The following is a 70,953-nucleotide window of genomic DNA, read 5'->3' on the forward strand; positions in this document are numbered from 1 at the left end:
TCACAAAAACTCCTGAGTGTGGCCGGAGGCCTTTCCCATGCATGCCCTGGCCCAGGCATCCGGGGCCCCCACCGACAGTGGCGCTGTGTCCTGTGGGTCTCTGAGCATTCTGTACCTTCCCCGCCTGCCATCGAGGGCAGGTGGATGTGACTCAGGCTCCCGGGCTCCTGTCCCCTCCAGGAGGGGCCTGAGGTGACATCTGCCAGAGGGTGTGCAGGAGTCAGGCCCCTTGGAGTTTAGCCCTGGGGCAGGTGTAGGGGTGGGGTGCCTTTCAGGGGTCTGGGAAGGACTGTTTGTGGGGCTGTCCCATGGTCATCTTGTGTTCTGGGGGCCATCCCTATCCAGGTGTGGGTTCCTGTTGTGACCCTACCGAGGAGGGTCCTGGAAGAGGGTGCCCACTGGGAAGCGACACAGGGCTTTCTGGAAGGTTCTTTGCCTCTGACTGTGGGAGGTGAGTCCTGTGTTGGCTCCCCAGTGAGGTCTGGGAACCAAGAGGACTCAGGATGGCCGGGCAAGGTGATGGATACCCAGCTCTGGCTGCCCCCGGGAATGTTGTCTGTCTTGAATATGACCCAGGAGAGGTTGAGGCGTCAGGGCCAGGCAGGCCAGGACCACAGGGGCAGGGACAGTGCACAGTGCCGGCGCCGCCCTCCTGCTGCCCCTGCGCAGACCTGGGGCTCACAGAGTCTGCACATGGTTTCCAGCCTTGAGAATGGAGCTTCCGGGACTGCTGGTCGGATGGCAACAGATGGTGTGGTGGGCGCCCTCGCCCCCGTCTGGGCAGGTGCTGGGAGGGCGGCAGCAGTGCAGACCTCTTGGAGCCAGGTCTGGCTGACCTGAGGGTGACTTTGGCCAACATGGGTCTCTGGGCCTGGTGGGCAGGAGCCCCCTGTGGTCACTCGTGGGCCTCTCTGTCGGGCCTGCTGTGCTGTGGGCTTATGTCACGGGCTGTGCTGCTGTGGTAGCCACCATGGTGCTGTGATCACGATCAAAATCTTAACATGGCACGTGCTGGTCCCCGGGGGGTGCTGTGGCGGGAGGCTCCCAGAGATGGGTTTTTGATGGACTGTGCGATGCTGTGGGTGTAAGTATACAACTCATCCTCGTCAGTATAGTAGTACCACAGTGTCACAGACCTCACTCCAATCCTATTGCCAGGCCTGGGGAATCCCGGATGTCCGGGGCTGGCCTGAGAGGCAGCAGAGCCCCGAGGGGAGGTTGTGGGCCCAGCGCTTTCAGGACTTCTGGGGGGACACTCACGTCTGCCCCTGGGTTAGGTGGACAGTGTCTGTGCCCACCTGTGTCTGAGGCTTCACCTCAGGCTAGCATCTGTCCCTGCTGTCCCTACCCACCCCATGGCCCTGTCCTTTTGGGTTCATACATGGCCCCCAAACCACGCAGGCATCATCTGGGGCTTTGTGTGTTCCCAGGGAATACGGCGCCTCACCCAGAAAGGTCAGATGAGGTACAAGAGTCATCCCCAGAGTCGTCCCCAACGCTGGATGAGCCCCTGCAGCCTCAGTGCTACTCAGGATCCAGCAAGACCTGGAGCAGGTGCAGGTGAGGCCCAGGTCAGGTGAAGTCCAGGTCAGGTAAAGCCCAGGTCAGGTGAAGTCCAGGTCAGGCGAAGTTCAGGCCAGTAGAGGCCCAAGCCAGGTGAGGTGCAGTGCAGGTAAGGCACACGTCTGGTGATGTCCAGGTCAGGTGAGGCCCAGGTCCGGTGAGGTCCAGGCCAGGTGAGGGCCAGGTCAGGTGAGGCCATGTTGGCTGATGTCCAGGGCACGTGAAGTCCAAGCCAGGTGAGGCCCAAGCCAGGTGAGTTGCAGTCCAGGTAAGGCACAGGTCCGGTGATGTCCAGGTCAGGTGAGGCCCAGGTCCGGTGAGGTCCAGGCCATGTGAGGTCCAGGCCAGGTGATGCCATGTTGGGTGATGTCCAGGGCAGGTGAGGCCCAGATCAGGTGAAGCCCAGACCAGGTGAGGCTCAGATCAGGTGATGTCCAGGGCAGGTGAGGCCCAGGTCAGGTGAGGCTCTGGTCAGGTGATGTCCAGGGCAGGCGATGTCCAGGTGAGGGGAGGTCCAGGTCAGCAGAGGCTCAGGTGGATGTGCCAGGCTTCTGTGGTTTTCTCCCGGTGCGGACCCTGCCTGGTGTCCCTGCCCCTCCTCCCAGCCCCCTCTCCGCCTGCCCATTGGCGGTCCCTGCACTGGTGGTGCTGGCTGTGGAGGGGCTGGGCTCTGCCTCCCTGTGCATGGGCGTCCCTCTGGGCCCTGGCCTGGAGAGCGGCCGAGTTGCTTCTCTCCGGAATGCACCGACTGTGCCCTCCTCGGTGGTCTGTGGCTCCGTGCTTGCTCCACATCAGGCCCCAGGAGCTGCCAGCAGGGCGCCTGCCACCTGTCTGGGGATGCCAGGGAGGTGAGTGCCCCTACACACCAGGCCTTTTTCTCTTGAAGGCATTTCTTTGGGGAACATCGTGGATGTCTCCTATAGTAAATATGTGTCTGTATCATGGTGCAGTGGCCTGTGTCAGCATTAGTTATCCAGCCTGGGTTCATGTCTTCGCTATTGTGAACAGGGCTGGAGTGAAAATTTTCCAAACCCAGCTGTATGTGTTTTCCTGTTCTTGCGTTTCAGAAGTTGAACTGCTCTTTCCAGTGTGCTGTGATGTATTTGTTCTGCTCTGTTCTGTTAGACTTGCCAGCCCTGGGCGTCTCAGTTCACACCCTCTTCCTTCCCTGGGAGAAGTAACCACTGCTGTGTTTATATGACCGTCATTTTCTTGGTTTTCTCTGTGGTTTTCTAACTGGGAAATGTGTCCCTTAAGAAGGCAGTTGATTTTGGTGGGTGTGAATTTTCTTTAGGAGAAATCATACTGAAAGTATTTTTTGGACCTTCTTTTGTTCCTCCAGTTACTCAGCATTGTCATGAACTCACCTGCAGAGCCGCGTGGCCCCCTGTGCTGGTGTCCTCGTCGCTGTCTGGGTTTGCATTTTTTGAACGTGCCATCATTTATTTGCCTGCTCCACATACTTGAGAATTTATCCAGGTCTGTACTGCAAATCCGTCTTCCTGATTCTCTCTTTAGCTGTGTTTAGATCAGCTGTTAAGCATCCACGATGCAGCAGTGTGGGCACAGGGCAAACTTTGGAAGATGATGGCATAGGATAGCTGTTCCTCCTTCTTGGTTCTCTTTCCGCAGACTGTGCTTCTGGGCTCCTCCCAGCCATTGATCCCCAACACCAATGTACGGAATTCTCTGCACAGGAAAGCAGAAGCCGTAAGAAAGGCTCTGCTCAGGCTCTGCCTGCATCTCATCTTGCACACCCGCCAAAGCTCTTTCCCGGGGGCCTGTGCAAGCTTCCCCAGCTTGGTTCTCATTTTCTGTTTACTTTGCTCGCTGGCCGGGGAGGGTGAGGACTGGGTGAAGAGTCTGGTGCGTTTTGACTTTGATGGACACCCCTAGCCCCGACTTCCCAGGTGCTACCCCAGCGCTTCAGTGCCTGGAGTGGGTGCATTTGCAGGAGGGCTTTGGGCATAGGGCTGAGTCACTGTGGGCATAGCAGCCACTACTAGTACAGTAGTCTCACAGTGACACGGGCCACCACAATATCTTCCTTTTTCTGCAGGTGTCACAGAGTCCCCTCTTGCTGTCTCTGGCCCAGCTCTCTGGCTGAGACGGTGCATTCTCAGGGTTTTTTGTCTGAAATGCAGGGTGATTGGAGAGGACTCTGAGCCCAGTGCTGTGCAGGGGCTCCTCCTTTTTCCTGGGGGAGCTGCATGGGTCCTGTTTTTGGTCAAGGGAAGCACTTGCTGGTGAAGGAGCCCTCCCCTCCTCTCTTCTGCAAGAGGCTCTAAAGCCGTTGCCTGGTGTCCTTGAGGCAGGTGCTGGGGTCTTGGCAGGGTCTGCCCTGGTCCAGATGGGGCTGTGGGTCTGTCCTGTTTCCTGGGGCGCTGTGGGGCCACCAGTGGGGCTCTCAGGATGTGCGCATCTGGTCTCTGGCCCTAAGGTCTGGGCTCCGGCTCACTGCTCCTCTGCCTCCAGGTCCGGCACTGACTCGGTTCCTATCCAGCGGCCTCCAGGGCTGTTTGGGGTTAGACTCTGTTCAACAGGTGGCTGCAGGTCTCTTTCCTGGAGGGGCCTGGGAGTGGCTGGATGTCTGGGAGCCCCATTCTTCCATGATGTTGCTGACTGGATCCCTCATCTCTAAAGGAGTCCTGAGCCTCCCTGCAGGAGTGGGCAGTGGATACCCAGGCAGAAGGGCATCAAGGTGCTGGGGCAGAGTTCATCCAGTGCCTTCTGCCTGTGGAAGGGCTGAACTCCCTGCTTCTGTGCAGAGGAGGCTGGCCCCATAGATGGGCAGTGAGGACTCGGGCCTGGGCCTGGAGGGAAAGACTTGGGTGAGTCTTTGTTCTGAAACACAAGGGTCGGGTCTGAGAGGGGAGTGGGCGGCGTGGCCAGGAGGAAGGTGAGGGCATGGGCAGTAAGTGTGTGGGGGAGTGCTCAGTCAGGGCCATGGCTCAGGATTACCAGGAGAAGAAGAGCTCTGGCTGTGAGCAGGAGGTGGAGGGTTGGGCACAGGCGGGAGAAACTGAGGCTCTGGCGGCACAAGAGGGGAGGGTCTGCAGGTGCAGGGTCGGCGTGGTAGGGGTGTTTGGAGGGAGGGACAGGGGTCTGGGAGGAGACTGGGGTGGGGGCTACGGGGACAGGACCCCAGGTTGTCAGGGTGGGCGGCAAGAGCAGCCGGGGAGAAAGGGCCCCTGGGAGGGTGGGGTCTCGCTGGTGTGGGCTTCAGGGAGGGGCTGCACAGGGTGTTCCCGGAAGGAGGGAGGAAGGAGCTGCACGGAGGAGGTGGGAGCGAATGGAGAAGGAAGGGGCAGCCACCCGAGTGCCAGGCATCCGGGTTCTGGTTGAACTGTGGGGGAACAGCTCCCTGGCCCATGTGCCAGTGGCTGGGGGAGGGCACGGAGGTCTGGGGCAGGAAGGGGTGGCAGGAAGGCAGCTCCCAGCCCCGGGGGTCTGTGGCTTATCTTCTTCCTGTGAGCTGGATGTGGGTGGCTCCCGGGGCTCTGCTCTGGACCTGTGGTCTGGTGGAGCTTAGGCCTCCCAGGGACGAAGGGCAGCCCGGCTGGACCAGCCTGAGTGCCAGTTACGGTGGCACCGGGGCCACTGCTTCCACCTGTGACCAGCTGCTGTGGGGATCTGGGCATGAGGCCCCTTCTCCCAGGAGGGGAGGCTCATTAGTGAGACTGTATGTCCATATCCCACGGGGGCTCTGACCCTCCTCAGAGGGGCCGGGCAGGAGTGGGTGGGTGTGTGCAGGTGGGGGTGGGGGTGCGGAGCCCAGCCCCTACCAGGGCCACCTGCTCTGCTGCAGGGTGGTTTTGGGCACTGAGGGTGGCTGGGCGGGGACTGCCTGGTGTACCCGAGGTGGCCGCATTCCCAGAGCCTTGACTGAGGCCCAGTGGGGACCAGGAAGGACTCTGACCGGGGATCCATGGAGGTCCTGTCTTGGGTGATGCCCACATCTTGGGGAGGACATGGGGTCCAGATGGGAGGAAGGGGCGTGGTCCACCCCCGGGGATCTTCCTGGGACCACTTCAGTCGGGGGCTGTGTATTTGGCCACCTACCAGAAGTTCTTCCCTGCCCAGACCCCAAAGTCTGTGCCGCTCCAAGGCAGGAGGGAAGGGTGGGTGGCCTGGTGCAGGTTGGAGCCCACTGTGGTGTTCACTAAACTCGAATCTGCTCCCAAGTGCTCCCCTGCATCAGGCCCTGAGCGAGGGACAGGGACAGGGTTGGAGTCTTTGGTCCTGGTGGACTCCGGGGTGAATTCCAGTGGGGAATCATCATGGTTGGGGTCCCTCAGGGTATTGGGGCTCCGTGTTCCTGGAGTCGGCTCTGGATGTGTGGTTTGTGCCTGTGCTGCCTGGGGCAATGTTGGCAGGGGCGGTGACCTCCATTTCCCTGAGGGGCACTTGCTTGGTGGTGGTGGAGTCAGTTCTGGTTGGAGGCCCTAGAGCCGTGCCGTAGGATGGGATTCAGCGGCTTCCCTGACACGCCAAACCCCCGGGCCTTGTCCTCAGTGGGGACAACGTGGGTCTCCGGGTGCTGGGGATCCTGGGAGCCGAGCAGGACCTGGGTTTGGGGCGGCTGCTCCCCTCTCTGGCTGGGCCTCCAGCAGTGGCCAGGAGAGTTTAGGACGCAGCTTTTCTCACAGAGGTAGATCCCAAGATACCCACTGAGTCTCGGGGCTGTTCAGAATCCGCTCAGGGGCCCTGGGCTGCGGGGCCTCCCAAGAGGGGCTGGGCTGCTGCAGGGGTCTCCTGAGGGGGCTCTAGATGCTGTGGCTGCATTTAGGTATGGGGTGAGCCCTGGGAGCCCCAGTTAGCAGAACACCCCACGGAGCCTGAGGCCCGCACACTTTGTGCCCCGTGTGTGTGGGGGTGCAGGCCTCTCTGGGCAGGTCAGCTTCAACGGGACAGGTGCTCAGGTCCTGACTGGCTCCTCCTCGGTGTAGGGGAGACCCACCTCCTGGTCCTGGACCCCCCACAGGCTGCCCCTGTTCTTCCAGAAACACGGGACAGGGCCGGGCTCCCAGGAGGGAGGCGTCTGCTTGCCTGAGTGTCAGGCACATCCTCCGATTCTAGGCATGACCTCCCTGCTCTCTCTGTTCTGCTGACTTGGGATGGGGTTTCTGGCGGGGCACGTGTCACTGTGGGCCCAGCTGTTATACCCCACACTGACACACACACCTTCAGAAACCTCCTCGTCTTTTGGGGGCATTCCTTGCTGGGCTCGGCGCTCCTTGGACAGGTGTGACCTTATGGGGGCGTCCCTCAACCCTGGCTCTGGGGGCCTTTCTCCGGCTCTGGTGTCAGGATGGGCTCCATGGGAGGTCTGAGGCAGAGGCCAGCTGCCTTCTGGCCTTGGGGGGCTAGAGAGAGGCATCTCTCCCAGGGCAGGGCTGGGAGGTCCTGGGTGGAGCTGAGGTCTGCGCCTGTATTGGGGGCTGTATCCTGCTCCTCCAGGGCTCTGAGCTCCTCCTGGCTGGAACTTCTTGGGGTGTGGGGTCTGTCCTGTCTGGGAGGGGCCCTGGGCACAGCAGTGGACGGCTCACTGAGGGCCTTTCGGGTCTGGCTTGAGCCACTGTGGGGGTATTCCACTGTGAGAGGGTCCCGCACAGAATCTCCCATCCTGCTTGTTCTCTAGGGCCTGGAGGGGGCAGGATCTAAGTGTCCCAGAGGAGGATCAGAGACCCAGGGATGGGGGCATCTTCACTGACCGCCCTCCCTGGATCCTTTCCTCCCCCACCTGCCCTGGCGACCCCCAGCCTCTGTCTGCACTGGCTCCTCTGGCTCTGGTGTAGATGGCACTTAGGATGGTGTGGATGACCTGTGCCCAGGTGGAGCCGGATGGAGAGGAGGTGGGCAGGTCCGTGGGGGAGAGGGATGGGCACATCCAGGACACTGGGGCACCCATGGGGTCGTGAGCCCTCCCTGGCACCATCCCTGGTCTTTCCCTGCCACCTGAGACTGTGGGAGCCCCAGGCGGGGTTGACCATCTCCTCTAGGAGGCTGGCACTTCCGTGGGCTCATGAAGACGGAGCCTCCTGTCTGGGGGTGCAGCACCCCACTTCCTCTCTCAGCCCTTCCGGTTGGCTTCCTGGGATTCCGGGTTCCTGTGTGGTGGTGACAGGAGTGCAGAGGGGAGGAGGGGCAGGGCTGGGGCCCGGGGATGGGTTTGCTTAGGCTGGGGTTTCTGGAAAGAAGTTCTTGGCTCTGTGGGCCAACCAGGTAGGAGCCCTTTCTGTCCACACCCCGAGGGTCCCAGCAGGAGCCAGGTGTGGGAAGTGTAAGGAGCCGGCCTGTGTCCTGTCCTCCCCAGTCCTCTAGACAGGGTGGGGGCTGAGGGTCCTCACCAGGGCAGTGCCAGGCAGTGACACTGGGGTGGGGTCACTGGACATCGTGGGCTGGCCTGGGACTGAGGGGTGCCGAGGAGTGGGGCACGCAGGTGGGGTATGGCCCGGTCATCCCTGTGTTCATGCCGTTTCCTGCCCTGGGCACCTGCACTGAACCCCGGCAAGGAGCGGGTAGACTCCCAGCCTGAGCCTGCCTGGGGTCTTCCCTGGCTCTAGAACTGGGGATGGGAACCATCCTGTGGGTCAGCAGCTTTGAGGGACAGCAGGAGACCAGGCCAGCCCCTAGCAGGGGAGGCGGTGGGGATTTTGGCGAGGTCTGCATTGTTTGGAGCCAGTACCTTAGTAGCCACGGTGACAGACGCCCCAGCAATCTGTCCCTTCTAAGGCTGGGCTGCCCACCCCATCTTAGCCAGGGCAAGGGAGGGTGCAGTGCCCCAGGCAGGTTCAGCACTTGGCCTTCCTTGCAGGGGTGAGGCCTTGGGAAGCCGAGCACAGACCTCCCACTGAGGGAATCCTCTGCACAGAGGGCCGGAGGGCAGACCGCAGCGGCCTTGAGAGCCCAGGAGAAGCGGGTGTGCTGGGCCTGGGGCTGCAGGGCGGGACCTGTCCTTGGCCTGGTTGCTGCTACGGGCCTTGGCAGTGTGGTAGCTATAGCTGCCTGTACCACGGCCTGACATCCTCTGACAACATCCACACCTGGAACTGGAGGCAGGGCTGTCAGGAGGAGCTTCTCAGGGGCCAGGGAGGGTCTGGACAGTGGTGCCAAGAGCCCCCAGGGCTGGGGAAGCCGGGACTGCTCAGGGACCAGACATGCCCCTCGTCCTCTGGAGAGGCCTCTGCAGCCTCCTGGGTTCTGGGACAGGCCTCCGGTCAGCAGAAGGCTAGGAGTGTCTAGCAGAGTCTCTCCTGTCCTCAGCGATGAGCTCCTATGCGGTCCAGTGCAGGCCCAGCTCCACTGTCCACTCCTGTCAGCCTGGCTGAGAGTCCAGGCAGAACTGGGCATGGGCTCCTTCCTAGGTGCCTTGGAGATGCTCTCTATGGCTGTACCTGGGGCTGGAGGCTCCATAAGTCATCTTTGCCAAGTGGGCACGTCAAAGGCAGGCCTTTCTACATGGGCGGGTGAGGGCGACGGTCGGGGGCCTGGCCGTATGGGCTACACTGGCCTATCAGAAGAGGGTCTGTGGGGGTCCTGTCTGTTGGGAGCCTGGTGGACTCTGGCCTCTGGATTCCATCCAGGATGGGCCCAGAATTGGCAGGAGGTGCTGGAACGAGGCTGGTGTCTACAGTGAATCTGGGCCCCGGGAATTGGCTGTTGACCTGGGGCAGCTGTCGGGACAGGGTCTGGTGCAGCTGGTGGGGAAGGGGTCAGGGCACCTGTGGACATCAGTGGGGTCAGCTCAGAGTCCCCTGAAGCCCCTGTTTGGAGGGATACAGTGTGCCTGGCACCAGCCTGTGGGCTGAGATGGCCAGGGTGTCTCTAGAGGCTGAGGGTGTGGGCAAAAACCCTAGGGCCCAGCTCTTGTGGTCCTAGAGAGCTCTGAGCCGAGGAGTGTGCTCGGGCCTGGCGGTCCGGCCAGGTTTTTGCCACTGGGTTCATCACTGTGGTAGTTACCGTAGTTACACAGTAGGAGGGCCCTTCACAAAAACCCCTGAGTGTGACCAGACACCTTTCCCATGCATGCCCTGGCCCAGGCGTCCGGGGTCCCCACCGACAGTGGCGCTGTGTCCTGTGGGTCTCTGAGCATTCTGTACCTTCCCCGCCTGCCATCGAGGGCAGGTGGATGTGACTCAGGCTCCCGGGCTCCTGTCCCCTCCAGGAGGGGCCTGAGGTGACATCTGCCAGAGGGTGTGCAGGAGTCAGGCCCCTTGGAGTTTAGCCCTGGGGCAGGTGTAGGGGTGGGGTGCCTTTCAGGGGTCTGGGAAGGGCTGTGTGTGGGGCTGTCCCATGGGTCATCTTGTGTTCTGGGGCCATCCCTATCCAGGTGTGGGTTCCTGTTGTGACCCTACCGAGGAGGGTCCTGGAAGAGGGTGCCCACTGGGAAGTGACACAGGGCTTTCTGGAAGGTTCTTTGCCTCTGACTGTGGGAGGTGAGTCCTGTGTTGGCTCCCCAGTGAGGTCTGGGAACCAACAGGACTCAGGATGGCCGGGCAAGGTGATGGATGCCCAGCTCTGGCTGCCCCCGGGAATGTTGTCTGTCTTGAAAATGACCCAGGAGAGGTTGAGGCGTCAGGGCCAGGCAGGCCAGGACCACAGGGGCAGGGACAGTGCACAGGGCCGGCGCCGCCCTCCCGCTGCCCCTGCGCAGACCTGGGGCTCACAGAGTCTGCACATGGTTTCCAGCCTTGAGAATGGAGCTTCCGGGACTGCTGGTCGGATGGCAACAGATGGTGTGGTGGGCGCCCTCGCCCCCGTCTGGGCAGGTGCTGGGAGGGCAGCAGCAGTGCGGACCTCTTGGAGCCAGGTCTGGCTGACCTGAGGGTGACTTTGGCCATCATGGGTCTCTGGGCCTGGCGGGCAGGAGCCCCCTGTGGTCACTCGTGGGCCTCTCTGTCGGGCCTGCTGTGCTGTGGGCTTATGTCACGGGCTGTGCTTCTGTGGTAGCCACCATGGTGCTGTGACCACGATCAAAATCCTAACATGGCACGTGCTGGTCCCCGGGGGGGCTGTGGCGGGAGGCTCCCAGAGATGGGTTTTTGATGGACTGTGCGATGCTGTGGGTGTAAGTATATAACCCATCCTCGTCAGTATAGTAGTACCACAGTGTCACAGACCTCACTCCAATCCTATTGCCAGGCCTGGGGAATCCCGGATGTCCGGGGCTGGCCTGAGAGGCAGCAGAGCCCCGAGGGGAGGCTGTGGGCCCAGCGCTCTCAGGACTTCTAAGGGGACACTCACGTCTGCCCCTGGGTTAGGTGGACAGTGTCTGTGCCCACCTGTGTCTGAGACTTCACCTCAGGTTGGCATCTGTCCCTGCTGTCCCTACCCACCCCATAGCCCTGTCCTTTTGGGTTCATACATGGTCCCCAAACCACGCAGGCATCACTCTGGGGCTTTGGGTGTTCCCAGGGAATACGGCGCCTCACCCAGAAAGGTCAGATGAGGTACAAGAGTCATCCCCAGAGTCGTCCCCAACGCTGGATGAGCCCCTGCAGCCTCAGTGCTACTCAGGATCCAGCAAGACCTGGAGCAGGTGCAGGTGAGGCCCAGGCCAGGTGAAGTCCAGGTCAGGTGAAGTCCAGGTCAGGTGAAGTCCAGGTCAGGTGAGGCCCAGGTCGGGTGATGTCCAGGCCAGGTGAGGCCCAGGTCAGGTCAGGCTCAGGTCTGGTGATGTCCAGGGCAGGTGAGGCCCATGTCCAGTGAGGCCCAGGTCAGTGAGGTCCAGGCCAGGCGAGGCCCAGGTCCGGTGAGGTCCAGGCCAGGTGAGGCTCAGATCAGATGATGTCCAGGGCAGGTGTGGCCCAGGTCGGGTGAGGCTCTGGTCAGGTGATGTCCAGGGCAGGTGAGGCCCAGGTCAGGTGAGGCTCTGGTCAGGTGATGTCCAGGGCAGGCAATGTCCAGGTGAGAGGAGGCCCAGGTCAGCAGAGGCTCAGGTGGATGTGCCTGGCTTCTGTGGTTTTCTCCCGGTGCAGACCCTGCCTGGTGTCCCTGCCCCTCCTCCCAGCCCCCTCTCCGCCTGCCCATTGGCGGTCCCTGCACCGGTGGTGCTGGCTGTGGAGGGGCTGGGCTCTTCCTCCCTGTGCATGGGCGTCCCTCTGGGCCCTGGCCTGGAGTGTGGCTGAGCTGCTTCTCTCCAGAATGCACTGACTGTGCCCTCCTGGGTGGTCTGTGGCTCCGTGCTTGCTCCATATCAGTCCCCAGGAGCTGCCAGCAGGGCGCCTGCCACCTGCCTGGGGATGCTAGGGAGGTGAGTGCCCCCACACACCAGCCTCTCAGGATGTGCGCAGCTGGTCTCTGGCCCTAAGGTCTGGGTTCTGGCTCACTGCTCCTCTGCCTTTAGGTCCGGCACTGACTCGGTTCCTATCCAGCGGCCTCCAGGGCTATTTGGTGTTAGACTCTGTTGAACGGGTGGCTGCAGGTCTCTTTCCTGGAGGGGCCTGGGAGAGGCTGGATGTCTGGGAGCCCCATTCTTCCATGAGGTTGCTGACTGGATTCCTCATCTCTAAAGGAGTCCTGAGCCTCCCTGCAGGAGTGGGCAGTGGACACCCAGGCAGATGTGCGTCTAGGCGCTGGGGCAGTTCATCCAGTGCCTTCTGCCTGTGGACGGGCTGAGCTCCCTGCTTCTGTGCAGAGGAGGCTGGTCCCATAGACGGGCAGTGAGGACTCGGGCCCGGGCCTGGAGGGAAAGACTTGGGTGAGTTTGGTCTGAAACACAAGGGTCGCACCTGAGAGGGGAGCGGGCGGCGTGGCCAGGAGGAAGGTGAGGGCCTGGGCGGTGGGTGGTGGGGAGGGTATGGTCAGGGCCATGGCTCAGGGGCCCCAGGAGAAGAAGAGCTTGGGCTGTGGGCAGGAGGGGGAGGGGGGTCACAGGTGGGTGCAACGGAGGCTCTGGCGGCAGAAGAGGGGAGGGTCTGCAGGTGCAGGGTCGGCCTGGGAGGGGTGTCTGGAGGGAGGGACGGGGGTCTGGGAGGAGACCTGGGTGGGGGCTGCAGGGACAGGACCCCAGGTTGTCTGGGTGAGCGGCAAGAGCAGCGGGGGAGAAAGGGCCCGAGGGAGGGTGGGGTCTCCCCGGTGTGGGCTTCAGGGAGGGGCTGCACAGGGTGTTCCTGGAAGGAGGGAGGAAGGAAGCGGCACGGAGGAGCTGGGAGCGAATGGAGAAGGAAGGGGCAGCCACCCGAGTGCCAGGCATCCGGGTTCTGGTTGAACTGTGGGGGAACAGCTCCCTGGCCCGTGTGCCAGTGGCTGGGGGAGGGAACTGAGGTCTGGGGCAGGAAGGGGTGGCAGGAAGGTGGCTCCTGGCCCTCGGGGGTCTGTGGCTTATCCTCTTCCTGAGCTGGGTGTGGACGGCTCCCTGGGCTCTGCTCTGGACCTGTGGTCTCGTGGAGCTTAGGCCTCCCAGGGACGCAGGGCAGCCGGGCTGGAGCAGCCTGAGGGCCGGTTAGTGTGGCGCTGGGGCCACTGCCTCCACCTGTGACCAGCTGCTGCGGGGATCTGGGTATGAGGCCCCACCTCCCAGGAGGGGAGGCTGGTGAGTGAGACTGTATGTCCATAACCCAGGTGGGGGGGCTCTGACCCTGCTCAGAGTGGCCGGGCAGGGGCAGGTGTGTGTGTGCAGGTGGGGGTGGGGGTGCGGAGCCCAGCCCCTCCCAGAGCCACCTGCTCTGCTGCAGGGTGGTTTTGGGCACTCAGGATGGCTGGGTGGGGGCTGCGTGGTGTACCTGAGGTGGCCGCATTGCCAGAGCCTGGACTGAGGCCCAGTGGAGACCAGGGAGGACTCTGACCGGGGATCCATGGAGGTCCTGTCTTGGGTGATGCCCACATCTTGGGGAGGACATGGGGTCCAGATGGGAGGAAGGGGCGTGGTCCACCCCCCGGGTCTTCCTGGGACCACTTCAGTCGGGGGCTGTGTATTTGGCCACCTACCAGAAGTTCTACCCTGCCCAGACCCCAAAGTCTGTGCCGGTCCAAGGCAGGAGGGAAGGGTGGGTGGCCTGGTGCAGGTTGGAGCCCACTGTGGTGTTCACTAAACTCGAATCTGCTCCCAAGCGCTCCCCTGCATCAGGCCCTGAGCGAGGGACAGGGACAGGGGTGGGGTCTTTGGTCCTGGTGGACTCCGGGGTGGATTCCAGTGGGGAATCATCAGGGTGGGGATCCCCTAGGGTATTGGGGCTCTGTGTTCCTGGAGTCGACTCTGGATGTGGGGTTTGTGTTCGTGCTGCCTGGGGCGATGTTGGCAGAGGCCGGTGATCTCCATTTCCCTGAGGGGCACTTGCTTGGTGGTGATGGGGTCAGTTCTGGTCAGGGACCCTAGAGCCGTGCCGTACGATGGGATCCAGCCGCTTCCCTGACCCACCAAAGCCCCGGGCCTTGTCCTCAGTGGGGACAACGTGGGTCTCCGGGTGCTGGGGATCCTGGGAGCCGAGCAGGACCTGGGTTTGGGGCAGCTGCTCCCCTCTCTGGCTGGGCCTCCAGCAGTGGCCAGGGGACAGTTTTGGACGCAGCTTTTCTCACAGAGGTAGTTCCCAGGATATCCACTGAGTCTCGGGGCTGTTCAGAACCCGCCCAGGCACCCTGGGCTGTGGGGCCTCCCGAGAGGGGCTGGGCTGCCGCAGGGGTCTCCTGAGGGGGCTCTGGATGCTGTGGCTGGTTTTAGGTGTGGGATGAGCCCTGGGAGCCCCAGTTAGCAGAACACCCCACGGAGCCTGAGGCCTGCACACTTGGTGCCCTGTGTGTGTGGGGGCTCAGGCCTCTCTGGGCAGGTCAGCCTCAACGGGACGGGTGCTCAGGTCCTGACTGGCTCCTCCTCGGTGTAGAGGGAACCCACCTCCTGGTCCTGGACCCCCCACAGGCTGCCCCTGTTCTTCCAGAAACATGTGACAGGGCCGGGCTCCCAGGAGGGAGGCGTCTGCTTGCCTGAGTGTCAGGTGGGTCCTCAGATCCTAGGCCTGTCCTCCCTGCTCTTTCTTTGTTCTGCAGACTGGGGATGGGGTTTCTGGTGGGGCACGTGTCACTGTGGGCCCAGCTACCATACCCCACACTGACACACACACCTTCAGAAACCTCCTGGTCTTTTGGGGGCATTCCTTGCTGGGCTCGGCGCCCCTTGGACGTGCCTGACCTTGGTGGGGGCGTCCCTCAACCCTGGCTCTGGGGGCCTTTCTCCGGCTCTGGTGTCAGGATGGGCTCCATGGGAGGTCTGAGGCAGAGGCCAGCTGCCTTCTGGCCTTGGGGGGCTAGAGAGAGGCATCTCTCCCAGGGCAGGGCTGGGAGGTCCTGGGTGGAGCTGAGGTCTGCGCCTGTATTGGGGGCTGTATCCTGCTCCTCCAGGGCTGTGAGCTCCTCCTGGCTGGACCTTCTTGGGGTGCGGGGTCTGTCCTGTCTGGGAGGGGCCCTGGGCACAGCAGTGGACGGCACACTGAGAGGCTTTCCAGTCTGGCCTGAGCCACTGTGGGGGTATTCCACTGTGAGAGGGTCCCACACAGAATCTCCCATCCTGCTTGTTCTCCAGGACCTGGAGGGGGCAGGATCTAAGTGTCCCAGAGGAGGATCAGGGATGAGGGCATCTTCACTGACCGCCCTCCCTGGATCCCTTCCTCCCCCACCTGCCCTGGCGACCCCCAGCCTCTGTCTGCACTGGCTCCTCTGGCTCTGGTGTAGATGGCACTTAGGATGGTGTGGATGACCTGTGCCCAGGTGGAGTCAGATGGAGAGGAGATGGGCGGGTCTGTGGGGGAGAGGGGTGGGCTCATCCAGGACGCTGGGGCACCCATGGGGCCGTGAGCCCTCCCTGGCACCATCCCTGGTCTTTCCACGAAGCCTGAGACTGTGGGAGCCCCAGGTGGGGTTGACCATCTCCTCTAGGAGGCTGGCACTTCCCTGGGCTCATGAAGACGGAGCCTCCTGTCTGGGGGTGCAGCACCCCACTTCCTCTCTCAGCCCTTCCGGTTGGCTTCCTGGGATTCCGGGTTCCTGTGTGGTGGTGACAGGAGTACAGAGGGGAGGAGGGGCAGGGCTGGGGCCCGGGGATGGGGGTGCTTAGGCTGGGGTTTCTGAAGAGAAGTTCTTGGCTCCGGGGGCCAACCAGGCAGGAGCCCTTTCTGTCCACACCCCGAGGGTCCCAGCAGGAGCCAGGTGTGGGAAGTGTAAGGAGCCGGTCTGTGTCCTGTCCTCCCCAGTCCTCTAGACAGGGTGGGGGCTGAGGGTCCTCACCAGGGCAGTGCCAGGCAGTGACACTGGGGTGGGGTCACTGGACATCGTGGGCTGGCCTGGGACTGAGGGGTGCCGAGGAGGGGGGCACGCAGGTGGGGGATGGCCCGGTCATCCCTGTGTTCATGCTGTTTCCTGCCCTGGGCACCTGCACTGAACCCCAGCAAGGAGGGGGTGGACTCCCAGCCTGAGCCTGCCTGGGGTCTTCCCTGGCTCTAGAACTGGGGATGGGAACCATCCTGTGGGTCAGCAGCCTTCGGGGACAACAGGAGACCAGGCCAGCCCCTAGCAGGGGAGGCGGTGGGGATTTTGGCGAGGTCTGCATTGTTTGGAGCCAGTACCCCAGTAGCCACGGTGACAGACGCCCCAGCAATCTGTCCCTTCTGAGGCTGGGTTGCCCACCCCGTCTTAGCCAGGGCAAGGGAGGGTGCAGTGCCCCTGGCAGGCTCAGCACTTGGCCTTCCTTGCAGGGGTGAGGCCTTGGGAAGCTGAGCACAGACCTCCCACTGAGGGAATCCTCTGCACAGAGGTCTGGAGGGCAGACCGCAGCGGCCTTGAGAGCCCAGGAGAAGCGGGTGTGCTGGGCCTGGGGCTGCAGGGCGGGACCTGTCCTTGGCCTGGTTGCTGCTACGGGCCTCGGCAGTGTGGTAGCTATAGCTGCCTGTACCACGGCCTGACACCCCCTGACAATATCCACACCTGGAACTGGAGGCGGGGCTGTCAGGAGGAGCTTCTCAGGGGCCAGGGAGGGTCTGGACAGCGGTGCCAGGAGCCCCCAGGGCTGGAGAGGCCGGGGCTGCTCAGGGACCAGACATGTCCCTCCTCCCTCTGCAGAGGTCTCTGCAGTCTCCTGGGTTCTGGGTCAGGCCTCCGGTCAGCAGGAGGCTGCGGGCTCCCTGGCAGGCTCTCCTGTCCTTCCCCAGATTGGTTCTCATTTTCTGTTTACTTTGCTCGCTGGCCGGGGAGGGTGAGGACTGGGTGAAGAGTCTGGTGGGTTTTGACTTTGATGGACACCCCTAACCCCTACTTTCCAGATGTTGTCCCCAGCGCTTCAGTGCCAGGAGTGGGTGCGTTTGCAGGAGGGCTTTGGGCATAGGGCTGAGTCACTGTGGGCATAGCAAGTACCCTGAGTACAATACTCTCACAGTGACACGGGCCCCCACAATATCCTGTCCCATTGGGTGTAGCAGAGTGCCCTCTTGTTGTCTCTGGCCCTGCTCTCTGGCTGAGACTGTGCATTCCCAGGGTTTTTGTCTGAAACACAGGGTGATTGGAGAGGACTCTGAGCCCAGTGCTGTGCAGGGGGCTCCTCCTTTGTCCTGGGGGAGCTGCGTGGGTCCTGTTTTTGGTCAAGGGAAGCACTTGCTGGTGAAGGAGGCCTCCCCTCCTTACTTCTGCAGGATCCTCTGAAGGTGTCGCCTGGTGTCCTTGAGGCAGGTGCTGGGGTCTTGTTAGGGTCTGCCCTGGTCCAGATGGGGCTGTGGGTCTGTCCTGTTTCCTGGGGTGCTGTGGGGCCACCAGTGGGGCTCTCAGGATGTGGGCGGCTGGTCTCTGGCCCTAAGGTCTGGGCTCCGGCTCACTGCTCCTCTGCCTCCAGGTCTGGCACTGACTAGATTTTTAACCAGCAGCCTCCAGGGCTGTTTGGTGTTAGACTCTGTTGAACGGGTGGCTGGAGGTCTCTTTCCTGGAGGGGCCTGGGAGAGGCTGGGATGTCTGGGAGCCCCATTCTTCCATGATGTTGCTGACTGGATCCCTCATCTCTAAAGGAGTCCTGAGCCTCCCTGCAGGAGTGGGCAGTGGATACCCAGGCGGAAGGGCGTCAAGGCGCTGGGGCAGAGTTCATCCAGTGCCTTCGGCCTGTGGAAGGGCTGAGCTCCCTGCTTCTGTGCAGAGGAGGCTGGTCCCATAGACCGGCAGTGAGGACTCGGGCCTGGGCCTGGAGGGAAAGACTTGGGTGAGTCTTTGTTCTGAAACACGAGGGTCGGGTCTGAGAGGGGAGCGGGCGGCATGGCCAGGAGGAAGGTGAGGGCATGGGCAGTAAGTGATGGGGAGGGTACGGTCAGGGCCACGGCTCAGGGGCCCCAGGAGAAGAAGAGTGTGGGCTGTGGTCAGGAGGGGGGGTGGTCACAGGTGGGTGAAACGGAGGCTCTGGCGGCAGAAGAGGGGAGGGTCTGCAGGTGCAGAGTCGGCCTGGGAGGGGTGTCTGGAGGGAGGGACGGGTCTGGGTGGAGACCAGGGTGGGGGCTGCGGGGACAGGACCCCAGGTTGTCTGGGTGAGCGGCAAGAGCAGCGGGGGAGAAAGGGCCCGAGGGAGGGTGGGGTCTCCCCGGTGTGGGCTTCAGGGAGGGGCTGCACAGGGTGTTCCCAGAAGGAGGGAGGAAGGAGGTGGCATGGAGGAGCTGGGAGCGAATGGAGAAGGAAGGGGCAGCCACCCGAGTGCCAGGCATCTGGGTTCTGGTTTAACTGTGGGGGAACAGCTCCCTGGCCCATGTGCCAGTGGTTAGGGGAGGGCACGGAGGTCTGGGGCAGGAGGGGGTTGCAGGAAGGCGGCTCCTGCCCCGGGGGTCTGTGGCTTATCCTCTTCCTGTGAGCTGGGTGTGGACGGCTCCCTGGACTCTGCTCTAGACCTGTGGTCTGGTGGAGTTTAGGCTTCCCAGGGACGCAGGGCAGCCAAGCTGGAGCAGCCTGAGGGCCGGTTAGGGTGGCGCCAGGGCCACTGCCTCCACCTGTGACCAGCTGCTGTGGGGATCTGGGCATGAGGCCCCTTCTCCCAGGAGGGGAGGCTCATTAGTGAGACTGTATGTCCATATCCCACGGGGGCTCTGACCCTCCTCAGAGGGGCCGGGCAGGAGTGGGTGGGTGTGTGCAGGTGGGGGTGGGGGTGCGGAGCCCAGCCCCTCCCAGGGCCACCTGCTCTGCTGCAGGGTGGTTTTGGGCACTGAGGGTGGCTGGGCAGGGGCTGCCTGGTGTACCTGAGGTGGCCGCATTCCCAGAGCCTGGACTTAGGCCCAGTGGAGACCAGGGAGGACTCTGACCGGGGATCCATGGAGGTCCTGTCTTGGGTGATGCCCACATCTTGGGGAAGACATGGGGTCCAGATGGGAGGAAGGGGCGTGGTCCTCCCCCCGGGTCTTCCTGGGACCACTTCAGTCGGGGGCTGTGTATTTGGCCACCTACCAGAAGTTCTTCCCTGCCCAGACCCCAAAGTCTGTGCCGCTCCAAGGCAGGAGGGAAGGGTGGGTGGCCTGGTGCAGGTTGGGGCCCACTGTGGTGTCCTCTAAACTCGAGTCTGCTCACAAGCGCTCCCCTGCCTCAGGCCCTGAGTGAGGGACAGGGACAGGGGTGGGGTCTTTGGTCCTGGTGGGTTCCGGGGTGGATTCCAGTGGGGAATCATCAGGGTGGGGGTCCCCCAGGGTATTGGGGCTCTGTGTACCTTGAGTTGGCTCTGGATGTGGGGTTTGTGCCCGCCCTGCCTGGGGCGATGTTGGCAGGGGCCGGTGACCTCCGTTTCCCTGAGGGGCACTTGCTTGGTGGTGGTGGGGTCAGTTCTGGTCAGGGACCCTAGAGCCGTGCCTTACGATGGGATCCAGCCACTTCCCTGACACGCCAAACCCCCGGGCCTTGTCCTCAGTGGGGACCCCATGGGTCTCCAGTTGCTGGGGATCCTGGGAGCCGAGCAGGACCTGGGTTTGGGGCAGCTGCTCCCTTCTCTGGTTGGGCCTCCAGCAGTGGCCAGGGGACAGTTTTGGACGCAGCTTTTCTCACAGAGGTAGTTCCCAGGATACCCACTTAGTCTCGGGGCTGTTCAGAACCCGCCCAGGCACCCTGGGCTGCGGGGCCTCCCGAGAGGGGCTGGGCTGCCGCAGGGGTCTCCTGAGGGGGCTCTGGATGCTGTGGCTGGTTTTAGGTGTGGGATGAGCCCTGGGAGCCCCAGTTAGCAGAACACCCCACGGAGCCTGAGGCCTGCACACTTGGTGCCCCGTGTGTGTGGGGGCGCAGGCCTCTCTGGGCAGGTCAGCCTCAACGGGGAAGGTGCTCAGGTCCTGACTGGCTCCTCCTCGGTGTAGAGGGAACCCACCTCCTGGTTCTGGACGCCCCACAGGCTGCCCCTGTTTTTCCAGAAACACGGGACAGGGCTGGGCTCCCAGGAGGGAGGCGTCTGCTTGCCTGAGTGTCAGGCACATCCTCAGATCCTAGGCGTGTCTCCCCTGCTTTTTCTTTGTTCTGCAGACTGGGGACGGGGTTTCTGGTGGGGCACGTGTCACTGTGGTTCCAGTTGGTATACCCCACACTGACACACACACCTTCAGAAACCTCTTGGTCTTTTGGGGGCATTCCTTGCTGGGCTCGGCGCCCCTTGGATGTGCCTGACCTTGATGGGGGTGTCCCTGAACCCTGGCTCTGGGGGCCTTTCTCCGGCTCTGGTGTCAGGATGGGCTCCATGGGAAGTCTGAGGCAGAGGTCAGCTGCCTTCTGGCCTTGGGGGTGCTAGAGAGAGGCATCTCTCCCAGGGCAGGGCTGGGAAGTCCTGGGTGGAGCTGAGGTCTGCGCCTGTATTGGGGGCTGTATCCTGCTCCTCCAGGGCTGTGAGCTCCTCCTGGCTGGACCTTCTTGGGGTGCGAGGTCTGTCCGGTCTGGGAGGGGCCCTGGGCACAGCAGTGGACGGCTCACTGAGGGCCTTTCGGGTCTGGCTTGAGCCACTGTGGGGGTATTCCACTGTGAGAGGGTTCCGCACAGAATCTCCCATCCTGCTTGTTCTCCAGGGCCTGGAGGGGGCAGATCTTGGGGTCCCAGAGGAGGATCAGAGACCCAGGGATGGGGGCATCTTCACTGACCACCCTCCCTGGATCCCTTCCTCCCCCACCTGCCCTGGCGACCCCCAGCCTCTGTCTGCACTGGCTCCTCTGGCTCTGGTGTAGATGGCACTTAGGATGGTGTGGATGACCTGTGCCCAGGTGGAGCCGGATGGAGAGGAGGTGGGCGGGTCCGTGGGGGAGAGGGGTGGGCTCATCCAGGACGCTGGGGCACCCGTGGGGCTGTTAGCCCTCCCTGGCACCATTCCTGGTCTTTCCCCGCAGCCTGAGACTGTGAGATCCCCAGGCGGGGTTGACCATCTCCTCTAGGAGGCTGGCACTTCCCTGGGCTCATGAAGACGGAGCCTCCTCTCTGGGGGTGCAGCACCCTGCTTCCTCCCTCAGCCCATCCCAGTGGCTTCCTGGGCTTCCGGGTTCCTGTGTGGTGGTGACAGGAGTGCAGAGGGGAACAGGGGCATGGCTGGATGCTGGGGATGGGAGTGCTTAGGCTTGGGTCGCTGGAGAGAAGTTCTTGGCTCTGGGGGCCAACCAGGCAGGCACCCTTTCTGTCCATACTCTGAGGGTCCCAGCAGGAGCCAGGTGTGGGAAGCTTAAGGAGCAGGTCTGTGTCCTGGTGGGAGAAACTGAGGCTCTGGCAGCAGAAGAGGGGAGGGTCTGCAGGTGCAGAGTCGGTCTGGGAGGGGTTTCTGGAGGGAGGGACAAGGGTCTGGGAGGAGACCAGGGTGGGGGCTGCGGGGACAGGACCCCAGGTTGTCTGGGTGGGCGGCAAGGGCAGCGAGGGAGAAAGGGCTCGAGGGAGGTTGGGGTCTCCCCGGTGTGGGCTTCAGGGAGGGGCTGCACAGGGTGTTCCCGGAAGGAGGGAGGAAGGAGGCGGCACAGAGGCGCTGGGAGCAAGTGGAGAAGGAAGGGGCAGCCACCCTAGTGCCAGGCATCCGGGTTCCGGTTTAACTGTGGGGGAACAGCTCCCTGGCCCGTGTGCCAGTGGCTGGGGGAGGGCACGGAGGTCTGAGGCAGGAAGGGGTGGCAGGAAGGCAGCTCCCAGCCCCGGGGGTCTGTGGCTTATCCTCTTCCTGTGAGCTGGGTGTGGGCGGCTCCCTGGGCTCTGCTCTGGACCTGTGGTCTGGTAGAGCTTAGGCTTCCCAGGGACACAAGGCAGCTGGGCTGGACCAGCCTGAGGGCCAGTTAGGGTGGCGCTGAGGCCACTGCCTCCACCTGTGACCAGCTGCTGCGGGGATTTGGGCATGAGGCCCCTTCTCCCAGAAGGGGAGGCGCGTGAGTGACACCCTAAGTACATACCTTACAGGGGGCTCTGACCCTCCTCAGAGGGGCCGGGCAGGGGCGGATGTGTATGTGCAGGTGCAGGGTGGGGGTGGGGAGCCCAGCCTGTCCCTGATGCCCCTGCTCTACTCCAGGGTGGGCTTGGGCACTGCAGGACCCAAGCTGGGTCTGCGCTGCCTGGTGTACCCGAGGTGGCCACATTCCCTGAGCCTAGACTGAGGCCCAGTGGGGACCAGGGAGGACTCTGACCGGGGGTCCATGGAGGACCAGTCTTGGATGACGCCCACATATTGGGGTGGACATGGGGTCCAGCTGGGAGGAAGGGCCGTGGTCCACCTCCTGGCGGCCTTCCTGGAGCCAACTCCGCCTGGGGGCTCTGTGCGTGGCCACCTGCCAGAAGTTCCTCCCTGCCCAGACCCCAAAGTCTGTGCTGCCACAGGGCAGGCAGGAAAGGTCTGTTGCTGGTGCACATCGGGGCCCACCGTGGTATCCCCCACAAACGGTCCCTTGCAGCAGGTCCTGAGTGAGGGACAGGGACAGGGGCAAGTCTTGGGTCCTGGTGGACTCCGGGGCTGATTCCAGTGGGGAGTCACCAGGGTGGGGGCGGAAGTATTGGGGTGTCTGTGCTCTTGGAGTGGGTTCTGGATGTGGGTTTGTGCCGGTGCTGCCTGGGGTGCTGTTGGGAGGTGCCACTGACCCGTTTCCCTGAGGGGTGCTTGTCGGTGATAGCGTCAGTGACTGAGAGCTTTCTGAAACCCTCACCAAAAACAGATGCTGGCCCCACACTTGCTGTACAGCCTGCACAGCCGTGAGCCACTTAAAACCGAAGTCCTTCACAAATTACCCAGCCTTAGGTATTTCTTCACAATTCAATGGAATAACCGAGAAACTATTTAGTTGTGCAGCAAATTAGGGGTGCGGACTCATTCAAATGGAACTACTGTAAAGACACCAGAGAATTTCCCTCTCACTCTCTCCCCTCACCCTTCTTGCCCTTTACACACGCACACGCAGCACGTGAAGATGTCATGTGACCAAATAGCAACGTGGTGGCAGCTTTGAGCCAACAGTAGAAGGCTCAACGTAAAACCTGTCTTGCCAGCATCTTGATCTTGGAATTTCCAGAACCGAGGAACTGAGATCAAATTAAGGTTGCCTAAGTGACCAAGTATGATCGTTTTTAATCTCAGTTTGAACTGACTACACAGAATTTGAGATGAAGAAGTGGGGTTCTGATGTTACAGTTACTTCAACACTGTGAAAGTACCTTGGAATTGGGTTATGTGTAAAAGGCTGGATAGTTTTGATATGCATAAAGAAATGTGCATATTAAGGGTCATTCTGATAGACTGAAATGAGTGGAGTGCTATTGGAAACTGGATAAATAGTGATGTTTTTGTAAAGCGGCAAAAGAGCTTGTCTAGACTGTGTTGTAATATTTAGTGAAAGAGAACTTGAGCGCAGCGAAATTGAATATTTAGCTGAGAACACTTCTAAGTAAAGTTTTCAAAAAAAAAAGTGTGGTTTGCTTTCTCCTGAGCACCTATAATAAGAGTGAGATGAACTAAAGATGAAACTATCAGGAAAAAGTATCCAAAACTTAAAGGCTTGGAAAATTGTCAACCTATCCGTTTTGCAAAACCAGAAAGTGTGTTCTGAAGAGAACAGTGAGTATGGGGCTGTAATGTCACTTGATGAAGAATTTATGGTATTAAAGGAGAATAAATGCTGCAGGTTTTAAAGAATGAGGTTGGAGATGAGACAAAATGGATTAATGCTGTCAGATTCTTCGGATTTAAGAGGATGGAGCTACCTGGTTGCAAATGTGTGTCATTCCTCCAGAAGAAAAAAAAAAATTATAACCACTACCTTGATTTGAACAGACCAGACAACCTGTGCTAAAAAACCTTGAGGAAAGACGTCCTACCAGAGCCTGGAACTTAGGAACTCCCAGCGAGTCTCCTGTGTAGGGCTGCATGGGGTCTTTGGGACGGGACCTTAACCCAGCAGCTACCCAGGCTTTGTGCCTCTGCCTAAAGCCTCGGAGTTAATTCTGCTGCTGCAATGAGCTAGGAAGGAAGAAGCTTGTCCCAGAGAAGATGCCACCTGAGCCATAAGGCCTATGGCAATTTGTTTGATGATGCGTCGTACGTGCTGGGGACACATCATCCCTCTTTTCTTTCCAATTTTTTTCTGTGGGGACAGAAAAATATATTCTATGCCTAACTCACCACTGTATTTGAAATAAAATAACGTGTCCAGTGCTATGGACTGAATGTGTATGTAATCCCAAAATTAATATCATGGAATCCTAATCACCAATGTGATATAATTGGGGTGTGGGCCATTTGAGGGGTGATTAGATGAAAAGGGTGAAGCCATCATAAATGAAATTAGTGCTCTAATAAAAATACATGAGAGAGCTTTTCTCTCTTGCTTCTCTGTCATGAGATGATACAATAAAATTAGGACATCTGCAAACCAGGAAGGAAGCCCTTACAGACACCTGATCGCAGTCTTGGGCTTCCTGGCCTTCGGCACTGCAAGTAATAAATACACCTTGTTAAAGTCATGCATTTTATGACACTTTGTCAAGACAGCCCCAAGGCAGAACACGGTGGCTCACGCCTGTAATCCCAGCACTTTGGGAGGCCAAGGCAGGCAGATCACCAGGTCAAGAGATGCAGACCATCCTGGCCAACATGGTGAAACCCTGTCTCCACTAAAAATACAAAAATTAGCTGGACGCGGTGGCAGACACCTGTAGTCCTAACTACTCAGGAGGCTAGAGCCAGAGAATTGCTTGAACCCGGAAGGCAGAGGTTGCAGTGAGCTAAGATTGCGCCACTGCACTCCAGCCTGGTGCCTGGCGACTGAGCAAGACTCTGTCTCAAAAAACAAAGATAGCCCCTGTAAAATTAGATATCTGGTTTTACAGGCTCAGAGCTGGAGAGAAATTTGTTTCAGAAATAATGGTACCTCCAATCTTACCCAGATATGCTTTAGCTGATATTTAAATTACGTTTTACTCTCGAGAATTTAGAGTTGCTGATGAAATGAGTTAAGAGTCTGGGGACTGTTATGATCAGATGAATGAACTGTGGATGCGTAAATGACACACATTTGGGGCTGGCCTTGGCCATTCTGGGTCTTTTTTGCCTATGTGTGAATTGTAAGATTGCTTTTCCTATTTTTGTGAAGAACATCATTACTATTTTGATAGAGAATTTATCTATCCTGTAAATAACTTTGGGTAGTATGAAAAGTTTAGTGCTATTAACTCTTCCAATTCATAAATACGGAATATCTGGGATATATCTTCTATTGATGTGTGTCTGTAACATAGCTAGCCTGAAGTTAGAACCTGAACAAAGCCATTTTGTACAAGACAAAGCTGTTTTCCAAAATTTAGTTGTAAGGTCTGCCCCGTTCTCTCACAGTAACTGCTGGCCTTGGCTTCTGTAAATAAAACTGCTAGTTTGCTCTGCAAAATGACTACTATGTAAAGCTGCTTACCTTTGCTTATCAGTAACTGCTCTCTGTGACCCTAATGTGACAGGCAAGCCGTCCTAACCCAGGCCATCCTGGCCGCTGGGACTTGTAATAAGAAACTAAGGTTTGTGATTTCCACCCTACCCAGATAATGTGTGAACTCATGTTTATCTTGACTTCTGTAAACCACTTAAATAATAATTGGAATGACAAAAGCCCCCTGGCCCTTGGAATGTCCAGAGCCCTCCTCTCTGCCTAGGAGGTGATTTGCAGAATCCACAGGCCCTCGAAATGTTTGAAGCCCCATTCCTGCTCCTCACCCCCACTCCCAAGGTGGTTTTTTGGGTATAAAAACTATTGGCACCATCCTTTCGACGCCGTGGGTTGGAGAGACGCGAGTCCTCCGTGGCCGCCGGCAATAAAGACCCTGCAGTTTGGCATACTTTTGTCTTGGTGTCGACTTTCTATGCTCGGCCCAGTATAACATGTCCACTTCATTTTTTTCTGTCAATATTGATCAGTTTGCTCTAGAAATCTTTCTCTTATTTGGGAACATTTCTTCCTGGGTATGCTTTTCAGCTATTGTAAAAGGAAATGTTCATTGATTTCATTCTTAGATGTTTTGCTGTCAGCATATAGAAATGCCACCAATTCTTTTATGTAGATGGTGAAGCATACTTTACTTAATTTGCTTATCAATTCTAATATTTTTGAGAAGTCCTTACTTTTCTTTTTTAATATAAGATCTTGTTGTCTGCAAAAAGGCAATCTGACTTCCTCCATTCCAAATATGAGGTCATTTTTTTCTGTTATCCAACGACTCTGGCTGGCATTTCAGTGCAATCCTGAATAAAAGTGATAAAAAATGAGCATCTTTGCCTTGTTCCATTTCTTAGAGGAAAGGTTTCGCTTTTTGCAGCTTTTGTGTAATGAAAGCTGTGTGTTTCTCATATATGAACTTTATTTTTTGAGATATCATTCTTGTATAACCAGTTTTTGAGACTCTCTATCAGGAATGAATGTTAAATTATATTCTAGGATTTTCTAAAATCTATTGACTATACAATAACACAGCAATAAGGAGGTCAACACAACTCAACTGAATTTCACTTAATATCATCCCAACTTCTAATATTTTTTGTATTCGAACATGCCTATTTCCATATGATATTTGCTCACAGGTATTGGTACACATTTTAGCTGATTTGTGGTTATTTTACTCTTAAGAATTAACTCGCCGGGCGCGGTGGCTCAAGCCTGTAATCCCAGCACTTTGGGAGTCCGAGGCGGGTGGATTACGAGGTCAAGAGATCGAGACCAACGTGGTCAACATGGTGAAACCCCGTCTCTACTAAAAATACAAAAAATTAGCTGGGCATGGTGGTGCGTGCCTGTAATCCCAGCTACTCAGGAGGCTGAGGCAGGAGAATTGCCTGAACCCAGGAGGCGGAGGTTGCGGTGAGCCTAGATCGCGCCATTGCACTCCAGCCTGGGTAACAAGAGTGAAACTCCGTCTCAAAAAAAAAAAAAAAAAAAGACAAAAAAAAAAAAAAAAAAAGAATTAACTCAAAAAGTCCTTTCTTATTATGAACTGAAAGTAAACATTGGCCAAATGTAGCCCAATCTTAATCTTTCCCAGACTTTGGAACATTACTGAAGACAATGAGGGGGAAAGTCAGCTTTAACTGAGCTTCTCTGAGGTCAGTGAGGTAAAAACCCAGGGCTTACTGGCTCTACCCTTGAATGTTACTGTCTTTCCTTCCATGATCCACGTCCAGGCCGTTCTCTAAATCTGAGAGGCCTGTGCAGCTTTAGTAATTTCACAATCTCACTGCCTCTTCGTCTTGTTTTCTGCAGCTGAGAAACAGAAGCCTCAGCAATAGAGCCCAGTGTAAATCACCAGCCTTTAATCATTGCAGAACTATGGTTTTCAAACAACACTGCCAATTACACCATGATCCTACTGTATGGCAGCAGTGCAAATGCTTAACTTCCACTACATCGCAGGGCTCAGGGTGGCTGCATGGAGGTGTGTATGTACGCGTGCACTGTCGCAGACATTTCCGGTGACTGTACATGATTGTAGGTAGTAATGAGGTCAGTCTGAACGGACAGAAGTCTCCATGGCTTCATGAGCACAGAAAAGCCTCCAGTGCAGGTGCAAAGCCAGGCTGCAGCAGTCAGCCAGCTGTTCCCCTGGGATCCCTCCAACACCCTGTTCAAAGCCTCTGTTCACTCATGGGCTGAGAACAGGGAAGTCAGCGGTACAGTCTGCTCTTCCGAAAGGGCTGACAGGGCACGAAGGCAGATTGATCATCCACGGAGCATTTCTGTAGGAAGGCACCGGTGTGCAGACACACTAATAATCACACACTTCTTTACGTAATATATTTTTAATGTTTTGTTGATTTACCCTCTATCATTTAAACACATTCATCACTTTTTTCCCTAATCAAAGAGGATTTTGATCAGAAGGCTGTGAGAAGCCAGCTGCTCTCCTAGATTCCCACCCTCATTTCTCCTGAAGAAGGAACATCATCCATTGGTTTCTGCACTCATTCTCTAGGATGAAACCACAGGGTTGCACGCCCCCTGGCGAGCCTTAGAGAGGACCCTGTCTGTAGGGGCAGGAGCCTCACAGCCTGGACTGGGAGCCATGGCCCTGAAATGAGACAGTGTCCCCCATGGAGAGCACACGTGGACGCCCACACCTGAGGGCTTCTGGTGACCTTCAAAGGCATCTGATTTAAGTAATTACCATTGTTTTTTCCTTCAGTAACAAGAGTTTCTTTCCACTGTGTCTTCCCATGAGCATCATAACCTAATGTACGGTCCAGCCAAGTTGTTAATACACACAAATGCCATAACCTCTGTCTGGCCCTAGAGGCCTGATTAATTCTTCTTTGGGGATGAGCACAGCCTAGAAACACGCCCCATTCACATAGACACAGGCACACCATTGACGTGTTCCTCTGTGTGAGCAACAGTTGACACCAACCTCCCTTCAACTCCAGGAGCCCCTGAAGACCAAGACAAACTCTTTCACACCTGTGCAAACTCCGGCCCAGGGACGCTCTGCTGAGGAATGGGCTCACCTGGTTCTGGATGCTGGGCTCATCTCTCCCCATCTCCTGTCCCAAAGCAGGTCCATCATCCTGCTCAGGTCTCAACAGGAGCATCCAGCTTTGTGCGGCCATCTGACTCTTCCAATATGTAGAAGACCTCCTATTACCTACCGTGTTCAGTACATGGGGCTTTAAAAAAAAAATTCCACAGGTCGGATGGCTTACAACGCAGAACCGATTTTCTCACAGTTCTGGACAGTGGAAGGTTACGGTCAGGGGCCAACTGGGTGGGTTTCCCTGAGGCCTGGCTCCTGGCCTGCAGAGGACGTCTCTTCCCTGTCCCGTCCTCACAGGGCCGGCCCTCGGGGCTGCTCGCCCTCCCTACTGCTTCCCTTCTCACAACAACAGTCAGACTGCGTGAGGGCTGCACCCTAGGAACCTCACTTTAAACCATTCACCTCCTTAAAGACACTAATCCAACTGTAATTTCATTCTGAAAGGGCAGGGGTTGGATTTCAGCACATGAATTTAGGAAGAACACAGTCACTCATAACAGCCTTCCTCAGGGGGGACAAATATTCTCCTGCTCCTGCCTGGGAAAACCCTAAGGGCCCAGGGAAAGGGTGTCCAACCCGCACACTCCTACAGGGGAGACCAACTTCCTTCAAAATTGTTCATCTGTCATAAGAAGGTGGGATTCAAAGGGACACAGTGCGGATCCCGGGGCATTGGAAGACCACGTGTGACACAACACGGCCTTGAAACACAGCACGGTCACAGCAAGTTTAAACACAGAGACCACATGTGCCAGGAAAGGAAAATCATTGCAGTTTTGAGGAAAAAGTAATTTGTGTTTCTGAATATGATCTGGCCTGGGATTCTTCCCTCCCCTCAGCAATGACAGAATTGACACGGCTGAGGACCGGCCTGGGAATTCCTGATGACATGTGCCCAAGGAGGTCGGGCACAGCCTGGTTTCATGCATTTCGGGGAAACATGAGACGTCAGTGAATACGCGGAAGAAGTACATTAGTTCTACCCAGAAAGGCTGAGACAACTCAAGGCAAGGCCTCCCCACTGGGGGCTTCCAGGTCCCAGGTAGGTGACAGAGGGTTGTGCTCTTCTGAGTTTCTGATAAGTGTTTCCAAAGGAGGCAGTATGCGTCTGTCTCCGCAGCAGAGGGGCTCCTTCGAACAGAGTGGGAGGCAGATTTCCCCTGAGTGTCTCCAGCTTGAAGGTGCCCAAGGTATTTTCCTTTCACCAGCTGGTGACCCCAAACAGAACTTCAAAGCCCAAACAAAACAAAACAGCCAAAAGAACAAGAGATGGGCACCTATTAAGACTAGAACAACATTCAGCCCTCCCAGGAAACATGGGCAGTGTCTACCTCCACGTGACACAGAAGTAAGCGCTGTGAGTCACAGGAAGCAAGAATATTCACCCACAGAGGGACCGAGAGTAACACGGGTGATGGGAGCCACAGGCGAGGTCACTGAACACTCCCACTGTGTTTTGTAGATTGAGAAGGCAGCACAACAGATTGGCATGGTGAGAAAGACACAGCCCTGCTGCCCTGGCCCCTTCCCTTCCAGTGAGCCCTCACAGCCATTACCTCATCCCACAGCAATCCTGTGCAGACCTGCCCGCTGTCCCACGCTGGGACTGTTACCTCATCCCCTGGGAGTCCAGGGGCCCCAGGGGTGTGATGCGGGAGCCCGGGCAGGGCCTTTGTTCTCTGTCAGGGTCTCCCTGGGAGGGACGTGGCCACCGCAGATGGTTGGGGTCTGGCTTCCCTGAGGACAGTCCTTTCCCATTCTCTGGATGAACGTCCCTGGGCTGGGACATGAGGCTGGCAGAGGTGCGGTTCGCCATCAGGGCCACCCTCTTGCTGCTGGGGCTCTGGGCAACCCTGGTTCCGGTCTGCTGTTCTCAAGGCCGACCCTCGTGGCACTACGCGTCCTCCGAGGTGGTGATCCCCAGGAGGGAGACGCATTGCGGCAAAGGCCTTCAGTTTCCCGGCTGGCTGTCCTACAGCCTGCGTTTTGGGGGTAAAAGACATGTCCTCCACATGCGTAGAAAACGACTTCTCTGGCCCAGACATGTGCTGGTGACCACGCAGGATGACCAAGGCGCCTTGCAGATAGATTACCCCTACATCCCTGCAGACTGCTACTACCTCGGCTACCTGGAGGAGGTGCCTCTGTCCATGGTCACCGTCGACACGTGCTATGGCGGCCTCAGCGGCATCCTGAAGCTGGACGACCTTGCCTACGAAATCAAACCCCTGCAGGATTCCCCCAGGTTTGAACATGTTGTTTCTCAGATAGTGGCCGAGCCCAACGCCACGGGGCCCACATTTAGAGATGGTGAAAATGAACAGACAGACCCCTGGCTCTCTGAAGCAAATGACAGCATGAATCCCAGGTTATCTAATGTCCTGTATAGTTCTCATCCAGGCAATATAAAAGGTCATATTCAATGTTCCAATTCATACTATAGAGTATATAACAATATTACAGCTTGTTCCAAAGAGGTGGTCCGGATGTTCAGCCTCGTTGACAACCTTGCTCAAAATATTGATCTGCGGTACTATATTTATCTGTGTACCATATATAATGATCGAGACTTAGCCCCTGTGAATGAGTATCAAACAAATAGTGCAATTTTTGCTTATTATAGAACAGACTTTTTAAATCCTTTTCGTGTTCATGTATCCACACTACTTATTTAAGATGGACCACATGAATCTAACTATGAAGCTGGACAGTTTGAAATGTGTTACTATCGAGCCCTGATACACATTGGTATTCTAAGCAGACATTATTTATTGATAGCTGTCATAATAATGCAGTCACTGATGAGAAGTATTGGTGTGGTCTATGATAATGACTACTGTACATGTCAGAGGAGGACGTCTTCCATTATGCACCGATTTCCAGGGATGACAGGTGCGTTCAGTAACTGTACCAATGGACATGTGCAAACATCTTTTGCAGGTGCAGCTCAGTGTCTTTTCCGTAAACTGTCCCCTGGGTATAATGAAACTTTGACAACAGTTCGCTGTGGAAACCTGATAGTGGAAGAGAATGAGCAATGTGACTGTGGCTCCTTTAAACAGTGTTGCGCCAGTCGGTGTTGTAGAAGTGACTGTCGCTTCACACCAGGGAGCATCTGTCATATAGGAGACTGCTGTACAAACTGCAGCTTCTCCCCGCCAGGGACTCTCTGCAGACCTATCCAAAACATATGTGACCTTCCAGAGTACTGTCGTGGGACCACCTGGATATGCCCCCTGAACGTTTATATGCAGGACGGAACCCCGTGCACTGAAGAAGGCTACTGCTATCATGGGAATTGCACTGACCGCAATTTGCTCTGCAAGACAATCTTTGGCGTCAGTGCTGAGAGTGCTCCTGACGACTGCTATAATATCAACCTTGAAAGTTACCGATTTGGACATTGTACTCGACTACATGATGCTTCCTCTTACCAGCCTTGTGTAGGAATAGACAAGTTTTGTGGGAGACTGCAGTGCACCAACGTCACCCATCTGCCCCGGCTGCAGGAACACGCTTCATTCCATCACTCCATGATAGGCCCGGCTCAGTGTTTTGGGCTGGATGAACACTGTGGAATGGGCACAACCGATGTTGGACGTGTGATCGACGGCACTCCCTGTGTTCATGGAAACCTGTGTAATCATAGCCGGTGCAACACCACTATCACTTCCCTGGGCTATGACTTGCCCTGAGAAGTGCAGTCACAGAGGGGTCTGCAACAACAGAAGGAACTGCCATTGCCATGTCGGCTGGGATCCTCATTGGTGCCTGAGAAGTGGCGCTGGGGGCAGTGTCGACAGCGGGCCCCCTCCAAAAAGAATGCGTTCCATCACACAAAGCGAACGACCAGTGACATATCTGAGGGTGATCTTTGGTCGCATTTACGCCTTCATAATTGCACTGCTGTTTGGGATCGCCACAAATGTGCGAACTATCAGAACCACCACCGTTAAGGAAGTGACAGTGACTGGCCCCAAATAAGAAAACTTCAGCCTCCCGACCTCTGTAAAGACACTCAGAATATAAAAGCAAAATCTATGAAACAGGAGCAGGAGGAAGGATGGAAAAGCTCGAGTCCAAATTTCTTGAAGTCCGCGGGAGGCACTGGGTCCTCCCTCACATCTTGGGGAAACGGGAAGTGCTGGCTTCTGTCCCAGGTTCCTGTAGGTCGCTGATGCTCACTCTGAAATAAATCTTCAAAATCACATTGGTGCCTTCCACATTTTCTTAGACTCCACTGGGAGCCCAGACTTGGCCAGAGCCTCTGGCCTTGAGAGGAGACCTGAGTGATCAGCCGGGTCTTGACTCGAGGTCGCTGGTCCCAGAATTAACGGAAGTTGCCACCAGCTCCTTAAAGGGAACATTCATGACATTTCTCCCGAAGTGAGCTCCTGAGCAGTGGGCCTCCTCATTCCCCAGGTCATCTGTCCTTGTCTAAACCCAAAGTGAGTTAACGGTCATCCAGGGCTACTCCCTGCTCCGTCTGTTCCTCATGGGAATGCCTGTGGGCTTTGCAGTGAGAACTTGGGTTCCAATCCCCCACCAAGCAAATCTCCCTACCTGGGGTCGAGCTTCCCGTATGCAGGAAACAGTCCCTGAGGTTGATTGCTGCATGCAATGAAATTCAACTCGAAAAATAGGTAGACGTGTGGGGAAAGCTCTCTGGCATTCAGTGGGAGCTCTGGGAATGGCAGCGGCCCCCTCCCTTCCTGTCCCACATTTCCATGAATGGAAGCAGGAAGGGAAGCTGAGTAGGTCATGATGAGGAAGAGAAAGCAGGCTTTAGCAGCACAGGCTGGTCAGGTGAAAAACCGGGCTAGGTGAGTCGCTAAGATTAAAAAATGGGCAAAGGATGTGAACAGACACTTTTTAAAAGAAGACATACATGAGGCCAACAAACATATGAAAAAATGCTCATCATCATTGGTCATTAGAGAAATGCAAATCAAAACTACATTGAAATACCATCTCATGCCCGTTAGAATGGCAGTCATTAAAAAATCCAGAGACAACAGATGCTGGAGAGGATGTGGAGAAATAGGAACACTTTTATACTGTTGGTGGCAATATAAATTAGTTCAACCATTGTGGAAGACAGTGTGGCGATTCCTCAGGACCTAGAAATAGAAATTCCTTTTGACCCGGCAATCCCATTACTGGGTATATATCCAAAGGATTATAAATCATTCTACTATAAGGACACATGCACACGAATGTTAATTGCAGCACTGTTTACAATAGCAAAGACCTGGAACTAACCCAAATGCCCATCGATGATAGACTGGACAGGGAAAATGTGGCACATATACACCATGGAATACTATGCAGCCATCAAAAACGATGAGTTCGTGTTCTTTGTAGGGACATGGATGAACCTGGAAACCATCATTCTCAGCAAACTGACACAAGAGCAGTAAATCAAACACCGCATGTTCTCACTCATAGGCAGGTGTCGAACAATGAGAACACGTGGACACAGGGAGGGGAGCACTACACACTGGGGTCTGTTTTGGGGAAACAGGAGGGACAGCGGGTGGTGGGGAGCTGGGGAGAGATAGCATGGGGAGAAATGCCAGATATAGGTGATGGGAAAGAAGGCAGCAAATAACACTGCCACTTGTGTACCTATGCAACAATCATGCATGTTCTTCACATGTACCCCAAAACCTAAAATGCAATAAAAAATTTTATTTTAAATTAAAATTCAGAATAACATTGACTTTAAAATGCAATGCAGATATGTCACAGAGAATTTCAAAGACAAAGCCCACAAACAGGAAATCACGCTTCCCATATCATCCGCAGAAACCCACTGATACTCTGGAGCAGTACTGAGACGTGGCGTTTTTCTCAACACCTCTGTGTTCTAGCTGCCCTGCTTCGACACACAGTGTTTAGGATTCCCACCCTTTTCTCCAACACAGCGTGATATCCTTTCTGTGAACCTGCTTAGAAATCTCCTCCATTCAGCCAACAAAAAGATGGGAGCAATCCATTCCTGTGCCTGTCTCAGTATATGTTGTCTTTTGTGGGTGAAGGCTACTGGACGGGTAAGTGTGAGGTCAGTGAACCCCACGCCCTCCCCTTCGTGCCTTTCGGGACTGAGGGGATTCGCTGATGCAGCAGGAGGCCTCTCCCACTCTTGGTGCATCTTCCCCCTGCTGCTCAGCCGACTTCTCCCCTGGGGCATGGCTGTTCCCCAGAGGGAATGACCTCCTCTTTCCGGGGCCCACCCACCCCAGTGCACACACGAGACCATGCTGCACTTGGCACAGCTCGATCCCATGTCAGGGCCTGTGTCACCTGCCCCACCCACTACACAGATGGACCCACAGGGACACTGTTCAGGGCAGTGGAGGAAGTATGCAGGAAAGGAAGGCAAATGTGTATTCTGCTGCAGAAACATTACAGACAGTCTGAGCCAAAATCTGATGCCGTGTGAACTTTTAGAACGATACACATTTTAAGAAAGAACGTGACCAATCGAGCTCATGTCGAAGTCAGGTAAACAGTGTTTAGAACAACAGCAATATCAAAAACACAAGCCAACAGTTCACCAAGAGAAATCGCCTTTAACGTGGTGGAAATGGTCTTCCGTGAACATTAGCGTTTACGTCCTCCAGATCTGCATGCCTCAGCACCTGCTGTCTTGACCTGACCATTGACCTTAACCACAGAGCATGTGTGACACCCTGCTTTTTGCCAGCTAAAACAAACTCTCCTTTTCCTGACTAAGGGCTGTTCAAGCTTTATGTTAGCCTTTTTGAGCCGGTCACACGCCATCTTGGCTTCTACATTTTAGTAACCTTCTCCCCATCAAGTGTGCAACTACAGTATAAAGCAAGGTCAGGCTGACTCTGACACATAGAAATGCCTTTGCTGATAAGTGGCCGAGTAAAGTGGTATCAGCAGAGCCTGGAAGTGCAGCTTCAGTGAGCACCCAGAGCCCCCTTATCTGTAAGTTGTATGCCTTCCATGACAGCCGCAGTCCTCACACCTGGCACTGTTTTATTTCTTATGTATCAGTTTTTCTTTTGACTTTTTGCTTACTCTACCTGTGTGAAAACTTTGTTTCAGCTAGGTCCCCCCTTCCTGTTAAAATTAGTGTATAAAAGACCACCTAACTTTTTCGTTGGGCTGAGAGAATTTTGAGTGTTGGTCGCTCTGGGTCACCGGCTTAATGAAGGACTTAGCTGTTCATGTCACTATCAGCATTTTGGTCAAAACCACTCAAAAGTCTCTAGGAAGTTCCAAACTTTCCCACATCTTCCTATCTTCTTCCAAGTCCTCCAAACTCTTACAACCTCTGCCCGTTACCCAGTTCCAAAGTTGCTTCTAGATTTTGAGGTATCTTTCTAGCAGTTCCCCATTCCTGGTACCAGTTTACCCCATTAGTCTGTTTTCACAGTGCTCTAAAGAACTGCCCGAGTGGGTAATTTGTAAAGAAGAGGTTTAATTGACTCACATTTTCTAGTGGTTCGGGTCAGGGCTCAGGAAACTTGCAATCTCAGTGGAAATGGAAACAGGCATGTGATACATGGCAGCAGGAGATAGAGATAGAGAGAGAGAAAGAGAGAGAGAGAGAGAGAGAGAGAGAGAGAGAGAGAGAGAGAGAGAACAGGAAGGAGAAACTACCATGCATTTATAGAACCATCAGACCCCATGAGCAGTCACTCACTGTCATGAGAACAGCATAAGGGGAAACTACCCCGTGATCCAATCCCTTGATGTTTGGGGATGACTGTGTGAGATGAGATTTGGTTGGTGACACAGAGCCAAACCATAACAGCATGAGACAAAGATTTAATATCAAAAATCTATAAGAAACTTAAGCAAACTAGCAAGAAAAAACCAAACAACCTTATTAAAAATGGGCCAACGACATGAAGACACTTCCCAAGAGAAGGTGTTGCCAACAAGCATAAGGAGAAGTGTTCTACATCACTAATCATTAGAGAAATGCAAATCAGAACCACAGAGAGATACATCTCACAGCAGTCAGAACGGCTATCCTTAAAAAGTCAAAGAAACAGTAGATGTTGGTGAGGCTGTGGAGAAAACAGAACAACTTACATACTGTTAGTGATGTGAAAGGAAAATTAATCTTGGAACCCCAAAATCATGAAGCTAGAGGGAAAACTCAGGCTGGGAACTGCTTAGGGCAAACCTGCCTCCCATTCTATTCAACAGCATCCCTCTGAGGCTCACATGAGACAAATCCGTATCTAATTCCTTCCTCTTTTCTATTGTTTATGTAAAACTGAAGATTCACTGACCTAGGCTAAATTGTATATTCAGTGGAAGGCTGATCAAGGACTCAAAAGAATGCAAAATTTTGTCACTTACCTACTTCTAACCTGGTGGAAGCTCCCATGTTGAGATGTTCTGCCTTAGCAGAATGAAACAGTGTACATCTTACACATGTAGCTTGATGTCTCTTGTTTCCCTAAAATGTATACTGTACCCCTGAGCACCTTGGACACGTGTCATCAGTACCTCCTGGGCTGTGTTGCAGGTGCATCTTCTAACTTTCCAAATTGACGAGACCTGTCTTAGGTATTTGGGGCTCAGAGTAGAAATGTAATGTAGTTCAGCCACTAAGGAAAGCAATTTGGAGATTTCTCAAAGAACTTAAAATTGAACCACCATTTGCCCCAGCAATCCCAGTACTGGATATCTACCCTAAGAAATAGAAATTGTTCTAGTAAAGACACATGCACTCATACGTTCACTGCAGCACTACGCACAATAGCAAAGACATGGTATCAACCTAGATGCCCATCAGCAGAGGAGTGGATAAAGAAAACTTCGTACATATACACCGTGGAACACCACGCAGCCGTGAAAAAGAATGAAATCATGTCCTTCGTAGCAACATGGATACAGCTGGAGGCCATCATCCTAAGTGAATTAATGCAGGAACAGAAAATGAAATGCCACACGTTCTCACTTGTGAGTTGGAGCTCAATCCTGAGTGCGTATGGACACAATGCAGGGAACAGCAGACATCAGGGCCTACTAGAAGCTGAACGGTGGAGGAAGGTGGAGATTGAGAAACGAGCTATTGGGTACTATGCTTATTACCTCGGTGATGAAATCATTTCTAATTGTGTCATGCAATTTATGCATATAACAAACCTGAACATGTTCACCCTGAACCTAAAAAATAGAAATGGAAAAAAAAAAAAAAAAGAAAGAAGTCAATCAGGGAAAATTAGGGCCTTTCTTATTTGAATACCAGATTTTTTTAAAAAAAGAGTTAGTCTCTCTCTGTTAGTGCAGAGCAGGCGTCCCCAAACTATGGCCCGCGGGCCTCATGCAGCCCCCTGAGCCATTTATCCGGCCCCCCGCCGCAGTTCAGGAAGGGGCATGTCTTCCACTGGTGGTCAGTGAGAGGAGGACAGTATGTGGCGGTCCTCCAACGGTCTGAGGGACAGTGAAGTGGCCCCTATGTAAAAAGCTTGGGGATGCCTGGTGTAGAGTGCAGTGCTGCAATCATAGCTCACTGCAGCCTCAAATTCCTGATTTGAGTGACCCTCCTGCCTCAGCCTCCCAGGAAGCTGGGACTACAGGCTTGTCCTAGCATGTCCAGCTAATTATTGTTGTGATTTGTTGTAGAGACAGGGTCTCACTATGTTGCTCAGGCTGGTCTGGAACCCCTGGGCTCAAGCGATCCTCCTACCTTGGACTTCCAAAGTCCTGGAATTACAGGTGTGAACCACTAGTGATATTCAGCATGTTTTCATATGCTTGTCAGCCACATGTACGTCTTCTTTTGAGAAATATCTGTTCACGTCCTTTGCACATTTTTTAATGGGGTTGTTTGGTCTTCGTTTGATAATCTATTTAAGTTTCCTGTAGGTTCTGGATGTTAGGCCTTTGTTAGATGCATAGTTTGCAAATATTTTCTCCCATTCTGTAGGCTGCCTGTTTACTCTGTTCATAGTTTTTGTTTGCTTGTTTGTTTTGCTGTGCAGACGCTCTCTAATTTAATTAGGTCCCACTTGTCGATTTTTGGTTTTGTTGCAATTGCTTTTTAAGTCTTCATCATTCACACTTTTCCAGAGCCATTGTCCAGAATGGTGTTTCTTAGATTTTCTTCTAGGGATTTCATAATGTTAGGTTTTATATTTAAGTACTTAATCCATCTTGAGTTGATTTTTGCATATAGTGAAAAGAAAGCATCCAGTTTCAATATTCCGTATATGGCTATCCAGTTGCCCCAGCACCATTTATTGAGCAGAGTTCTTTCCTCTTTGTTTGTTGTTGTCAGATTTGTCAAACATCTGACGGCTATAATTGTGCAGCCTTATTTCTGAGTTTTCCGTTCTGTTCCATCGGTCTGTGTGTCTGTTCTTGTAATGGTGTCAAGCCGTTCTTGTTTTTGTTCTTGTGGCTTTGTAGTACAGTTTGAAATCAAGTATGTGGTGCTTGCAGCATTATTCTTTTTGTGTAGGATTGCTTTGGCTATTCAGGCTCTTTCTCAGTTCCATATAAATTTTAGAATAGCTTTTTTTCTATTTCTGTGAAGAATGATGTTGGTAGTTCTATAAGAATAGCACTGAATTTGTACATGGCCCTGGGCAGTATAGCCACTTTAGCAATATTGATTCTTCTTATCCATGAACATGAAACGTTTTTCCATTTGCTTGTGTTGTCCCTGATTTCTTACAGTAGTGTTTTATAATTGCCATTGTAGAGAGCTTTCACTTCCCTTGTTAGCTCTATTACTAGGTGTTTTATTCTTTCTGTGGCTATTAAGAATGGGATTACATTACTGCTTTGGCTCTCAGCTTGGACGTTATTGGTGTACAGAAACGTTTCTAATTTTTATACATTCATTTTGTGTCCAGAAAATTTGCTAAAGTAGTTTATCAGATCTAGGAACCTTTGGACAGAGACTACCAGGTTTTCTAGGTATAGACTTATATCATCTGTGAAGATAGTTAGGTTAACTTCCTTTCTTCCTATTTGGATTCCATTTCTTTCTTTCTCTTGCCTGATTGCTCTGGCTTGGACTTCCAGAACTAAGTTGAATAGGAGTGGTAAGAGTGGGCATCCTTGTCTTGTTCTGGTCCTCAAGGGGAATGCTTTTAGCTTTAGTCGGCTCAGTATGATGTTTGGCTGTGGACTTGGCACAGATGTTTCTTATTATTTTTCAGTTATGTTTCTTTGATAACTAGTTTGTTGAGAGCTTTCATCATGCAGGGATGTTGAATTGTATTGAAAACTTTTTCTTTTTTATGAAAACTGATAGTTTCGTGTATTTAAAACTTTTTCTATGTCTATTGGGATGATCATGTGGTTTTTGCTTTTAGTTCTGTTTATGTGATGAATCACATTTATTGATTGATATATGTTGAACCAATATTGTATCTGAGGAATACAACTCACTTAATTGTGGGGGAATTAGCATTTTGGTGTGCTGCTGGATTGGATTTGCCAGCATTTTGTTGAGGAATTTGTATCTATGTTTATCATGGATATTGGCCTGAAGTTTTCTTTTTTATTGTGTGTCTGCCAGATTTTGGTATCAGAACGATACTGGTCTCCTAGAATGAGTTAGGAAGGACTCCATCCCCAGTTATTTGGAATAGTTTCTGTAGAATTGGTACCAGCTCTTCTTTATATGTCTGGTGGAGTTTGACTGTGAATCCATCTCTTCCGGGGCTTTTTCTGGTTGGTAGGTTTTTTATAACTGATTCAATTTTGAAACTCATTATTGGTCTGTTCAGGTATTCAATAGGTTCCTGGTTAAATCTTGAGAGGTTATATGTTTCCAGGAATTTATCCATTTCTTCTAGGTTTTCTATTCTGTGTACATAGAGGTGTTCCTAGTAGTCTCTGAGGGTATTTCTGTGGGATTTGTGGTAATGTGCCCTTTGTCATTGTTTTTTTTTTCTTGAGACAAAAGTCTCACTCAGTTACCCAGACTGGAGTGCAATGGCATGATCTTGGCTCACTGCAAGGTCTGCCTCCTGGATTCAAGCAATTCTCCTGTCTCAGTCTCCCACATAGCTGAGACTACAGGCATGCACTACCACACTCAGATAATTTTTGTATTTTTACTAGAGGTGGGGTTTCACCGTGTTGGCTAAGCTGACCTTGAACTCCTGAGCTCAAGTGATCTGCCTACCTTGGCCTCCCAAAGTGCTGGGATTACAGGAGTGAGCCACCAAACCCAGCCATCTCTTTGTCATTTTTTATTGTGGTTCTTTGGATCTTCTCTCTTTTTTTCTCTATCTAGCAGTTTATCCATCTTATTCTTTTCAGAACCAACTTCTGGTTTCATTGGTCTTTTTTATGGTTTTTGGCATCTCAGTTTCATTCAGTGCAGCTTCGATTTTTGTTATGTCTCATCTTCTGCTGGCTTTGGGATTGGTATTCCTTGTTTTTCTAGTTTTTGTAAGTGTGATGTTAGGTTGTTAGTTTGAGATCTTTCTAACTCTTTGATGTTGGTGTTTAGTGCTAAAAACTTTCCTCTTAACACTCCTTTAGCTGTGTCCGAGACATTCTGTTATGTTATATCTTTGCTCTTGTTAGTTTCAAAAAAAAAAAAAAAATTTCTTGGTTTCTGCCTTAATTTTATTGTTTACACAAAAGTCATTCTAGAGAAGGTTGTTTAATTTCCATGTAATTGTATGGCTCTGAGCAACTATTTTAGAGTTGATTTCTATTTATATTGTTCTATGGTCCAAGAGTGTGCTTGGCATGATTTTGTTTTTTTCAGTTTGCTGAGAATAATTTTATGACTGGTCAAGTGTTTTGTTTAAAGTAATTGCCATGTGCAGAAGAGAAGAATGTCTATTCTGTTTTTTTGGGGGTGAAGAGTTCTGTAGATACATTTTAGGTCCATTCAATCAAGTGTTGAGTTCAGGTCTCAAATATCATTGTTAGTTTTCTGTCTTGATGCTCTGTCTGCTACTGTCAATGGGGGTTTGAAGTCTCCCACTGTTATTGTGTGGTTATCTAAATCTGTCTCTTGGTAGATCTCTAAGAACTTGTTTTATGAATATGGGTGCTCCTATGTTGGGTGCATATATATTTAGAATAGTTAAGTCTTCCTGTTGAATTAAACCCTTTAGCATTATCTAATGCCCTTGCCTTATTTTTTTAATCATTATTATTGGTTTAAAGTCTGTTTTGTCTGCCATTAGAATAGAAACACCTGCTTTTTCCTGATTTCCATTTGCTTAGAAGACATTTCTTCATCCTTTCACTTTGAGCTTGTGGATGTCATTGCATGTGAGATGGGTCTCTTGAAGATAGCATACATTTGGGTCTTGATTCCTTATTTAACTTTGGCAATTCTGTGCCCTCTGATTGTGGCATTTAGTTCATTTACATTCAAGGTTAATATTGATGTGTGCATATTTGATCCTGTTATCATGTTAGTTACTTATTGTGCAGATTTGATTGTATACCTGATTTATAGTGCACTCATTATGTAGTTAAGTGTGTTTTTGTGGTGGCCAGTAACATTCTTTCATTATCATATTTAGTACCCCCTTAAGGACTTCATGTAAGCCATGTCTAGTGGTGGTGAATACCCTTAGCATTTGCTTGTCTGAAAATAATCTTATTTGTCCTTCACTTATGAAGCTTAGTTTGGCTGGATATGAAATTCTTGCTCGGAATTTCTTTTCTCTAAGAATACAGAATACAGGCCCTCAATCTCTTCTGGCTTGTACACTTTCTGCTAAAACATTCACTATTAGCCTCATGGGCTTCCCTTTGTATATGATCTGAACCTTCTATCCAGCTGCCTTCAATATGTTTTTCTCTTTTAACCTCTAAGAGTCTGATGGCTATATGTCTTAGGGATGTTTGTCATGTATGGTATCTCATGGGGTTCTTTGCATTTCTTGAATTTGAATGTTGGCCTTTCTGGCAAGGTTGGAGAAATTTTCATGGAGAATAGCCTCAAATGTTTTTCAAGTTGCTTTCTTTCTCTTCCTCCTTTTCAAGGATACCAATGAGTCATCGATCTGGTCTTTTTATATAATACCACATTTCTCTGAGGTTTTATTCCTTCTTTTTTATTCTTTTCTTTATTTTTGTCTGACTGAGTTAATTGAGAGAATCAGTTTTCAAGCTCTGTGATTCTTTCCTCAGCTTGGTCTATTCTGCAGTTAATACTTGTAATTATATTCTGAAATTCTTGAAATGAGTTTTTTAGCTCTATCAAATCAGTTTGGTTCTTTCCTAAAATAACCATTTCATTTTTCAGGTTCTGTATCATTTTATTTTATTTCTTAGCTTCCTGGGACTGGGTTTCAACATTCTCCTAAATCTCAGTGATCTTCATTCCTATCCATATTGTGAATTCTATGTCTTTCATTTCGGCCATTTCAGTCAGGTTAAGAACCATTGCTATGGAACCAGTTGGTCATTTGGAGGTAAGAAGACTCTCTAGATTTTAGAGTTGCAGAGTTTCTTGAATTAATTCTTTCTCATCTCTGTGGACTGATGTTTCTTTGTTCTTGAAGTGGCTGTCCTTTGGATGTTTTTTCCTTTTGTTGTTTTTTTGGTTTTTGTTTGTTTGTTTGTTTGTTGCTTTTATCTTCTTTGATACTCCTGTAGGTTTGATTGTGGTATAAAGTGGATTCAGTTAGCTGTGTTTCTTGAAAACGTTAGGGGATCCAGGCTCACCTCAGCACTCTTGGGGTACGTGCTCTACTCTGGAACTGGGCCCCGGGCTTTGTTCTTTGACCCCTTGAGTTTCAAAACTTGCTGCATTGGAGGGGCTGAGGTGTTCTCAGTCCATTGGCCACAACACTATGAAATGGGGTGCCAGCTAAAGCACTTCATCAGAGTGGTGGCAGTGGGATCCATTCTCACTGACCGGTGCCCACAGTTGTGGTGATGTGACAGGGTGCACATTCACCTGCTAAGGTGGAGTACTCTCAGGAGCAGGGTGGCATTATCTGTGCACAGGTTCCTGCTGGCAGTCACAGTCTAGTGAGGTGCCCACATATTGATGGGGACAGGGTAGCAGGGTGCACATGCACATTCCTAAGTTGTGATCCACCATGCACTCATGCCAGCAAAGCAGTTGGGAGGTGCTATGGGTGGATTGGTGCACATCTGCAGGGGCTGGCCTGATGGAGCTCTCCAATGGTTAGGCATGGTCTGCTGGTAAAGGAGCTCTGATGGTGGCCCCCGGGAAACAGCCTGGTTGTGCTTCCAAGGCTGTACCGCAAGTAGGCACAGCCAGTCTGGGGACCCAGAAGAGGCTAGAAAGCAAGGAAATACTCAGCTCAGATGGACCCAGTCCTATAGACAAGATCAGCCTGCTTTATTCAGGTCCAGTAGCCACTTTAAGGTTAACGTCTCCTAGAGGAGCTTGGTGAGCCCGGGGGGACAGGTGTCCCTTGGCTGTGCTCCACTACAGCCATTCCCAGGTCAGACACTCGGGGCTTTACACAGGCAGGAGTCCTGCCCTGCCATCTCTCTAAGCAGCTGGCCTTGTCAGCCCAAGTGTCCATGGGCATCATGAGGTCTCCTGCTGCTAGGATTCTGGAGGCCCATGGCAAGAGTGGGCCATTCTTCACCTGTTCTACTTCCCCAGGGATTGCTGGAAGCCAGGAGTGAATCCTGGTGGTTGGCATCCCCATGCATGGTTCCCAGCTTCCTCCACCTTCAGCCCAGCATCTGGGTCCTCCCTCATCCTCTCTCAATCCACTCTCAATGACTTCCCTTGAGATCTGCTCGGAATGCACCAGCCTTCGCAATGTCCCAGTCTCTCTGTGGTAGATGTCCCTCCTGGCTGCATCTAGTCAGCCATCTTGACTCACCTCCATAGTCTTCTTGATTAACACTTTGGTTAAATTAGTAACTATTATTTTCAATGGCCTGTGATTCTGTTTGGATTAAATGTTTGGAGACTTTAGCATCTAGAACAAATGTTCTTAAAATCAAAATCCTAAATCAAGTCTCTGACTTAGTCGTATTGCTGGAGCTTATTAAAGCTATAAAAACTAATCACCATAAGATTGTAGAAACTTTTACAGCTTTCAGTCAGGCTGAGAACTCCAGTTTCACACTCCAGCCTGATAATTACATGTATTGGAAGATAACCGGTTAAAGGGCTCCCTCCAGAGCCTTGAAAGGGCATGAGAGACAACCTGGCTTTCTCTGTCCTCTGTGTGCAGCCCATCCCCGTTGCTGCCTCTGTCCACTCCAGCTTGCCCACTTTCTTCCCTTCCCAATGTCTGCCCTGCTGACTTCTGGCCTCCATGACAGATGCAGAGACAGGGTGACAGCCCCCCACCTGTGTGACCCAAAACCATGCAATTGATTCAAGATTGTGTGGGACTCTTAGTCATTTTTTGTTAAATGAGTTCTGACTGTTAAAGTTTAAGAAACTGCTGCCTGTTTTCTTTATTTATTAGAAAATCTATCTATCTATTTAGAGACCAGGTTATAAGAATGGCTAATTTTTGTATTTTTTGGTAGAGTCCTTGCCAAGACTGGTCTCAAACTCCTGGGCTCAAGCAGTCCACCCACGTTGACCTCCCAAAGTGCTGGGATTACAGGCGTGAACCACTGTGCCCGGGCAAGAACCTGTTTTTCACTGGGCACACTGGCACACACCTGTAATCGCAACACTTTGAGAGGTCAAGGTGGGAAGATGGCTTAAGGCCAGGAGTTTGAGGCTGCAGTGACCTGTGGTGACACCACCTCACTCCAGCATGGGTGGCAGAGCAAAACCTTTCCAAACAAGAAAAACATCCCTTGTTTTCGCTGCAGCTGAGCTCCATTCCAAACACAAACTTCCCCTCCAAAGGGTCCAGGAGTAACTGGGCTGCAGCAGGTGCTTAGGGCCTCTGAGGGAATGGCCAGTGACCACCCGACTCAGGCACTCAGCCCCAGGGGCATATGCAGAGAGAGGCTGAGAAGATCCTTTCAGTGACGGGGGCTACAAGCCCTACCATAAGCCATTGCTGGCTCTGTGAGCCTACACCCCTAGAAACCTCTCACTTAGCTGTTAACACTAAGCCACTCTTCACTTTTTCCCACTCTAAATCCCTGGAGAATGCCCACCTTTCTCAGGCTCAGACCAACCTACCAGTTGCATTCTAGTCTTGAACACACAACTCCTCCCTCTGTCTCCACCTGGAAATCTCATCAGTGCCTCACATTTACACCAGTGAAAATCAGGTCTTGTCCACCCACCTTCTTGCTCCACCTAATTCCTGCCTTGTCTCAGCCAGAGGCCTTGCAGTCTCCTGCAACTCTCAAACCCACCCGTGTCACAGAGCATACGGACTGTGTTCTGTGTGAGAAAGAGGTTTCTTGGACATCCTGCAGTTTTATTAGTCTAAAGGCCAAGTGTCGGCAGAGCTGGTTCCTTCTGAACCCTAGGAGGGAGATTCTGCTTTCATGCCTTTTCCGGATTCTGGAACCCATAATCCTCGCTCTGCGCCCCCTTCCTCCATCTTCAAAGGTCGTCCTGCCAGTCTCTGCCCCCATCGTCACATCAGCCCTCCTGACTCTGGCTCTCTTGTTTCCGCTTATAAACACTCTTGTGATTACATCATAGCCACCCAGATAATGCAGGGTCACGTTCTCCTTGAAGTACTTACATCGGTTTCTCACTCGTGTAATTCAAAAGATTAGAGAGCAGATGATTTGAAATATTCTTAAGCTTCTAGAAAAAAGCTACTTCCATATAGTGATAGTCAATAACATCATCATCCACACAAAACTGTGAGTCAATTAAATTTCTTTTCTTTGTAAATTAGAAAGAAAAAATGGCAATTGATAGTAATTTTAAATTCTAAAAACAGGGCACCCACATTACAGAGTATTCTGCAGTAAGAGAATGAGCTATAACATTTTGTCATAAGGTGTAGAAAACATTCTCTAACTTACAGTGGTTGGTGAGAAGAAAGTTTCCAGCACAGTAGATGTATTCTTTTAAAGTGTGTAAGTAGACTGCAATTATTACTATTACTTCTGTTGCTAATTTACTCATAATTAGGCACAGTTTACGGTTAAGAAAATTCTTAATAATTTTTTTCTCCTTAAGGTAAACTGCAGTCAGATAACGTACTTATCAATTATCTCTAGCTCTTGTCAGAAAAATAAATTTTGTGTGTGTGTGTGTGTGTGTGTGTGTGTGTGTGTTTGTCTGTGTGTGTCTGTGTCTTGGCCTTTCCAATGATGAATTGAGATGTGCATTGAGATGGCGTTTGCTTTGTTTGATGTTAAGGAAGTACCAAGAAGACGCTCTCCAGGGACCCCGGGAAAGACTGCAGCTGCACCCAAGGCTATGCTGGGCCGGGAACAGGGAGGCAGCACCACCTGCTGGGCAGGGAAAGTGCCCTCCGAGTCCCTGCCACTTCTCTGCAGAAGGACAAGGAGCTGCCCTGTCTTTGGGGCTGATGAGGTTGCTCCCCTATATGTCACATTAGGGTTGTGTGTCTGAGGCTGTACTTAGACTCAGCTCATTCATCACTCCCTGCAAAGGGAAGAAAACAATGCCAGCGTTCCCTGAGGCGTCCCTTCCCCTGGAGAGTTTCGACTCCCTTCAACAGCTTCCACCATCCAGCCCTCACTCCGTGTCCTTCTTCTTTTTTTTTTTTCAAACCTTCATATTTTAATATAAAATATTCATACATCATACTACACACCTCTGTCTGCTAACTGAATGCTGTTACTGATGAGCTCTAGACAACAAGTAAAGCAAATTCTCTCTCCCAATATCTATGAACAGACAATAAAAACACTACTGGGATGTCGCTTTAGGGTAGGGAAACGTGTTCCAAAAATCTATGGGAGAAAGCAGGCAAGGACACAGCACTTTTTCCATCACCAAATCTGATCCCACGCCTGTTGGAATCAATCCTGGAATCTCATTAGTGTTCCTATTTGAAGGTCTCTTGGCTGTAGATCGCCCCACTGTTTCTGTTTCCTGTGCTGCACAGTCTTCTCCTTCTAGAAGTAGGCATTTCTCCAGTCTTCCTTTTGTTGTGACTTCTCTTTCTTCAGGTAAGAGTTAAATACCAATTAATATTGCTCGAAAGATGAGTTAAAAACCCAAAGTGCAGGCTAGAATCCTGCCATCAGGGTGTCATGTCTCAGGGAGCTGGTTAATGTCCGTCAGTTTCGTATCATTCAGAATTGCCCGAATTCTCTCCAAGGAGTCCACTTGCTGGATCCGCTCTAACTGCACCTGAAGGCTCTGTGAAAGCTTTACAAAATCTCTCTGGACTTGCTCACTGACATCTAATTCTGTCTGTAATCTCTGAGCTTTATTCTTCTCTTCAAACATTAGTTGTTCGACGGTGGCCTTAGCAGCAGTCTCTTTCTGTAACTGTTCTTCCAAACCGGTCTTTATTTCCTGAAGACTCTCAAGCTGTTGAGACTTCTCTCTCAATGTGGACTCCAACTGTCCTTTTTCTGCCTTTATTCTTTCTAATTCAGCTTTTAAGCTAGAAATGGAAGCTCTTTCCTCCTTGCAGTTTTCTATTTCTAGCTGCAAAATTTCTTCAAGATTTTCTTTTAAACACTGTTCTGCTTGGATCTGCTCTTTTAGGAAAAGTATCTCAGCCTTCAGCTTTTCTTCCACGTGGTCTGCTGCTGTCCGAACATTAGTGATGTCCTCACGGTATTTTAATACCAATTCCCGCAGTGCCTCTATGGTGTCTGGGAGGATGAAGTCTTCTGCTTGCTGTAATGATACATGCAAGCTGTGCTTTCCCTGGAGACTGTCATTATCTTTCTGTAACCTCACCAGCTCTTCTGAAACCTGGTCCCGTGACTGCATCAGCACTGCCATCTGTTCCTGAACATCCCTCTTTGCCTGGGAAAACCCCTGTTGTAATTATTCAAGTAAGATCTCGGATGCTTGGGCTCTTAGAACGAGTGCAGAAATCTGGTGACTGGAATCTTCAGTGCTTTGCTTTATGAAGTCTTCTAGCTCCTGCTTATCTTTCATTGTCTTCTCTAACTGGTCATTAGCTTGTCTTAGCATCAGCTGTAGTTTTTTCACCTGGTCTCTTGTTTCTGCCTCTTGAATCTGAATTCCTTGTAACTGTTTTTCATAATTGGAACACATATCTCAACGTCTACCAAGTTTCTTTCCAGCATTATGCACCGGGCTGCTGAGGAGAGGCGGAGGGAAAAGGCCGAGGAGTTAGCAGCCAGGCAAAGAGTTAGAGAAAAGATCGAGAGGGACAAAGCAGAGAGAGCCAAGAAGTATGGTGGCAGTGTGGGCTCTCAGCCACCTCCACCGACACCAGAGCCAGGTCCTGTTCCCTCCTCTTCCAGCCAGGAGCCTCCCACCAAGCGAGAGTATGACCAGTGTCGCATACGGGTCAGGCTGCCAGATGGGACCTCACTGACCCAGACGTTCCGGGCCCGGGAGCAGCTGGCAGCCGTGAGGCTCTATGTGGAGCTCCACCGTGGAGAGGAACCGGGAGGGGGCCAAGACCGTGTGCAATTGCTCAGTGGCTTCCCCAGATGGGCCTTCTCAGAAGCTGACATGGAGCGGTCTTTGCAGGAGCTGGGACTTGTGCCTTCTGCTGTCCTCATTGTGGCCAAGAAATGTCCCAGCTGAGGGCCTGTTTCGTCGTCCCTCTGTGACCCCTTCATCTTTGGTAAAGCACTGACATCTCCTTCCTAATAAATAGACCCTGAGTTCTGTAAAATAAAATAAAATAAAATAAAAAATAAAATAAATAAATTCAATGTTGGCATTACTGTTTTTAACTTTTTTTTTTTGCAGTGAGAATTTATTGAGAATGGTTCATACAAACAATATATATATATAAAATCTCTGCAATGCAAAAGATCCCTTTCATCCGCCTGTGGCTATAGTGAACAAAGCCCACTGTCCCATGTGGCTTCAGGAGCTGTGCTGGGCCCCAGCATGTGGACAGGCTGGGCAGCTGTGGGTGCCATGTGCTGTGGGCAGAAGTCCCTGATGTCCAGGCTCCTTCTCTGGCCCCATTTTCATGACTTATACAAGAATGCAATACAGTGTGGCTTACATCCTGCCTCTGTGACCCTCCCTAGGCAGATGGGTCTTGAGAATGGACAGCTTTCTCATCCATCTTCCAGGCAGGTGACTTTAACTTGTGGCATGCCCTGAGAAGCCATTCTCTGGGACCAGAGATGGAGTGTTTCTAAATATCCTGGATGGACTGAGGTGCTGGTACCACTCTCCATGGAGGCCACTGCCCAGTGACAGCCCTAGCAGCGTGTGCACTGTGTCTGAATCAAATCTCGCCATCCTGAAAAGTTCCTGTCCTCCCACTGGTTTCCTTCATACAGCTAATCTCACAATTTTACCAGAACATCTGAAGATGTCCACACCCCACAGCTGCTATGCATGGGTACTCCTGGGCCACCTGTCATTAAGGTAATGGAGATGAGACCAGACTGGAGCCAACACCAGTCTCTGAAACCCAGAAGGGCTGCCCAGCTAACAGCACCTCCCTCTTGGTCAAGGCTTTGTCTAGGGTTGAGGAGCAATTTGGCTGTGTGGTCTGAGCACCCTCCTAAAAAGAGCCCACCTCTACCCCTGGAGCCATCTGATGGGGGAGGGTCCAGCTGCCACCATGCCATGCCTTTATGCACCTCTTCCCTTCTTTTCCCCCTGAAATGGTGCCCAGTCTGATTCCACTGTGTCAGGGATAACAAGGACATGAGGGGAGAGAAGTTTCTTCCTGAGCCACAGAGACCCAGTGAAATGCAACCTCTGGCTAGGGAGGGCCAGTTACCTTTTCTTGCTCTGTCCTGGGAAGGCCGCTGGGAAGGTCAAGCCCATTGCCGAGGAGAGTGTGAGATCTCTGTGTGTTGTCTCTGCCTGATGGCTGTGCCTGGACGCGAGTCTCAGAGATTTCACAACCGGGGCTATGGGCTGTGGTGCGTCTGTGACTCATCTCTGGCTTCTTGTCCCTGAGTGTCCTGCAGCAGGTGCGGCCACTAGACTCATGCCCAGGGCTGGCCAGGTCCTCACGGACTTCTGGGCCTGGTCCCCGCCACACTCTGGGAAGGTGCTGCAGTGGACGGGGCAGCTCAGATCCAGGGGCAGCACACACGTCAGCCCGCCCTTCCAGGCCAGCTCTCGGCCTGCACAGACACATCCGAGGCGCAGTTATCCCCAAAGCTGAGCTCCGTGACGGCCAAGGGCACGGCCACATATTCCCGTGGGAGACACAGAATGGGGACCTCAGTGGGAGCCACCCAAACTCCCTGCATAAGCACAGACCAGCAGGTGGCGCTCCAGACCACGGGTGGCCCCAGAGCAGGTGGGGTGAGGAGTCAGGGCAGACACCTCCGGGGGAGTCAGGTATTTGGTCTTCTTTTCCCTGAGCCAACGGCCTCTCACTGCACCTCTCACCTTCAGAGTTTTCTTTTTAATCATCACCCTGCAGAGAAAGTCATTCCCTGCCTCTCGCTGACTAAGTTAAACACTGAGGAGTGCTTAATACTTCTCTGGCGTGGGCTTGTAGAAACATTGCCGTTATAAGGAGACCCGTGAGAAATTCCCGGCTTACCGGGGGCAGGGGACAGGGCGGGGGGCGGTGCTGTTGTGGCCCGGGCAAGAGGCCTCGGCCACAGCCACAAAAGCCCAGGCAGCTCTCAGCCTGTGCCCGCTGAGCAAAACGCAAGGGCTGTAACCTCATGTAAAAAGGAACTCTGTGTAACTGTCCTGCATTTGAGTTCAGGATCAGTTTACACTCTGTCTAACAGGTTCTAACATAGAATTTTAAACGCTGGTTCAAGCCATGGTGGTGTCAAATGCACTTACCCACATTCTTTAAACAAATAGAAAACTGAGGTGAACTGAGGTGAAAATGTTTTTAAAAAGTGGTTTTCAGGCTGGGCGCAGTGGCTCACCCCTGTAATCCCGGCACTTTGGGAGGCCAAGGTGGGCAGATGACATGAGGTCAGGAGTTCAAGACCAGCCTGGCCAGCATGGTGAAACCCTATCTCTATTTAAAATACCAAAAATTAGCCAGGGGTGGTGGCGGGCTCCCGTAATCCCAGCTACTCAGGAGGCTCAGACTGGAGAATGGCTTGAAGCCGGGACGGGAGGTTGCAGTGAGCCGAGATGGCACCACTACACACTCCGGCCTGGCCAACAAGAGGGAAACTCTCTCTCAAAGGAAAAACAAACAAACAAACAAACAAACAAAAAAAACAGTAGTTTACCAATATTTGAAAACAAGCATCGCAGGATCCTAACCCCTCAGAAAAGAAAAACGAACTCACAAATCCTGCTATTGCCTGAAAGCCGCGGCCAGGACGCGGGGAAAGGCATAGTGAGGTGAGCAGACAGAGAGCAGAGTTCAAGGCAGCAGCTGCCTGAAGCCCGGAGACTGGGGAGCTGCCTGCTGTGCAGCCAGTGGGTGGCAGCTGCAGACTTGTGGCGGGAAGGGGAGCCCTCAAGTTTGGGGCTGAGAACTGACCTACGCGTGCATGAAAAGAAACTACTCAGTATTGGGGGAAAATCACCAGAAACCTGTGGACCAACACCCGTGCCGGGCCCACACAAGGAAAGCAGTGTGCGTTGCTACCAGCCAGGTAGAAAGACCTTGAGTCAGGTGGGGCGCGAAGTCGTCTCCGGAAGGCAATCTCCTGAGCAGCTGGGCCCCTTAATTGAGGACTAAGGCTGCTCCCAACCTACCCTAAGCAATGAATGAAGTGTAGCCTGGGGCCCAGGTGTAGTGGCTCACACCTGTAATCCCAGCACTGTGGGAGGCCGAGGCAGGCTGATCACCTGAGGTCAGGACTTCCAGAACAGCCTGGCCAACATGGCAAAACCTGTCCCTACTGAAAATACAAAACTGAGCTGGGCAAGTGGCAGACACCCGTAATCACCTCCCACCTGGCCCCTCCCCTGACACATGGGAATTACAGTTCCAGATGAGCTGTGGGTGGGGACACAGAGCCAAACCGTCCTCACATAGGAACCTAGAAGGGGAATACAGCAGAAAAACTTCTCACATTAGGAAGCCTTTATCAGTCGGTAATCCCCATCTGCGAAACAAAACTATTTGATTTTACTAAGACAAGGGAACCTTCTCTACAAAATGACTTTCCCTTGGAAAAGCTCGCCACCCCCACCCTGAAATCCATGGGACCTTTTCCCATTCCTGTGAAGTCCTCAGTTAGAATTGAGACTTCCGAAGGTCAGAAATCCCTTCGCTCAGGCTGCAGGGTCTGAACGAAGCTTAAGAATTATTAGCTGAAACAAAACCACATTGAGATACCATCTCACACCAGTTAGAATGGCGATCATTAAAAAATCGGGAAACAACAGATGCTGGAGAGGATGTGGAGAAATAGGAACACTTTTCCACTGTTGGTGGGAATGTAAATTAATTCAACCATTGTGGAAGACAGTGTGGCGATTCCTCAAGGACCTAAAAATAGAAATCCCATTTGACCCAGCAATCCCATTACTGGGTATATATCCAAAGGATTATAAATCATTCTACTACAAGGACACGTGCACACGAATGTTCATTGCAGCACTGTTTACAATAGCAAAGACCTGGAACCAACCCAAATGCCCAACGATGATAGACTGGACAGGGAAAATGTGGTACATATACACCATGGAATATTATGCAGCCATCAAAAACGATGAGTTCACGTCCTTTATAGGGACATGGATGAACCTGGAAACCATCATTCTCAGCAAACTGACACAAGAGCAGAAAATCAAACACCGTATATTCTCGCTCATAGGCGGGTGTTGAACAATGAGAACACATGGACACAGGGAGGGGAGCACTACACACTGGGGTCTGTTGGGGGGAAATGGGGGAGGGGCGGGGGGTGGGGAGGTGGGAAGAGATAGCATGGGGAGAAATGACAGATACAGGTGAGGGGACGGAAGGCAGCAAAGCACACTGCCATGTGTGTACCTATGCAACAATCTTGCATGTTCATCACATGTACCCCAAAACCTAAAATGCAATAAAAAAAAAAAAAAAGAATTATTAGCTGAGAGGCGTGCAGCAGCTTTTGTGTGAAAGGTGTTATCAGACATTTAAGGTACTTGCTTCTGATCACTAAGCATTTGTTGCGTCACTGGAGCATGTGTACTTACATACCCTGGAACAATTCCAGTAATGGGGTTGCTATTTTGACTTGGATTACATGTAAACTATGGATTTTATTCAGGGAAAGCTGGCATCTTCATTACACTAAGTTTTCCAGTCCATGGTCCAGTACGTGTTGTGTCTCCTCATGTGCTCGTAGCCTCTGAGAACGTTTCTCAATTTTCGCGGTGAAGATCTCACGCATCGTTTTATGTTTCTTCTTAGGTACATCCTGATTGCTGTTTATGTCTTCACAAGTTTTTCCCTTTCAAAATTAATTTTCTAATTGTTTGGTGCTTATATGTTCAAATGTCCTTGATTTTCTTAGTTTGAACAATCTCTGTTTTTGTTCAGGGAATTTTTTTTGCAGATTCTTTAAGATTTTCTCTGTCTATGACCATATAATATCGGAACAGAGACAGGTTTGCTTTTCCTTTCAACTTGTGGCGGGCTTTCTCTGCAATTCCAGGATGTGCAGGTGCTGGGTGGGTGGTGTGAACAGCTGCAAAATGGCTTGGAGAGGACATGGCTCTGTGAACAGCTGAACTCTGTGACCCTTGAGGACGTGGCTCCTGGAGGGACTGCGGCCTCTGCTCAGTGTGCCTGTTCCTGTAGCAGCAGCAACGGCAGCCACCATTCTCACCAGTTTCCAAAGATACACATCACAGGCCCTGTCAAGAGCGATGGGTGGAGGCTATGCCCTCTCCTGGACAAGTCGTCATTCCCAAGCCCCACGATGTGGGCCCTGTAGAACATGCCGTCTGTCTGTCCAGACCTGTCCCACCTCCTGATCCTGCACCAGAACTCTTCAGAGCCCAGTGCAGGAAATGTGGGTGGGTTCCTGGGAGGGAGCTGGTCCTGTGTCTGAGAGCCAGGAGTCTGCTCAGTCTCTCTGGCATCCCTGGGCAGCCCCCAAGGCTACAGCCCACCCTGTGACCATCAGTGTCTCCTTCCTGTGCAAGCCTGGACCTCACCCTGGGCTCAGAGTGGGCTGTAGACTGAGAATGCAGGCGGGAAAACCTTTGTCTATTGGGGCCATAGTCAGACCCTACAGTGAGTCAGGAACAGGCGTGAGAGCTGTGGATGAGGACAGTGGGTCCACCACCGACAGGAGGACACAGATGCGCCCGCTACAGAGGCACAGCCCCGCATCGCAGTCTACTTACACACTTTAAAAGAATACTCGGTGAAACAATGACATGTTATTAAAAACGGGACACTTAATTTGCCGCATGTGGTGACAGTCAATGAGCGGACTCACCTTCTTGCTGGAGAAGCCGCAGCCTCCCCCCAGGTGGACTTCCTGCAGCAATCTTGCATGCCTCACACTTCCGTCCAAAGCATGTGAGGGGGGCGCCCAGTGCGCCCAGGAACCTGCCCCCTGCTGCCCGAGGGATGCGTGAGCTTCCACCTAAGCAGAAGAAGATGGACACTTCAACACCTGCAACAGAAGAGGCTTTCTGCTTGGGGACCCAAACACTTCCATCTGCGGTGGAGATGCAGCCTCATTTCTGCATTAGTGTCAACAAGCCACTGGACACAACAACATTTAGGAGTAGTCGACCCCAGCTTCTCCAGCATGGCCTGCACAGCACAGGCTGTGGAGTGGGAGAGGTTGATTCTGGAGAAAAGTCATTGCTGCTCCCCTGGTACAGCCTCCTCCCCACTGCTTCACATAGGGACCAATGTGATGATGCCATCATGATGCTGAAGCACACACTGAGTCCTGGAATCAATTAAAGGGATTTCCTATCCATCCATCCACCCACACATCCACCCATCCACTCACCTATCCTTCCATCCGCTCATCCATGCATCTATCCACCCAGCCAGCCATCCTCCATCCAGCCACCCACCCTCACATCCATCCATTCATCCATCCATCCTTCCATCCATACACCCACCATCACATCCTTCCATCCGTTCATCCATTCATCCATCCATCCATTCATGCTTCCATCTATCCACCCCCTCACATCCATCCATCTATCCATCCATCCTTCCATCCTTCCCTCCATTTACCCACCCTCACATCCATCCATCCATCCATCCATCCTCCCATCCATTCACCCACCCTCACATCCATCCATCCATCCATCCATCCATCCTCCCATCCATTCACCCACCCTCACATCCATCCATCCATCTGTCCATCCATCCATCCATCCATCCACTAATTGAGGTCTCTGTCCACCCATCCACCCATCCATTAGCAGCAGCGAATCCATACAGGTCTGCAGCAACTTGATTCTTGTCTCCTTGCCTCCTTGGAGGAAAGAATTTGGCCAAGGGCATATGGCAGAGTGAGAGACCCAGGCAAGTTTTCGAGCAGGAGTAAATGTTTATTAAAAAGTTTTAGAGCAGGAATGAAAGGAAGTAAAGTACACTTGGAAGAGAGCTAAGTGGGTGACTTGAGGGAGCTGAGCACTCTGGCCCTTGATTGGGGTTTTACACATTGGCATGGCTCTGGGGTTTGTATTTCTTCTCCCTCAATTCTTCCCTTGGGGTAGGCTGTCTGCATGCACAGTGACCTGCCAGCACTTGGGAAAGGTTGCATACACAGTGGGTTTACTGAAGCTGTTTACATGCTCATTTGAGGTGTTTTTCTCTTACCAGGAGAGTGTTCCCAGAGGAAGGTCATGTCCCACTTAAACTGACATTCTGCCTCTTAGTGCACATGCTTGAGCCAACTCACCCAACTCCTGAGATCTTATCGGGAAGCTGCTGGTTATCAGTTTTAGGTGTTTTCTATCTATTGGGAGACTACCTTTTCTTAGTGTTGGCTAAAACCAATTGTTATTTTAGAAAGGCAGTTTAACAAGCACCTGAGTGATGCTCATGCCTGCCTAACTACCAACTCTAAAACATCCATCCCTTCACCTACCCATCCATTTATCCATCCACCCATCTTTCTATCCTTCCATTTGCCCACCAACCCACACACCCATCCATCCATCCACCCACATATTCATACATCCATACACTCATTCATCTACCCATCCATCCATACATGCATCCATCCTTCCACCCACCCACACATCCACCCATTTATCCACACATCCATCCATCCTTCCACTCACCCATCTATCCAACTACTCATTCATGTATGTAGCCACCCACCTACCTACCCACCACACATCCATCAACCTACCTATCCATCCATACATGCATCCATCTATCTTTTCACTCTTCCATCCACCCACCTACTCAGCCATCCATCCATCCATCTATCCATCCATCCATCCATCCATCCATTCATCCACTCACCCATCTATCCAACTACTCATTCATGCATGTAGCCACCCACCTACCTACCTATCCATCCACCCACCCACACATCCCTCAACCTACCCATCCATTTATACATGTATCCATCTATCTTTTCACTCTTAAATCCACCCACCTACTCAGCCATCCATCCATCCATCCATTCATCCATCCATCCATCCATCCATCCTTCCATCCATCCATCCACTCACCCATGCTTGGGTCCATGGAACTTGTCCTATGTGACAAGTCTGAACTCGGTGTTGGAATCGTGGGAGACGCAAGGTGGAACAGGCTGCCTTCCTCACACCATTAACCCTATGGGGAGAAGGCAGATGGCAAACTCACCTACATGTTACATTTCCTAAAAGAGGAAGGGGAATGTCAAGCTAGAGAGTAATAGAGGCTGCTGCTGTGGACACAGAGGTAATGAAGGCCTCTATGATGACCTAAGACCTGCAGGAGCAGAAACAGCCACGTGAAAACAGGGCAGGAAGGGGGCCTGTGGCAGAGGAGTAGCTGGTGAAAGTTGCCTTAGGTTGGGCAAAGATGTTCTGTTGTGAGGAGCTGAGAAGAGTCCACGGGCAAGACACCAGCCTGTATTTCTCCACTTCCCCGTGTGCCAGTCTGTGTTCCACAGTGATTGTGTCAATGCCAAATGCATTTATGCCTCACCACTGCCTTCATGTTTGAATAAACAAAACAGAAGATAAATCCCTGATGACCCTGCAAGTTGCCTTCTTTTCACTCTGTAGCTCTCATTTCTGTCTCTCTCTGTCTTCCTTCGTTTCCCTGTATATTTTTTTGCCTTATTATTTCAACAAATGCTATTAGGGTCCATCTACTGTGCTGGAAACTTTCTTCTCACCAACCACTATAAGATAGAGAATGTTTTCTACACCTTATGACAAAATGCTATAGCTCATTCTCTTACTGCAGAATACTCTTTAATATGGGTGTCCTATTTTTAGAATTTAAAATTACTATCAATTGCCATTTTTTCTTTCTTTTTAATTTATGAAGAAAAGAGAGTTAATTGACTCACAGTTTTGTGTGGATGATGATGTTATTGACTATCACTAACAATTGCCATTTTTTTTTTCACAATTAGAAGTAGTATTTCACAAATGCGTTTTGTAACAGGGCAGGGCATTAATGAATTAAATTCTGTAATGTGAATGAGAAGTTTTATTTATTTATTTTATTTGAGGTAGAGTCTCACTCTGTCACCCAGGCTGGAGTACAGTGATGTGATCTCAGCTCACTGGAACCTCCACATCCTGGGTTCAAACGATTATCCCGCCTCAGCCTCCCAAGTAGCTCAGACTTCAGGTGCACACGGCCACATCCATCTAATTTTTGTATTTTTGGTGGAGATGGGATTTCATTATGTTGGGCATGCTGGTTTGAACTCCTGAACTCAGGTGATCCGCCTGCCTCTGCCTCCCAAAGTGCTGGGATTACAGGCGTGAGCCACTGTGCCCAGCTAAGAAACTTTATTTTTAATGGACCCACTTAGATAGTTCTTAATAATGGCTGTATCAAAACACATGCAACTTTTTATATGGAAGTAGTTTTTTTCTACAAACTAAAGAATATTTCAAATCATCTTCTCTCTAATCTATTGAATTACATGAGTTAGAAACTGCTTATAAGTATTTCAAGGAGAATATGACCCTGCATTATCTGGGTGGGTATGATGTAATCACAAGGATGCTTGTAAATGGAAACAGGAGAGCCAGAGTCAGGAGGGGTGATGTGACTATGAGGGCAGAGACTGGCAGGACAGCCTTTGAAGATGGAGGAAGGGGGCGCAGAGCGAGGATTATGGGTTCTAGAATCCGGAAAAGGCGTGAAAGCAGAATCTCCCTCCTAGGGTTCAGAAGGAACCAGCTCTGCCGACACTTGGCCTTTAGACTAATAAAACTGCAGGATGTCCAAGAAACCTCTTTCTCACACAGAACACAGTCCGTATGCTCTGTGACACGGGTGGGTTTGAGAGTTGCAGGAGACTGCAAGGCCTCTGGCTGAGACAAGGCAAGAATTAGGTGGAGCAAGAAGGTGGGTGGACAGGACTTGATTTTCAGGGGTGTAAATGTGAGGCACTGATGAGATTTCCAGGTGGAGACAGAGGGAGGATTTGTGTGTTCAAGTCCAGAATGCAGCTGGTAGGTTGGTCTGAGCCTGAGAAAGTAGGTCATTCTCCAGGGATTCAGAGTGGGAAAAAGTGAAGAGTGCCTTAGTGTTAACAGCTAAGTGAGAGATTTCTGGGGGTGTAGGCTCACAGAGCCGGCAGTGGCTTACGGAAGGGCTTATAGCCCCCGTCACTGAAAGGATCCTCTCAGCCTCTCTCTGCATATGCCCCTGGGGCTGAGGGCCTGATTCGGGTGGCCACTGGCCATTCCCTCAGAGGCCCTAAGCACCTGCTGCAGCCCAGTTACTCCCGGACCCTCTGGAGGGGAAGTTTGTGTTTGGCCATGGAGCTCAGCTGCAGCGAAAACAAGGGATGTTTTTCTTGTTTGGAAAGGTCTTGCTCTGCCACCCATGCTGGAGTGAGGTGGTGTCATCCCAGGTCACTGCAGCCTCAACCTCCTGGCCTTAAGCCATCCTCCCACCTCGACCTCTCAAAGTGTTGCGATTACAGGTGTGTGCCAGTGTGCCCAGTGAAAAACAGGTTCTGGCCTGGGCACAGTGGTTCATGCCTGTAATCCCAACACTTTGGGAGGTCAGTGTGGGTGGACTGCTTGAGCCCAGGAGTTTGAGACCAGTCTGGGCAAGGACTCCACCAAAAAATACAAAAATTAGCCAGTCTTATAACATGGTCTCTAAATAGATAGATTAAAAAAAATAAAATAAAGAAAAGAGAAAGCAGGTTCTTGAACTGTGACAGTCAGAACTCATTCAACCAAAAATGGCTAAGAGTGCTACACAATCTTGAATCAACTGCACGGTTTTAGCTCACACAGATGGGGGGCTGTCATCCTGTCTCTGCATCTGTCATGGAGGCCAGAAGTCAGCAGGGCAGACACTTGGGAAGGGAAGACAGTGGGCAAGCTGGAGTGGGCAGAGGCAGCAACGGGGATGGGCTGGACACAGAGGGCAGAGAAAGCCAGATTGTCTCTCATGCCCTTTCAAGGCTCTGGAGGGAGCCCTTTAACCGGTTGTCTTCCAATATATGTAATTATCAGGCTGTAGTGTGAAACTGGAGTTCTCAGCCTGACTGGAAGCTGTAAAAGTTTCTACAATCTTATGGTGATTAGTTTATATAGCTTTAATAAGCTTCAGCAGTACGACTAAGTCAGAGACTTGATTTAGGATTTTGATTTTAAGAACATTCGTTCTAGATGCTAAAGTCTACAAATATTTAATCCAAGCAGAATCACAGGCCATTGTAAAATAATAGTTAGTAATTTAACCAAAGGGTTAATCAAGAAGATTTTAGAGGTGAGTCAAGATGGCTGACTAGATGCAGCTGGGAAGGACATCTGCCACAGAGAGACAGGGACATTGGGAAGGTTGGTGCTTTCCAAGCAGATCTGAAGGGAAGTCATTGAGAGTGAATTGAGAGTGGATGAGGGAGGACCCAGATGCTGGGCTGAAGATGGAGGAAGCTGAGAACTCTGCACAGGGATGCCAACCACCAGGATTCACTCCTCGCTCCCAGCAATTCCTGCGGAAGTAGAACAGGTGAAGAATGGCCCACTCTTGCCATGAGCCTCCAGAATCCTAGCAGCAGGAGACCTCATGATGCCCATGGACACTTGGGCTGACACAGACAGCTGCTTGGAGAGATGGCAGGGGGAGGACTCCTGCCTGTGTAAAGCCCCGAGTGTCTGACATGGCAATGGCTGTAGTGGAGCACAGCCTGGGGACACCTGTCCCCCTGGGCTTACCAAGCTCCTCTAGGAGACGTTAGCCTTAGAGTGGCTACTGGACCTGAATAAAGCAGGGTGATCTTGTCTATGGGACAGAGCCCATCTGAGCTGAGCATTTCCTTGCTTTCTGGCCTCTTGTGGGGCCCCAGACTGGCTGTGCCTACTTGCGGTACAGCCTTGGAAGCCCAACCAGGGTGTTTCCCGGGGGCCGCCATCAGAGCTCCTTTGCCAGCAGACCATGCCTAACCATTGGAGAGCTCCATCAGGCCAGCCCCTGTGGATGTGCACCAATCCACCCATAGCACCTCCCAACTGCTTTGCTGGCATGAGTGCATGGTGGATCACAACTTAGGAATGTGCATGTGCACCCTGCTACCCTGTCCCCATCAATGTGTGGGCACCTCACTGGACTGTGACTGCCAGCGGGAACCTATGCACAGATGCTGTCACCCTGCTCCTGCCAGTACTCCACCTTAGCAGGTGAATGTGAACCCTGCCACATCACCACAACTGTGGGCACTGGTGAGTGAGAATGGATCCCACTGCCACCACTCTGATGAAGTGCTTTGGCTGGCACCCCATTTCATAGTGTTGTGGCCAATGGACTGAGAACACCTCAGCCCCTCCAAAGCAGCAAGTTTTGAAACTCAATGGGCCAAAGGACAAAGCCAGGGGCTCAGTTCCAGAGTAGAGCACATACCCCAAGAGTGTTGAGGTGAGCCTGGAACCCCTAACGTTTTCAAGAAACACAGCTAACTGAATCCACTTTATACCACAATTAAACCTACAAGAGTATCAAAGAAGATAAAAGCAACAAACAAACAAACACAAACCAAAAAACATCAAAAGGAAAAAACATCCAAAGGACAGCCACTTCAAATACCAAAGAAACATCAGTCCACAAAGATGAGAAAGAATTAATGCAAGAAACTCTGCAACTCTAAAATCCAGAGTGTCTTCTTCCCTCCAAATGACCAACTGGTTCCATAGCAATGGTTCTTAACCTGACTGAAATGGCTGAAATGAGAGACATAGAAATCACAATATGGATAGGAATGAAGATCATTGAGATTTAGGAGAATGTTGAAACCCAGTCCCAGGGAGCTAAGAAATAAAATAAAATGATACAGAACCTGAAAAATGAAATGGTTATTTTAAGAAAGAACCAAACTGATTTGATAGAGCTAAAAAACTCATTTCAAGAATTTCAGAAGTATTAACTGCAGAATAGACCAAGCTGAGGAAAGAATCACAGAGCTTGAAAACTGATTCTCTGAATTGACTCAGTCAGACAAAAATAAGGAAAAGAATAAAAAAGAAGGAATAAAACCTCAGAGAAATGTGGTATTATATAAAAAGACCAGATCGATGACTCATTGGTATCCTTGAAAAGGAGGAAGAGAAAGAAAGCAACTTGAAAAACATTTGAGACTATTCTCCATGAAAATTTCTCCAACCTTGTCAGAAAGGCCAACATTCAAATTCAAGAAATGCAAAGAACCCCATGAGATACCATACATGACAAACATCCCTAAGACATATAGCCATCAGACGCTTAGAGGTTAAAAGAGAAAAACATATTGAAGGCAGCTGGATAGAAGGTTCAGATCATATACAAAGGGAAGCCCATGAGGCTAACAGTGAATGTTTTAGCAGAAAGTGTACAAGCCAGAAGAGATTGAGGGCCTGTATTAAGTATTCTTAGAGAAAAGAAATTCCAAGCAAGAATTTCATATCCAGCCAAACTAAGCTTCATAAGTGAAGGACAAATAAGATTATTTTCAGACAAGCAAATGCTAAGGGAATTCACCACCACTAGACATGGCTTACAAGAAGTCCTTAAGGGAGTGCTAAATATGATAATGAAAGAATGTTACTGGCCATCACAAAAACAACTTAATTACATAATAAGTACACTATAAATCAGGTATACAAGCAAATCTGCACAATAAGTAACTAACTTGATAACAGGATCAAATATGCACACATCAATATTAACCTTGAATGTAAATGGACTAAATGCCCCAATCAGAGGGCACAGAATTGCCAAGTAGAGTAAGGAATCAAGACCCAAATGTATGCTGTCTTCAAGAGACCCATCTCACATGCAATGACATCCACAGGCTCAAAGTGAAAGGATGAAGAAATGTCTTCTAAGCAAACGGAAAGCAGGAAACAGCAGGTGTTTCTATTCTAATGCCAGACAAAACAGACTTTAAACCAATAATAATGATAAAAAAAAAGGCAAGGGCATTAGATAATGCTAAAGGGTTTAATTCAACAGTAAGACTTAACTATTCTAAATATATATGCACCCAACATAGGAGCACCCATATTCATAAAACAAGTTCTTAGAGATCTACCAAGAGACAGATTTAGATAACCACACAATAACAGTGGGAGACTTCAAACCCCCATTGACAGTAGCAGACAGAGCATCAAGACAGAAAACTAACAATGATATTTGAGACCTGAACTCAACACTTGATTGAACGGACCTAAAATATATCTACAGAACTCTTCACCCCCCAAAAACAGAATAGACATTCTTCTCTTCTGCACATGGCAATTACTTTAAACAAACCACTTGACCAGTCATAAAATTATTCTCAGCAAACTGAAAAAAACAAAATCATGCCAAGCACACTCTTGGACCATAGAACAATATAAATAGAAATCAACTCTAAAATAGTTGCTCAGAGCCATACAATTACATGGAAATTAAACAACCTGCTCTAGAATGACTTTTGTGTAAACAATAAAATTAAGGCAGAAACCAAGAAATTTTTTGAAACTAACAAGAGCAAAGATATAACATACCAGAATGTCTCGGACACAGCTAAAGGAGTGTTAAGAGGAAAGTTTTTACCACTAAACACCAACATCAAAAAGTTAGGAAGATCTAAAATTAACAACCTAACATTACACCTAGAAAACCTAGAAAAACAAGGAATACCAATCCCAAAGCCAGCAGAAGATGAGACATAACAAAAATCAAAGCTGCACTGAATGAAACTGAGATGCCAAAAACCATAAAAAAGACCAATGAAACCAGAAGTTGATTCTGAAAAGAATAAGATGGATAAACTGCTAGATAGAGGAAAAAAAGAGAGAAGATCCAAAGAACCACAATAAAAAATGACAAAGAGATGGCTGGGTTTGGTGGCTCACTCCTGAAATTCCAGCACTTTGGGAGGCCAAGGTAGGCAGATCACTTGAGCTCAGGAGTTCAAGGCCAGCTTAGCCAACACGGTAAAACCCCACCTCTAGTAAAAATACAAAAATTATCTGGGTGTGGTAGTGCATGCCTGTAGTCTCAGCTACGTGGGAGACTGAGACAGGAAAATTGCTTGAATCCAGGAGGCAGACCTTGCAGTGAGCCAAGATCATGCCATTGCACTCCAGTCTGGGTAACTGAGTGAGACTCTGTCTCAAGAAAAAAAAAACAATGACCAAGGGCACATTATCACAAATCTCACAGAAATACCCTGAGAAACTACTAAGAAGACCTCTATGCACACAGAATAGAAAACCTAAAAGAAATGGATAAATTCCTGGAAACATATAACCTCTCAAGATTTAACCAGGGGCCTATTGAATACCTGAACAGACCAATAATTAGTTTCAAAATTGAATCAGTAATAAAAAACCTACCAACCAGAAAATGTCCCAGAAGAGATGGATTCACAGTCAAACTCTACCAGACATATAAAGAAGAGTTGGTAACAATTCTACAGAAACTATTCCAAATAACTGGGGATGGAGTCCTTCCTAACTCGTTCTAGGAGACCAGCATCGTTCTGATACCAAAATCTGGCAGAGACACAACAAAAAAGAAAACTTCAGGCCAATATCCATGATAAACATAGATACAAATTCCTCAACAAAATGCTGGCAAATCCAATCCAGCAGCACACCAAAATGCTAATTCCCCCACAATTAAGTGAGTTGTATTCCTCAGATACAATATTGGTTCAACATATATCAATCAATAAATGTGATTCATCACATAAACAGAACTAAAAGCAAAAAACACATGATCACCTCAGTAGACACAGAAAAAGTTTTAAATATATCAAACCATCAGTTTTCATAATAAAAGAAAAGCTTTCAATAAAATTCAACATTCCTGCATGATAAAAGCTCTCCACAAACTAGTTATCAAAGAAACATAACTGAAAAATAATAAGAGGCATCTGTGCCAAGTCCACAGCCAAACATCATACTGAGTGGACGAAAGCTAAAAGCATTCCCCTTGAGGACCAGAACAAGACAAGGATGCCCACTCTTACCACTCCTATTCAACGTAGTTCTGGAAGTCCAAGCCAGAGCAATCAGGCAAGAGAAAGAAAGAAATGGAATCCAAATAGGAAGAAAGGAAGTTAACCTATCTATCTTCACAGATGATATAAGTCTATACCTAGAAAACCTGGTAGTCTCTGTCCAAAGGTTCCTAGATCTGATAAACTACTTTAGCAAATTTTCTGGACACAAAATAAATGTATAAAAATTAGAAACGTTTCTGTACACCAATAACGTCCAAGCTGAGAGCCAAAGCAGGAATGTCATCCCATTCTTAATAGCCACAGAAAGAATAAAACACCTAGTAATAGAGCTAACAAGGGAAGTGAAAGCTCTCTACAATGGCAATTATAAAACACTACTGTAAGAAATCAGGGACAACACAAGCAAATGGAAAAACGTTTCATGTTCATGGATAAGAAGAATCAATATTGCTAAAGTGGCTATACTGCCCAAAGCCATGTACAAATTCAATGCTATTCTTATAGAACTACCAACATCATTCTTCACAGAAATAGAAAAAAAGCTATTCTAAAATTTATATGGAACTGAGAAAGAGCCTGAATAGCCAAAGCAATCCTACGCAAAAAGAATAATGCTGCAAGCACCACATACTGGATTTCAAACTGTACTACAAAGCCACAAGAACAAAAACAAGAACGGCTTGACACCATTACAAGAACAGACACACAGACCGATGGAACAGAACGGAAAACTCAGAAATAAGGCTGCACAATTATAGCCGTCAGATGTTTGACAAATCTGACAACAACAAACAAAGAGGAAAGAACTCTGCTCAATAAATGGTGCTGGGGCAACTGGATAGCCATATACGGAATATTGAAACTGGATGCTTTCTTTTCACTATATGCAAAAATCAACTCAAGATGGATTAAGTACTTAAATATAAAACCTAACATTATGAAATCCCTAGAAGAAAATCTAAGAAACACCGTTCTGGACACTGGCTCTGGAAAAGTGTAAATGATGAAGACTTAAAAAGCAATTGCAACAAAACCAAAAATCGACAAGTGGGACCTAATTAAATTAGAGAGCGTCTGCACAGCAAAACAAACAAGCAAACAAAAACTACGAACAGAGTAAACAGGCAGCCTACAGAATGGGATAAAACATTTGCAAACTACATATCTAACAAAGGCCTAATATCCAGAACCTATAGGAAACTTAAACAGATTATCAAACGAAGACCAAACAGTCCCATTAAAAAATGTGCAAAGGATGTGAACAGATATTTCTCAAAAGAAGACGTACATGTGGCTGACAAGCATATGAAAACATGCTGAATATCACTAGTGGTTCACACCTGTAATTCCAGGACTTTGGAAGTCCAAGGTAGGAGGATCGCTTGAGCCCAGGGGTTCCAGACCAGCCTGAGCAATATAGTGAGACCCTGTCTCTACAACAAATCACAACAATAATTAGCTGGACATGCTAGGACAAGCCTGTAGACCCAGCTTCCTGGGAGGCTGAGGCAGGAGGGTCACTCAAATCAGGAATTTGAGGCTGCAGTGAGCTATGATTGTAGCACTGCACTCTACACCAGACGTTCCCAAACTTTTTACACAGGGGCCACTTCACTGTCCCTCAGACCGCTGGAGGCCCGCCACATACTGTGCTCCTCTCACTGACCACCAGTGGAAGACATGCCCCTTCCTGAACTGCTACAGGGGGCTGGATAAATGGCCTCATGAGGCCGCATGCGGCCCGCGGGCTGTAGTTTGGGGACGCCTGCTCTGCACTAACAGAGAGAGACTCTATCTCTTTTTTTAAAAATCTGGTATTTAAATAAGAAAGGCCCTAATTTTCCCTGATTGACTTTTTTTTTTTTTTTTTTTTTTTTTTTTTTTTTTTTTTGCATTTCTTTTTTTTTAGGTTCAGGGTGAACATGTTCAGGTTTGTTATATGCATAAATTGCATGACACAATTAGAAATGATTTCATCACCGAGGTAATAAGCATAGTACCCAATAGCTCGTTTCTCAATCTCCACCTTCCTCCACCGTTCAGCTTCTAGTAGGCCCTGATGTCTGCTGTTCCCTGCATTGTGTCCATACGCACTCAGGATTGAGCTCCAACTTACAAGTGAGAACGTGTGGTATTTCATTTTCTGTTCCTGCATTAATTCACCTAGGATGATGGCCTCCAGCTGTATCCATGTTGCTACGAAGGACATGATTTCTTTCTTTTTCATGGCTGTGTAGTGTTCCATGGTGTATATGTACGAGGTTTTCTTTATCCACTCTTCTGCTGATGGGCATCGAGGTTGATTCCATGTCTTTGTTATTGTGCATAGTGCTGCAGTGAACGTATGAGTGCATGTGTCTTTACTAGAACAATTTCTATTTCTTAGGGTAGATATCCAGTACTGGGATTGCTGGGGCAAATGGTGGTTCAATTTTAAGTTCTTTGAGAAATCTCCAAATTGCTTTCCTTAGTGGCTGAACTACATTACATTTCTACTCTGAGCCCCAAATACCTAAGACAGGTCTCGTCAATTTGGAAAGTTAGAAGATGCACCCGCGACACAGCCCGGGAAGTACTGATGACATGTGTCCAAGGTGCTCAGGGGTACAGTATACATTTTAGGGAAACAAGAGACATCAATCTACATGTGTAAGATGTACACTGTTTCATTCTGCTAAGGCAGAACATCTCAACGTGGGAGCTTCCACTAGGCTGGAAGTAGGTAAGTGACAAAATTTTGCATTCTTTTGAGTCCTTGATCAGCCTTCCACTGAATATACAATTTAGTCTAGGTCAGTGAATCTTCAGTTTTACATAAATAACAGAAAAGAGGAAGGAATTAGATACGGATTTGTCTCATGTGAGCCTCAGAGGGATGCTGTTGAATAGAATGGGAGGCAGGTTTGCCCTAAGCAGTTCCCAGCCTGAGTTTTCCCTCTAGCTTCATGATTTTGGGGTTCCAAGATTAATTTTCCTTTCACATCACTAGCAGTATGTAAGTTGTTCTGTTTTCTCCACAGCCTCACCAACATCTACTGTTTCTTTGACTTTTTAAGGATGGCCGTTCTGACTGCTGTGAGATGTATCTCCCTGTGGTTCTGATTTGCATTTCTCTAATGATTAGTGATGTAGAACACTTCTCCTTATGCTTGTTGGCAACACCTTCTCTTGGGAAGTGTCTTCATGTCCTTGGCCCATTTTTAATAAGATTGTTTGGTTTTTTCTTGCTGGTTTAAGGTTCTTATAGATTCTCGATATTAAATCTTTGTCTCATGCTGTTATGGTTTGGCTCTGTGTCATTGACCAATCTCATCTCACACAGTCATCCCCAAATGTCGAGGGATTGGATCATGGGGTAGTTTCCCCCATGCTGTTCTCATGACAGTGAGTGACTGCTCATGGGGTCTGATGGTTCTATAAATGCGTGGCAGTTTCTCCTTCCTGTTCTCTCTCTCTCTCTCTCTCTCTCTCTCTGTCTATCACCTGTTGCCATGTATCACATGCCTGCTTCCATTTCCACCGAGATTGCAAGTTTCCTGAGCCCTGACCCGAACTACTAGAAACTGTGAGTCAATTAAACCTCTTCTTTACGAATTACCCACTCTTGGGCAGTTCTTTAGAGCACTGTGAAAACAGACTAATAGAGTAAACTGGTACCAGGAATGGGGAACGGCTAGAAAGATACCTCAAAATCTAGAAGCAACTTTGGAACTCGGTAATGGGCAGAGGTTGTAAGAGTTTGGAGGACTTGGAAGAAGATAGGAAGATGTGGGAAAGTTTGGAACTTCCTCGAAACTTTTGAGTGGTTTTGACCAAAATGCTGATAGCGACATGAACAGCTAAGTCCTTCATTAAGCCGGCGACCCAGAGCGACCAACACTCAAAATTCTCTCAGCCCAACGAAAAAGTTAGGTGGTCTTTTATACACTAGTTTTAACAGGAAGGGGGGACCTAGCTGAAACAAAGTTTTCACACAGGCCGAGTAAGCAAAAAGTCAAAAGAGAAACTGATACATAAGAAATAAAACAGTGCCAGGTGTGAGGACTGCGGCTGTCATGGAAGACATACAACTTACAGATAAGGGGGCTCTGGGTGCTCACTGAAGCTGCACTTCCAGGCTCTGCTGATACCACTTTACTCGGCCACTTATCAGCAAAGGCATTTCTATGTGTCAGAGTCAGCCTGACCTTGCTTTATACTGTAGTTGCACACTTGATGGGGAGAAGGTTACTAAAATGTAGAAGCCAAGATGGCGTGTGACCGGCTCAAAAAGGCTAACATAAAGCTTGAACAGCCCTTAGTCAGGAAAAGGAGAGTTCGTTTTAGCTGGCAAAAAGAAGGGTGTCACACATGCTCTGTGGTTAAGGTCAATGGTCAGGTCAAGACAGCAGGTGCTGAGGCATGCAGATCTGGAGGACGTAAACGCTAATGCTCACGGAAGACCATTTCCACCGCGTTAAAGGTGGTTTCTCTTGGTCAGCTGTTGGCTTGTGTTTTTGGTATTGCTGTTGTTTTAAACAGTGTTTACCTGACTTCGACATGAACTCGATTGGTCACTTTCTTTCTTAAAATGTGTATCGTTCTAAAAGTTCACACGGCATCAGATATTGGCTCAGACTTTAATGTTTCTGCAGCAGAATGCACATTTGCCTTCCTTTCCTGCATACTTCTCCCACTGCCCTGAGCAGTGTCCCTGTGGGTCCATCTGTGTAGTGGGTGGGGCAGGTGACACAGGCCCCGATATGGGGTGGAGCTGTGCCAAGTACAGCGCAGTCTCGTGTGTGCACTGGGGTGGGTGGGCCCCGGAAAGAGGAGGTCATTCCCCCTGGGGAACAGCCATGCCCCAGGGGAGAAGTCGGCTGAGCAGCAGGGGGAAGATGCACCAAGAGTGGGAGAGGTCTGCTGCTGCATCAGCGAATCCCCTCAGTCCCGAAAGGCACGCAAGGGGAGGGCGTGGGGTTCACTGACCTCACACTTATCCGTCCAGTAGCCTTCACCCACAAAAGACAACATATACTGAAACAGGCACAGGAATGGATTGCTCCCATCTTTTTGTTGGCTGAATGGAGGAGATTTCTAAGCAGGTTCACAGAAAGGATATCACGCTGTGTTGGAGAAAAGGGTGGGAATCCTAAACACTGTGTGTCGAAGCAGGGCAGCTAGAACACAGAGATGTTGAGAAAAATGCCACGTCTCAGTACTGCTCCAGAATATCAGCATTTCTGCGGATGGTATGGGAAGCGTGATTTCCTCTGTTTGTGGGCTTTGTCTTTGAAATTCTCTGTGATATATCTGCATTGCATTTTAAAAGTCAATATTATTCTGAATTTGATTTTAAAATGAAATTTTATCTCATTCAGTTATTTATACATTGATCTTTCATTTTCCTTGACAATAACTTAGCGACTCACCTAGCCCTGTTTTTCACCTGACCAGCCTGTGCTGCTAAAGCCTGCTTTCTCTTCCTCATCATGACCTACTCAGCTTCCCTTCCTTCTTCCATTCATGGAAATGTGGGGCAGGAAGGGAGAGGGCCCCTGCCATTCCCAGAGCTCCCACTAAATGCCAGAGAGCTTTCCCCACACGTCTACCTATTTTTCTAGTTGAATTTCATTGCATGCAGCAGTCAACCCCAGGGACTCAGATTCCCGCATACGGGACGCTCGACCCCAGGTAGGGAGATTTGCTTGGTGGGGGATTGGAACCCAAGTTCTCACTGCAAAGCGCACAGGCATTCCCATGAGAACAGACGGAACAGGGAGTAGCCCTGGATGACCATAAACGCACTTTGGGTTTAGACAAGGACAGATGACCTGGGAATGAGGCGGCCCACTCGTCAGGAGCTCACTTCAGGAGAAATGTCATGAATGTGCCCTTTAGGGAGCTGGTGGCAACTTCCATTAATTCTGGGACTAGCAACCTCAGTTCATGACCCGGCTGATCACTCAGGTCTCCTCTCAAGGCCAGAGGCTC

The 70,953-nt window shown here is 50.8% G+C and overlaps 3 pseudogenes; 2 read left to right on the top strand and 1 right to left on the bottom strand.

Annotated features, from left to right (window-relative positions):
• Positions 1-2,952: 2,952 nt before the first annotated feature.
• Positions 2,953-33,908, top strand: LOC101044515 (disintegrin and metalloproteinase domain-containing protein 21-like; annotated as a pseudogene).
• Positions 33,909-47,434: 13,526 nt separating this feature from the next.
• Positions 47,435-48,336, bottom strand: LOC101045162 (rab GTPase-binding effector protein 1 pseudogene; annotated as a pseudogene).
• Positions 48,337-48,546: 210 nt separating this feature from the next.
• LOC101046417 (UBX domain-containing protein 1 pseudogene) lies at positions 48,547-49,177 on the top strand (annotated as a pseudogene).
• The last annotated feature ends 21,776 nt before the right edge of the window (positions 49,178-70,953 follow it).

Source organism: Saimiri boliviensis, chromosome 2 (genome assembly GCF_048565385.1).
Source record: "Saimiri boliviensis isolate mSaiBol1 chromosome 2, mSaiBol1.pri, whole genome shotgun sequence".
NCBI lineage: Eukaryota > Metazoa > Chordata > Mammalia > Primates > Cebidae > Saimiri > Saimiri boliviensis.